A 72,089-nucleotide genomic window follows, 5' to 3' on the forward strand; every position below is an offset into this window, starting at 1 on the left:
AAGCATGTACACCTGTGTTGGATTCATGTCAATCTATGCCAAAACCAATACAGAATTGTAAAGTAAAAATTAAAAATAAATAAATTAATTAAAAAAAAATAATAATAATAAAAAAATAAATAAAATTAGAAAAAAGGAGCCACCAGTTACTCAAAACATGACTTGTAATAATCTCAAATCTTTTCTGAGATGTGCACATGCCAAGACCTATTGCTTACTATCTTTCTGCTTCCTAACTCAGCCTGGAACTCTGTCCTAAGAAAATAAGGTAATGGGATTTGAGTAAAAGTGAGTAAGCCCGCCAGGCTCCTCTGTCCATGGGGATTCTCCAGACAGGAATACTGGAGTGGGTTACCATGCCTTTCTCCAAGGGATCTTCCCAACCCAGGGATCACACCCAGGTCTCCTGCATTGCAGGAAGATTCTTTACTGTCTGAGCCACCAAGGAAACCCAAGAATACTAGAATGGGTAGCCTATCCCTTCTCCAGGGGAACATCCTGACTCAGGAATTGAACCAGGGTCTCCTGCATTGCTGGAGGATTCTTTACCAGCTGAGCTTCCTGGGAAACCCCAAGTATAAGTGAGGAGGGAAAAAACCAACAAAAGAGAATGTCATTTCCATCCACCACAAGTGTGTGATCACAGATGCTCTCCTTACGGAATTGTATCCCTTCACCCAGAGGACCTGTCACACTGCCTCAGATCACAGGTTCACTCTTGCAGTCACTTCCAGAACCAGTCAGGGATGGAGAGCCAGAGACATCCCAAACATGGCCACACAAGACCTTCCAGGGAGAGTCTTCCAAGGAACAGTCAGGTTATTCCGAGGTTTAATCCAGAATGTGAGACTGGGAGAGACTGAGCAGGTTCCTAGTGGAATGAGAGCATAACAAACAAGCTCCCCAGAGTTCCGTGCCTGTGTCTTCTCTGTATGCTATGGATGTGGCAGTGCACAAAAATGGTTCTTCTAACTGGAGGGCAGAGTCCCGCCATAGTCAGGTAGAATTTGAGCACACCAGTCAACTTGAATCACCACTGTTTCCAACCAGCTTCGTTGAGGAAATAAATGTCTGTTTTCTTACAGTTATTACCCCAAGTGCTTATTTTCATTTTACAGCAGGCTCTGAAGAGACAGACATAGAGAGGAAGGGAGGGAGTAGAAGGAAGGTGGGGGAAGGGGAGATAAACAGCATTCAATCATTAACAGCGCACCCATCTATGTGACAGATATTTATAGAACGTCTGTTTTTGATGGGCCACCCAAAGAGGATGAGGACACAGCCCCTATCTTTAAGGAGCTTCGTGAAGTGGGGGATTCAGACCCACAAGTATTTGTACAAATTATAACGAGATCATAGAGATGGTAGAGAAAGAAATAAGTCAACCTACCAGAAAGGGCTGGTAAATATTTCCCAGAAAAGAACCAGCTAGAACATGAATGGGGACTGGAACTATGCCAGCAGGGAGAAAGGACGCTCTCAAGGAATGGTGACAAGCATGTGCAGAGACCTGGATGTATGAAGGACCTTGATTGGCCCTGGAAGCGGGGAGCAGTTCTCTGTGACAGGATCACAGCGTGTGTGGCCTTTATGCTGGGAAGGACAGGCTGAGAACTGGATTCCATCCTAATTGTCTCTGTAACGTATCTCCATGCCATCTTCTCCATGCCTGCCACCATTCTCACATTCAGCTCCTGCCTGGTTACCACAGAAGCTTGCTAATGGCTCTCTCCCACCTGTTCTTGCTGCCTCCAACCTGTTTGAAGAGATCGCAGCCATTCTTAAATCGCTTGAGTTCCAGAACAGGTGAAACTAATCCAGAGTAAAAGAGAAAGCAGAGCAGTGGTGGCCAGGGGAAGGGGACTGAGTGCAAAGGAGTCCCAGGGAACTTTCTGACAGATGGAAGCCTGCTGTATCTTGATGGTGGTGGCAGTTGATCATTTAACTGTGCATCTGACATGAGGGCATTTTATTGCTTCAAATTGTATTCTAAAATAAACCTTTATTTGTCCTGGGAGGAAGACCAGTATCCTACCAGCCCACCAACAGGCAGCTTTCTCTTGTCTCCTCACCACACTAGCCCAGCCTCACCAGGCCTCTCCTGGTTGCAGGACTTGCTGTGCCCTTCCCCTCACTGAGAACGGTATCCACATGGTCCTTTCTGACCAGGATCCTCATTCTCTCCCTGCTGCCCAAATGTCCAGACCATCCACTCAGCACAGCTGACTCCTGCTTGTTTTTCAAGTTGCAGCTGAAGTCTCAGATCCTTCAAGGGGCAGTTCCTGGCCCCTCTGGCTCTGGTGCCCCTGCCTGCACACCTCCTGTGAAGCACTGAACAGCTCTGTGAGTAATTGCTCCATGTCTGTCATCCCCTCTAGACAGCGAGCTTCATGAGGATTCAGTTCAGTTCAGTCACTCAGTCATGTCCAACTCTTTGTAGCCCCAAGGACTGCAGCAAGCCAAGCTTCCCTGTCCATGAGGACTGGAACGGGGCTTATTTACTGCTACCTCCCTGTTACCTGGTGGCTCAACAGTAAAGAATTTGCCTGCAGTGTAGGAGATGTAGAAGACACCAGTTCAATCTCTGGGTCAGGAAGATCCCCTGGAGGAGGGCATTTTCTCTGAGGGAAATCCCATGGAGCCTGGCAGGCTACATACAGTCCATGGGGTTGCAAAAAGTCAAGCACGACTTAGAAACTAAAAGACAACAACCCCACCACCTAGGCCAGTACTTGACATGGGAAGGTGTAATAAATAGTTGTTGAATTAGCGAACTCATCTTAGGGTTTTAAGCAGCTTTAAGAGAGATGATCTTTTGTATGTGTGTGGGTTTTGTTTTTTGGCTGTGATTCACAGCATGTGGGATCTTAGTTCCCCCACCAGGGATCGAACCCATGACCGCTGCTGTGGAGGCATGGAGTCTTAACCACTGTACCACCAAGGAAGTCTCTGTATTTTTTTTCTAATGAAAGTTCTCAGCTATGATGTTTGAACGTGTGTAGGGTCTTCTGTTTCTCACAGTGACTGAGGGGAGCTGGAGATGCCTGGTGACACGAGGCCAAGCCTGCTGTATGCCCGTCAGTGCTCGGGATGTCTCTCTTGGGAAACCTTGTTTAGAAAGATCACTCTGCCTATGCCAGGAAAACATTTGTGAGGTGTAGAGGAAGTGGAGATTGAAATCAGAGTGACTCACAGGGAGATTATGACAACCATCCAAAATCAGGACTGGCTGCATGGCTGGGGAGTAAGCCAGAACTAAACTAAAAGGAGGCAGGTTGTGGCTCAGATGGTAAGGAGTCTGCGTGCAATGCAGGAGACCTGGGTACGATCCCTGGGTTGGGAAGATCCCCTGGAGAAGGAAAGGGCAACCCACTCCAGTATTCTTGCCTGGAAAATCCCATGGACAGAGGAACCTGGCAGGCTACACAGTCCATGGGGTCGCAAAGGACATGACTTCACTTTCACTTTCTTTAGGAAATTAACAAACTTGGTGATCAATAGGACAGGAAGTTACCTTTCAAGCAAGGAAAGGAATGTATACACGAAGGTAGGCAGACAGATATAAGTTATGTTAACTTTGAGAAGTTACTTAACTGCTCTAATTTCCTTACCTATAAAATGGGGAGAAAACATCCACATCACAGGGCCGTTATCAGAATCATATAACCTGAATTAATTTCTGTAACACACTAGGAGCACTGCCTGACACAGGGTAAGCATGAGATGAGTATTTGACCTTACAGCTATAGATACTTGAATAAATAGATATGTAGAAATATTGACAGATAAGTGGTGGAGGGGATGGATGGATGGACAGGTGGATAGATGGTAAAGAGATAAATGGATACAGGATGTAGAGGGTGAAAGAGAGCAGGTGATCCCTGGACTATTTTTCCAAGAGCAGTCACAGATTGGAGCAAATCTACCTGCGCTCTCTCTTCTTCCTTATTTACGTCCAGTGATCAGGGTACCAGGCGGTCTTTAGTCTATGGGACAGAGCCACAGACTACTGACCCTCATGGGGCCACCAGAGGCATGCAGTAGGCAAAGGGCTGATGTGACAGCAGTGTGCCACACAGGCATCCCCTGAGATGGGCTGTGAGACACACAGACAGCAAAGTCAGATAGGGCTCTTGGTGCTGTGCTCAGGGCACTCACAGAGGTACTCACCCTTCTCGACTCTCTTATCTTCCCTGATATCCAGACTTTTTTTCACTCACTCTTGAAATTCTGTTGCTTATAAGATTCACAGTCACAGGATAAAAATTTAGGAGTCTAGGTATGCTGCTGCTGCTGCTGCTAAGTCGCTTCAGTCGTGTCCGACTCTGCGTAACCCCATAGACGGCAGCCCACCAGGCTTCCCTGTCCCTGGGATTCTCCAGGCATACTACCTGGCAAGACACTGGCCTGAGAGTTAGAAGATCTGTGCTCTAGCATGGATTATGAAGTTAGTGTTTGGTCTCAAAATGGTCCTTTCATTTCTCTGGCTTCAGTGTTTGAAGTGTAAAATAAATGGCCTACATTAGATCATTCCTAAAGGTTCTCGCAGCTCTAACACCCCTGCACCTGAAGCCTGATCAGCCAGTGTTCTCACTGTTCTTGTTCCTAAACTCAACTCTCCACCCCTACTCTCTCGTCTTCGTACCTTTGCCACTTCTTTGGTGTGGAATGCCTTCCTCTCCTTACACTTCTGCTACCCTCTCATACATAGTTTTCAGGTTACAGTGCTGCCTTTCCTCTAAATCATTTCTTGGAGCCCTCAAGTTTAGGCACTCACCTCTTACAGACCTGTTGTACTCTCTGTGTACCTGAATCATAGTTTTATCAGTGACTTGTTTATACGCCCAAATCTGCAAAAGGTTATAATACTTTTAATTCAGGAATTACATTTGTATCAGTCAAGGACCAGTTTCAGAGAACAGACTCTGCTCTAACCAGTTAAAGCAGGAAAGGATTTATTACAGATATCGAATGGCATATGAAGTCATTGGGAGGGAAAGAAAAAAAAAGACTCAAAGATTAGGCTTTCAGGAACCACTCACAAAACTACACTGCAGAACTGGGCCACTGAGAGAGCTAGTACTTCTTTTGGTATGAGGAAATCTCCAGCTTCACAACAATAGGACCATCCAAACAATCAGGAACTAAATTCTCGCCATGCAGATATCAAATTCTTAAAAACAGCAACCATCACCATCCCTGTTTGGACAATGTTTCTTGCACCAGGACACCTCCTAAACTTCTGACCAGTCTGGACACTGATTGCACTGGGGTCAGGTGCTAACTGCTCTAAAGAGCTGCCACCAAAGGAAGTTAAGTTCTGACATAAACATGGTGAAGGAGCTGCTATAGATGAGGGTGTGGCCAAGGTTTCCTCTTTCCTTTTGCTGAGGAGAGCAATTTTTCCCCTACTAATAGGATTCTTTCAGTTCAGTTCAGTTCAGTCGCTCAGTCGTGTCTAACTCTTTGCAACCCCATGAATTGCAGCACGCCAGGCCTCCCTGTCCATCACCAACTCCAGGAGTTCACTCAAACTCATGTCCATTTAGTCGGTGATGCCATCCAGCCATCTCATCCTCTGTCATCCCTTTCTCCTCTTGCCCCCAATCCTTCCCAGCATCAGGGTCTTTTCCAATGAGAAAGTATTGGAGTTTCAGCTTTAGCATCAGTCCTTCCAATGAACACCCAGGACTGATCTCCTTTAGAATGGACTGGTTGGATCTCCTTGCAGTCCAAAGGACTCTCAAGAGTCTTCTCCAACACCACAGTTCAAAAGCATCAATTCTTCGGCACTCAGCTTTCTTCACAGTCCAACTCTCACATCCATACATGACCACTGGAAAAACCACAGCCTTGACTAGATGGACCTTTGTTGCCAAAGTAATATCTCTGCTTTTCAATATGCTATCTAGGTTGATCATAACTTTCCTTCCAAGGACTAAATGTCTTTTAATTTCAGGGCTGCGATCACCATCTGCAGTGATTTTGGAGCCCCCCCAAAATAAAATCTTTCACTGTTTCCACTGTTTCCCCATCTATTTCCCATAAAGTGATGGGACCAGATGCCATGATCTTTGTTTTCTGAATGTTGAGCTTTAAGCCAACTTTTTCACTCTCCTCATTCACTCTCATCTAAAGGCTTTCTGATTCCTCTTCACTTTCTGCCATAAGGGTGGTGTCATCTGCATATCTGAGGTTATTGATATTTCTCCTGGCAATCTTGATTCCAGCTTGTGCTTCTTCCAGCCCAGTGTTTCTCATGATGTACTCTGCATAGAAGTTAGATAAGCAGGATGATAATATACAGCCTTGACGTACTCCTTTTCCTATTTGGAACCAGTCTGCTGTTCCATGTCCAGTTCTAACTGCTGCTTCCTGACCTGCATACAGATTTCTCAAGAGGCAGGTCACGTGGTCTTGTATTCCCATCTCTTTCAGAATCTTCCACAGTTTATTGTGATCCACACAGTCAAAGGCTTTGGCATAGTCAATAAAGCAGAAATAGATGTTTTTTCTGGAACTCTTTGCTTTTTCATGATCCAGCAGATGTTCGCAATTTGATCTCTGGTTCCACTGCCTTTTCTAAAACCAGCTTGAACATCTGGAAGTTCACAGTTCATGTATTGCTGAAGCCTGGCTTGGAGAATTTTGAGCATGACTTTACTAGCATGTGAGATGAGTGCAATTGTGCGGTCGTTTGAGCATTCTTTGGCATTGCCTTTCTTTGGGATTGGAATGAAAACTGACCTTTTCCAGTCCTGTGGCCACTGCTGAGTTTTCCAAATTTGCTGGCATATTGAGCGCAGCACTTTCACAGCATTATCTTTCAGATTTGAAATAGCTCAACTGGAATTCCATCACTTCTACTAGCTTTGTTCATAGTGATGCTTTCTAAGGCCCACTTGACTTCACATTCCGGAATGTCTGGCTCTATGTGAGTGATCACACCATCATGATTATCTTGGTCTTGAAGCTCTTTTTTGTACAGTTCTTCTATGTATTCTTGCCACCTCTTCTTAATATCTTCTGCTTCTGTTAGGTCCATACCATTTCTGTCCTTTATCAAGCCCATCTTTGCATGAAATGTTCCCTTGGTATCTAATTTTCTTGAAGAGATCTCTAGTCTTTCCCATTCTGTTCCTTTCCTCTATTTCCTTGCATTGATCACTAAGGAAGGCTTTCTTATCTCTTCTTGCTATTCTTTGGAACTCTGCATTCAGATGCTTGTATCTTTCCTTTTCTTCTTTGCTTTTTGCTTCTCTTCTTTTCACAGCTATTTGTAAGGCCTCCTCAGACAACCATTTTGCTTTTTTGCATTTCCTTTTCTTGGGTATGGTCTTGATTCCTGTCTCCTGTACAATGTCACGAACCTCTGTCCATAGTTCATCAGGCACTCTGTCTATCAGATCTAGTGCCTTAAATCTATTTCTCACTTCCACTATATAATCATAAGGGATTTGATTTAGGTCATACATGAATGGTCTAGTGGTTTTCCCTACTTTCTTCAATTTAAGTCTGAATTTGGCAGTAAGGAGTTTATGATCTGAGCCACAGTCAGCTCCTGGTCTTGTTTTTGTTGAGTGTATAGAGCTTCTCCATCTTTGACTGCAAAGAATATAATCAATCTGATTTCAGTGTTGACAATCTGGTGATGTCCATGTGTAGAGTCTTCTCTTGTGTTGTTGGAAGAGGGTGTTTGCTATGACCAGTGCATTCTCTTGGCAAAACTCTATTAGGCTTTGCCCTGCTTCTTCCGTACTCCAAGGCCAAATTTGCCTGTTAATTCAGGTGTTTCTTGACTTCCTACTTTTGCATTCCAGTGCCCTATAATGGAAAGGACATCTTTTTGGGGTGTTAGTTCTAAAAGGTCTTGTAGGTCTTCATAGAACCGTTTTACTTCAGCTTCTTCAGCGTTACTGGTTGGGGCATAGGCTTGGATTCCCATGATACTGAATGGTTTGCCTTGGAAACGAACAGAGATCATTCTGTCTTTTTTGAGATTGCATCCAAGTACTGCATTTCTGACTTTTTTGTTGACCATGATGGCTACTCCATTTCTTCTGAGGGATTCCTGCCCACAGTAGTAGATATAATGGTCATCTGAGTTAAATTCACCCATTCCAGTCCATTTTAGTTCGCTGATTTCTAGAATGTCGACGTTCACTTTGCCATTTCCTGTTTGACCACTTCCAATTTGCCTTGATTCATGGACCTAACATTCCAGGTTCCTATGCAATATTGCTCTTTGCAGCATTGGATCTTGCTTCTATCACCAGTCACATCCACAACTGGGTAATGTTTTTGCTTTGGCTCCATCCCTTCATTCTTTCTGGAGTTATTTCTCCACTGATCTCCAGTAGCATATTGGGCACTTACCGACCTAGGGAGTTCCCCTTTCAGTATCCTATCATTTTGCCTTTTCATACTGTTCATGGGGTTCTCAAGGCAAGAATACTGAAGTGGTTTGCCATTCCCTTCTCCAGTGGACCACATTCTGTCCGACCTTTCCACCATGACCAGTCCGTCTTGGGTGGCCCCACATGGCATGGCTTAGTTTCATTGAGTTAGACAAGGCTGTGATCCGTGTGATCAGATTGGCTAGTTCTCTGTGATTATTGTTTCAGTGTGTCTGCCCTCTGATGCCCTCTTGCAACACCTACCGTCTTACTTGGACTTTTCTTACCTTGGACGTGGGGTATCTCTTCATGGCTGCTCCAGCAAAGCTCAGCCACTGCTCCTTACCTTGGACAAGGGGTACCTCCTCAAGGCCACCCCTCCTGACCTTGAACATGGAGTAGCTCCTCTCGGCCCTCCTGTGCCCATACAGCCGCCACTCCATGGTTTCTTTAATGGTGATCAGTAGTAAGTCAATCTCCTAGATGGATATTAACTAATTTTAAATCGGTTTTTAACCCTAACAATTTCTTCAGCTCGCGCCTCCCACAGAGCACAAACTGCTTTAACAAAACAGGTCAGGATTGGAAAAGTTTGGAAATAGGAAGACATTTGGGGGTTATAAAGTCCAGTGGTTACTAAATAGCACTTCGTAGTAAAAGGAGAAAAGTAGTACAATGTAATTACTTTAAATGTATTCAATTTAAAATCTTGGCCTAAATTTTTGTCCTCCTATTTCTTTAATGATAGATGGTATCTGTAGTTCATACCTTGTTTGTTTGTTTAGCTTTTTTTTGGCAAAATAACAATTAGGTTGCCCTTTGTGTCTTCCTTTTTGAGTTGCCTATTGATTCTTAGTCTATTCTGATCTGCAGAAGCCTGTGCCACAGATTCACTATGACACTTGTGTTATTGTCTCATCCTTCATTCCTCATCATCCATCAGGATCTCAAGACACTTAACAAGTGCCTAGGCATGTGTTAGGACTTCAAGATAAATGGGGTAATTTCTTCTGTGTTTGTATGTAGTGTTCATTTTATTTTAATTTTTTATTGAGGAATAGTTGATGTATAATATCATATTAGTTTCAGGTGTACAGCAGCGACTCAACAGGGATCCACCCAGTGTCTCCTGCATCTTCTGCCTTGCAGATGGATTCTTTACCACTGAGCCACTGGGGAAGCTGGAGCTCCAGGGAGCCCCTGCTTAAATACTTAGAGGGGTTTCTCTTTTCCAGGTTAGACCTCAGCTAATATAAGGATAAATTCTCAGAAGTAGAATTGCTGGGTCAAAGTCTGTAGGACATTTAAACTAAAATTTAAAGATATTTCTTCCGGCTGTTCTGATCTCTGGTAAGTCCTTTCTTCCTCTTGTAGATCTCTGTGAACAGTCAGGGCCCTCCTCCTTCCTCCACCCTGTCTGTTTACATGACTCAGCCTTTGGGCACTGGGCTAGCCCTCTGATCACATTCCACTCTTAAAAAATGATAAACAAAACAAAGAGGTAAGAGGGAAAGCCACTACTTCCTGGTGATAATTGATATGCGTGCTTTCAGAACATGCCCAGGCAAGTGGAAAGAAATAGCAATTATCTGGGTGGTTCAAGCAAACATTGACTCCCCTTTGTCTGTTATGAGTGAGTGGTGAAGGGAGGGAGAATTGGAATTAGTTATTAACATCTTCCAAATTGTCAGAATTAGGCAGAGTTATTGAATTCAAAACTTCATTTTCTATCAGGTGTCTGGGGGTTGGCCATTTCAATGGCGAGGTTTTTAATTTTGGTAGGAGTCAGTCAGGTAGCAAAGTGGCCTTTGTCATTTGTGGGACTGAACCCCTCGGCCCTTGACCATACTCAGATAGTAGGAAGGCTCCAGGCACCACCTCCCTGGGCAGCGGCCATGGCTTGCTGTAAATCAGTCCCTCCACCTTTCCATTGCATCAGGTTCAGCTCTCATTAGAAACAAGGTGATCATCCAATCTTGGATAAAAGTCTGGCTTCCTGTTGTCCTTTACCAAATTAAAGCTGTTTTTTACAGGCTACTGATTTATTTCTAGCTTTCCCTGAATGTGTGGCCCTTAAAGACTGCTTATAGTCATGAAAATAATTCTTATAGCAAGCCATTCTTGGAATATAAAGGTAGAGAGGCAGAAACCATGGGGAAAGTCATGATTTGAGAGTCCTGACTTTGAGTCTTGGCTTTGCCACTAACTAGCCAAATAACCCAAATCAGCCATTTAACCGTGGTAAGGCTATGGTTTTTCCAGTGGTTATTATAGATGTGAGAGTTGGACTGTGAAGAAAGCTGAGCACAGAAGAATTGATGCTTTTGAACTGTGGTGTTGGAGAAGACTCTTGAGAGGCCCTTGGACTGCAAGGAGACCCAACCAGTCCATTCTGAAGGTGATCAGTCCTGGGATTTCTTTGGAGGGAATGATGCTGAGGCTGAAACTCCAGTACTTTGGCCACCTCATGCAAAGAGTTGACTCATTGGAAAAGACTTTGACGTTGGGAGGGATTGGGGGCAGGAGGAGAAGGGGACGACAGAGGATGAAATGGGTGGATGGCATCACTGACTTGATGGACGTGAGTCTGAGTGAACTCCGGGGGTTGGTGATGGACAGGGAGGCCTGGCGTGCTGTGATTCATGGGGTCGCAAAGAGTTGGACACGACTGAGTGACTGAACTGAACTGAAGTTTCTTATTAAAATTAAGTGCTCAGAAGGTAAAAAAGTTAAGATAAGGGCTTCCCTGATGGTTGGTTCAGTGGTAGAGAATCCTTCTGCCAATGCCAGAGACCTGAGTTTGATCCCTGGTCTGGGAAGATCCCACATGCTGTGGAGCAACTAAGTCCATGCACCACCTCTATGGAGCCTGTGCTCTAGAGCCTGGCAGCTGCAACTACTGAGCCTTCCCACCTAGCCCATGCTTCACAAGAGAAGCCGCTGCAAGCCTGCGCACTGCAACTAGAGAGTAGCCCCTACTCGCCCCAACTAGAGAATGCCTGCACAGTAATGAAGACCCAACACAGTCAAAATCAATAAATAAAATTATAAAAAAGAAGTTAAGCTGAAAGAGTAATATACAGGTACATGACAATGTTAGCGTTAATATTTTCAATCTTATATATCCAATACTCTTATGGATTGGTACTCCCTGGCTACTTTCATCAGCCCATTGTTAAAAGCAACAGATTAAACACACACGTTAGGATAACTGGTTAGGAGCCATCATCCACATTTGTACATGTGTTGGGGTGGGCGGCAGGATCTGAAAGCCATAAGCAAAGTGACTCTCTGTTTGATAATGTGATTTCAAAAATGATACACTGACTGTCTAGAGGGCCTTGGATTAGAATATGCCCCATTTCCCCTGCCTCCTTCCTCAGCTGGTCCTTCCGGATGGTATTTGGACATCCCAGGCCAGTCTCCAGCAGCTTCCCTCCTGTACAGTGGTGGGGTCAAAGTACCCTCCGCCAGCCAGACCCTCTCTCAGGTCAGCTGGGGACAGGGACCATGACAAAAGTGAACAACCTTACAGGACAAGTCCAGAAAGTAGTATCAACCCAAGAACGACATGGATGTCATTTGTGCTGTATATGTGGTACCAGAGGAACAAAAGCATTTTTACTGTCACTGAAGCTTTGTTTTCCCAGGCCAGAAAAACTAATTAAGAGAGAACAAGTAGAAACGAATTTTCCAGCTTTCAGTTCTGTTCTTATAAACCCTGGGCTATAACACTCTGCTTCCACTTCAGTGCACTAGACAGCCAGCAGACATCCCTGTTCCCTGCATGATAATCAGCCAAGTGCCACAGATGTCCTTCAGACATTATTTTCATCCTTAATCCAGTAGGGTTTTTCTGAGTGTTGCTAGAATTGCATCATGCAGTTAGAGACCATGAAAATAGCCTGGAAATCAGAAACTGAACAGGGGTTAATGGATTGATTAATTATGTGAGTATTTGTTGAGTGCCTTCTATATGTCAAATATAGCTCTGGTCAGTGTGCAGAAAATACAGCAATGAACAAGAGAGTTGATCCCAATGCTCCAGGATCTTATATTCTGGTCAGGGCCGGGGGTGGGGAAATAGAGAAACACATATACAAACAGATATGTAACATGAATTCAGGTATTGATAAGTTATTGCCTGCCTGCTAAGTCACTTCTTTGTTCAACTCTTTGTGACCCTATGAACTGTAGTCCACCAGGCTCCTCTGTCCAATGGATTCTCCAGGCAAGAATACTGGAGTGGGTTGCCATGCCCTTCTCCAGGGCATGAGTCCTTTCGACTCAGGAATCAAACCTGCATGTCTTATGTCTCCTGCATTGGCAGGCAAGTCCTTTACCACTAGAGCCACCTGAGAAGCCCTGGATAAGTTATTAAAATAATAATAATAGCTTTTTCTGCCATGTGAGGAGAGAAGCTGAGGACAGGGTCAGGTTTCATCAATCTAAGAAAAAAGATATAAATGAAGCAGGGAGCATCGGAGAGAGGAAGAAAGAAAAAGTAAATCTGTGTAATTTATTTTAAATAAAATGATGTACTGTCAGTGTATAAAACCTACATCAAACTAAAAAACTTCTGCGCAGTGAAAGAAATGATCAACAAAACGAAAAGACAATATATGGAATGGAAAAAATGTTTGCAAATCATATATATACCTGATAAAAAGTTTACATCCAAAACATATGAAGAATTCACAGACCTGGATAGGAAAAATATACAGTAATAATAATGACAATCCAGTTAAACATGGACAAAGAAACTGAATAGGCAGTTTTCCAAAGAAGATACACAAATGGTCAACAGGTACAGGTAAAGGTGCTCAGTATCATTTATCATTTATCCTCAGGGAAATGCAAATTGAAACCACAATGAGATATCACCTCATGGCTGTTAGAATGGCTATTATCAAAAAGAAGAGATAACAAATGCTGGTGAGAAAGTGGAGAAAAGGCAATCCTTGTACACTGATGGTGAGGATGTAAATTGGTGCAGCCACTGTGGAAAACAGTATAAGGTTCCTCAAAAAGTTAAAAACAGAACTACCATATGGTCCAGCCATTTCAATTCTGGGTCTTTATCTGCAAGAAATGAAGTCACTAACTTGAAGAGATACGGGCATCCCACGTTCACTGTAGCATCATTTATAATAACGAAGCCACAGAAACAACCTAAATGTCCACTGACGGATGAACGGACAAAGAAAATGTGATATATGTGTATACACGTATATACAAGAACGTGGGTAGACACAGAAGGCATTGTGCTGAGTGAAACAAGTCAGACAGAGAAAGCTGAATAGTGTTTGACTTCACTTATATGTGGAATCTAAAAATCCACACTCATAGAGACGGGGAATACATTGGTGGTTGCCAGAGGCAAGGGTGGAGACATTAGGTGAAAGACAGTCAAAAGATACAAATTCCCAGTTATAAGATAAATAAGGACTAGGAATGTGATGTACATCACGGAGACTACAGTTAACACTGCTGTAGAGTGTACTTGAACGTTGCTAAGAGAGTAGATCCTAAAAGTTCTCATCACAAGGAAAAAATCTTTTTCCTATTGGTTTCTATATGTGATGAAGGCTATTAACTAAACTTGTTGTGGCAGTCATTTCACAGTGTATTTTCACATATGTAAGTCAGGGCTTCCCAGGTGGCCCTAGTAGTAAAGAACCTGCCTGCCAATGCAGGTAGACATAAGAGACGCAGGTTCGATCCCTGGGTTGGGAAGATTCCCTGGAGGGGGGCACAGCAACCTACTCCAGTATTCTTGCCTGGAGAATCCCATGGACAGAGGTGAGCTATAGTCCATAGGGTTACAAAGAGTTGGACACAACTGAAGTGACTTTGCATGCACGCATATGTTAATCAAGTCATTGTGCTGTACACCTTAACCTTATAGAGTGCTATATGTCAATTATGGGATTCCCTGGTGGCTCAGATGGTAAAGAATATGCCTGCAATGCAGGAGACCCCGGTTCTATACCTGGGTCGGAAGATCCCCTGGAGAAGAGAATGGTTACCCACTCTGGTATTTTTGCCTGGAGAATTCCGTGGACAGAGGAGCCTGGAAGTCTGTGGTGATCCATGGGGTCAACAAAGAGTTGAACATGACTGAGCAACGAACACTTTCACTTTCAAGTCAGTTCTATTTAAATTAAACTGAAAAAAAAATAAAGCAAAGAAAGAGGTTAAAGAATGCCTATTTTAGATGAAGTTATCAGGGCAGGTATCTCTGATTGACATTTGAGTTGAGAACTGGATGAGATGAAAGAGTGACTTTTGAGGTTGTTTTGAGCAGGGCACACAGAGCCCACTAGGATGGCGGTGAACTTAGTATGTTTGTGGAATAGCCATGTGGCCAGTGTGACTAAGCAGAAAGTGTGAGGAAAAGAGCACAAGGAGATAGGTGTGAACCCCAACTCCTACAACCAAGTAGTCACAGAAATGTTCTCAATGTATTTAATCTCTAGGAACCACAGATTCCTTGTACTTAATAAGGTTTTTGGTCACAAGTAATATTAATAGTAACCCAACTTTGAGCTGGACTAACTAAGAAAGAAAAATAATAAGTATACAAGAGTGTCTTCCAGAAAGCAAGATCAGGAAAGGATCTGGGCTTCTGGAAAGAATGAGAATCAGGAGCTGGGAATAATAAAACACCATCATCACCTACAAAACAAGACACCCTGTCATTCACCTTTATTTCTCTCTTCATGCCGGCCTTCACTCTCTGTTTAGCCCAGTTTATCCGCTGCTTCTCCACCTGGACTTCCCACAGCCCCTGCCTTCATTCATTCCACCACACAGCCAGCTGTCCCATGTCCAGCGCTGTTCCTGTTCCACACCAGCGCTGACACAGGGCTCAGCACCATCCAGAAATAGCAGCCTACTTCCGAAAACATGAGAGACTCACCTCATCTCACTGAGGAGGTCAGACAAAGGCCAGAGCAGGGAGTTACCCTGCACGTTGCCCACCAGGTTTTTCAAATCCCCTCTCTGCTCCCAGAGCTTCTCCACAGCCCACTAATCAAGGGTTCTTCCCTGTGTCTTACCACAAACCCAATGTCCAATTTCCTCCAGAGCCTCCCCTTTGTCACTCAACTCCAGCCCCAACAGACTACCCATCTCTCAGCCCTTTCTCAGCAGAGGCATTGGCTTTCTCCCAATTTCCACAATTGAATGTGAATTTTCATACCAGGCATCCCAAAGATTCTCTGAGAGCATTAATTGTTTGACTAGTTCCAGCCACTGCTCTCTGAATCCCGATTTCAAACTTCTGTAAGATCTGCCTGCCTCATGGCATATGGTCACATCTCTGGCCCAGTCAGTGGCTGCCAGAGAAGAAATTACCTCTGTGGATGGGGGAATTTGACAGGACCATTCCTAGAGAAGGCCGCACTCCTTAGGAGATGGACAGATATGCCAAAAGTGCCTGTTATGTTCCTCATGTGTAAAATAGAATCAATAATACATTCCTTTCGGGGTGGTTGGGCTAGTTAGACAAAATTACCTGTGAAAGGGGCACCCCATGGTGTCTTGTGCTCAGTAAACGTGACATTCCTCCTTTTCTTAAGAAACAAATCAACAAACTGCAAAAAAGTTCATTTTTGATTTTCCAAAATAATCCCAGCTTCACTATACTTCCCAGTTCTGGATTGTTAGATATAAATTGTTCACCTGAAAAATATAGTCCCTGCAGGTCTACTTAACATGTATAAAAACTTGTTAAACAGGAATATTTAGATCTTGTCTCATCCTTATGCCTTCCTCGCTCCTGGCAGGTCAGTTTTGGTATTGTCCGATGGGATAGTTCCCTTCTACCTCTGCCCCTACTCCAGAGTCCTGAACTATGGATTGGAGGCAAGCTGTTGGAAAGAACAAAGAAGCAAGGATGAGAACTAGCTTTGAAAAGGGAGAGATGACAGTAAGCTATAGAAAGAGAGGCTTTCTGGCAGATTTTTGAGATGGTAGGGGATGCAGAGAACTGGGGAAAGAGCATTGGAGACAGGTCAACATAGGCTCAGATCCTCTTTAATGATATCTGAGAATGCAAGCAAGATTCTGATTACTCAGATTCTAATTACTTTCGAGCGCTAGAATCAGTCTGCAATTCCCTGATGAGACAGAGCCAGGTGGGTGCCTGGGTTTTATTTTACCTACATAAAGATAGAATAAACCTTTTCTTCAGGAAATTACCATATTTGAGGGATGCAAGGCTTAAATACTTAAACTAAAAAGGCATGAAATGATTCAAACATAGACAGTATACAGAAATGTACAGAACCGAGGATAAACACGACTTAAGCTTTATGTATGGTAATAGAGGCAATTAAGATTCACAAAATCTCCAGCCTACTGCTGTTTCCTGGGCATGAAGGATATTTACAAAAATTAAGAAAACTCCTTTGACATTTAGGCATATAATCCATTCTGTGTAAAAAGCACATTTCCTCAAGGGAGTTTCTAAGTAATAATTTTGCTTTTCCACTGTGCAAACAGGAGTCTTTATTGATGGAGTGTTCAGTGTAAGAGAGCCTTCCACATCAGCGATGCACCCTTTCACGAACCATCTTTGATGAAAAATTAAACAGGGACTAAAGACTTCCTGTATCATAGCTAATCAGCAGACAGGAGCACATTCAGGAAACGTGAATCAAATTGAAAATGTGTACCTAAACTCCTATAAATAAGATAATATGCACTTTTCAAAATTTTGAATATAAAGGTAGTGTATACTATGGAACACTATGTAGAAAAGAATTAGGTAGGTCTAGATATATTGTCAAGCTCACATACTTGTTATTTAGCATTTGTTTTTTTTTAAAGAAAGCATTTTACAGAGTCACCCACATAAAAGCCTAGAGGGGCCAAGCAGGTGTCAAAAGTCTTAAGGGCCAGGCAGGTGTATGACAGTAGGTACTAAGCTGTTTATGTTGTAGAAAAACACAACTTGTGCAACTATGAAACATTTTAAATCATTATGTGAGTTAAAAAAGACACTCAGCTGGGAGTACCCAGCTTCCTTAACTGTGTTTGTAAGCAAACTTAAAAAAATCTCTGTGCGTGTATATTTCTTTACATAAGTATACATGTTTGTAAATAACAGAATAAAATACCTGTAAAGTGACATAGACAAATTTTTATTGGTGCTTATCTTTGAGAAATCAAACATGGAGAAGAAGAATTGGTGAGAGAATATGTTAAAGGATAATTTTTATGTTTTTCTCTGATTTCTCTATTGTTTGACTTTTGCAGTGGGGATGTGGTCATGTATTAATGAGTAATTATGCTTTATAAGCATAAGGCTTCCCTGGTGGCTCAGATGGTAAAGGGTCTGCCTACAATTCGGGAGACCTCGGTTCAATCCCTGGGTTGGGAAGATCTCCTGGAGAAGGAAATGGCAACCCACTCCAGTATTCTTGCCTGGAAAATCCCATGGATGGAGGAGCCTGGTAGGCTACAATCCATGGGGTCACAAAGAGTTGGACATGACTGAGCAACTTCACTTTCGCTTTCTTTTCATGCTTTATAAAAATTAAAAAGTAAATCTTAAAGATTAGAAAAAATTTGGAAAAGAATGAAATGATAACAGACTCACCCGTAATCTCATAAACTCAGATGTAACTATTGATCACTGTCTTAGTCTACTTGGACTGCTGTCGCAAATTAGCACAGAACTTGTTGCTGAACCCAGTTCATTTGCCCAACACACAGCCACACACTGAGATGCTGAGCTTTACAGCTCAGGAAGAGTTTGTTCACAAGGCAGCCAAATGAGGAGACAGGAGAACAAGTATCAGATCTGTCTCCCCAAAGGTGAGGGGATTCAGATATTTTAGGGATAAGCAGGTGGTCTTAGGCTGGGAAAGGTGATAGGAGGCAGGAAAAAGATGAGGGAATTGGTGTTCTGCACAGGTGCGTCTGGGTCACATGCTTCTGCATATTCAAATGGAGGCTTAATGTGATCTGAGAGTGGAGTTTTTTGGTCCTCTGACATCAAAAGGCCATTCACGGGACACCTGCACTGGCCCAGATTTGGAGTGGGTGGTCCCAACCAGTCCTTAGCTGGCCCACACTGGGCAGGAGCAGGCTCCAAGTTCCTGTAAAACCAATGGGCTGAGTGAAGCTGGGAAAGTATGTGATTAAAGAGAGGAAAAGAAAGAAAGAAAGAAAAATAAAATGACCTTAATTGAACATAGTTGATAAGCAAAGGGATTTTAACAAGCTGTTACCTTATTTGTTATTCTGTAAGACAAGCTCAATAATTTCTGTTATCAGCTTCTGTTAACTCCATGGGGCATGGTTTCAGACTTGGTGGCTTCAACAATAAACATTTATTTTACGTAGTCCTGGAGACCCAGAAATCCAAGCCAGAATGGTCCAGTTCTGGTGAGGCAGCTCTTCATGGCTTGTCATTGGCCACCTTCTACTGTATCCTGGCATGATAGAGAGAGCTCTCTCTCATATGTCTTCGTCCTCTCATAGGGGCACTAATCCCATCACAAGAGTTCCTATCCACCCCTGCTCCCCCTACCCACTGTGTGCTCTTCTGAATTTAATTTCCTCCGAAAGGTCATCTCCAAACATCATCACACTGGGGTTTAGGACTTTGACATGAGTTGGGATGGAGGGAGGGTGAGAGAAGTGTGGGTCTAAACATTCAGTCCATAATAGTCGTATTTTGGCATATTTCCTTTGTCTTTTTTTCTTAATGTATTTTAAATAGTCGGGGTTGTATTATATATACATAGTTTATTATACATAGCTTTGCATACTGTCACACATTTTTTCCTCATCATCTTTTGGAGTGAATTATTACCTTAAGATAGATTCATGTAGGTGGAATTAATGGATTGAACCACATGGACTTTTAAATATTTTTATGCATATTACTAATTTGCTTTCCAGGAAGGTTGGATCAGTTACAGTTCTGTTAACAGTATATGAAAGCATCTGTTTTATTGTACTCTTGCCAATACTGAGAATTATCAACTTGGAAATCATTTTTTAAAATGCCATCTTATTGTTACTTTTAAACCTCTTATTGAAGCATAAAGATACACATAGGAAAGTTTCTGATTATCTCTAAGCAAACATACCTGAGTCAGCATTCACAAGAAAGAAAACAAATTCTCCATCCTCAGGATCCCCTCATCCTCCTCCCAGTCATTGTTACCACAAAAGTAACCACCCTTCTGACTTCTAAGAGCAAGAGATTAGTCCAGTTTTATTTTCTCATTTTGGTGTAATGTTCCATTTTATAAATGCAGCATATCACAATGTACTTGTTCATTGTGCTATTAATGGACATTTGAATAGTTTTCAGCTGTGGATTTTAAGCAAAATCATACATTTCTTTTGGTGATAATGAGTATGCATTTTTATTGGCAAGCACCTTACAAGTGGAATTGCTGGACCATAGTGTATGCCTGTATTCAGCTTCAGTACTGCCAGACAGTAATTTCTAAAATGATATCAATTTAGATTCCTACAAGGAGTGTCTAAGAGTTTCTTTCCACAATTTGGGTTAACACTTGATAATGTCAGTCTTTTTCATTTTAACAAGTTGGCCAAGCTGTGTATTAATGTATCATTTTTACCTCTATTTGGATTTCTTGGTGACTGATGAGGTTGAACAGCTTTTTAAATGTTTACTGGCCATTTGGAGATACTGTCTCTTATAAGTAGACTGAGTATTTTGCTCATTTTTAGATTGTCTTTCTCTCATTGAATTGTATAAGAAATTTTTATATTCTAGATTTGAGTCCTTTGTCAGATATCAAATATCTTCTCTTACTCTTTGGGTGGTCATCTTACTGTTTAGTGGTGTTTTGATGAACAAAATATACATTTTAACAAAGGCCAGTTTATCCATTATTTCCCTTTATAGTTAATGCTTGTTTTGTCCGTTTAAAGAAAATTTGTCTACACCAAGGTCCTGAATATAATTTCCTCTTGTTAAATTTACATTTTTTGATGCTCAGTGAGATTGATTTTTTTTCTATTTAAGGCAAAGTTCTTTTGGTGCTTGGAATCTAATTGTCAGCCTTTATTTATTTATTTATTTTTTAAATTGTCAGCCTTTAAATTTTCAGTTCAGTTCAGTTCATTTCAGTCGCTCAGTAGTGTCCGACTCTTTGCGACCCCATGAACCCCAGCACGCCAGGCCTCCCTGTCTATCACCAACTCCCAGAGTTCACTCAGACTCATGTCCATCAAGTCAATGATGCCATCCAACCATCTCATCCTCTGTCATCCTTCTCCTGCCCTCAATCTTTTCCAGCATCAGGGTCTTTTCAAATGAGTCAACTTTTCACATGAGGTGGCCAAAGCATTGGAATTTCAGCTTCAACATCAGTCCTTCCAATGAACACCCAGGACTGATCTCCTTTAGGATGGACTGGTTGGTTCTCCTTTCAGTCCAAGGGACTCTCAAGAGTCTTCTCCAACACCACAGTTCAAAAGCATCAATTCTTTAGCACTCAGCTTTCTCTCTAGTCCAACTCTCACATCCTTACATGACTACTGGAAAAAACAGCCTTGACTAGACAGACCTTTGTTGGCAAAGTAATGTCTCTGCTTTCTAATATGCTGTCTAGGTTGGTCATAACTTTCCTTCCAAGGAGTAAGCGTCTTTTAATTTCATGGCTGCAGTCACCATCTACAGTGTTTTTGGAGCCCCCCAAAATAAAGACTGTCACCGTTTCCATTGTTTCCCCATCTATTTCCCATGAAATGATGGGACCGAATGCCATGATCTTAGTTTTCTGAATCTTGAGTTTTAAGCCAACTTTTTCACTCTCCTCTTTCACTTACATCAAGAGGATGTTTAGTTCTTCTTCACTTTCTGCCATAATGGTGGTGTCATTTGCATATCTGAGGTTATTGATATTTCTCTCACCAATCTTGATTTCAGCTTATGCTTCATCCATCCCAGCATTTCTCATGATGTACTCTGCATATAAGTTAAATAAGCAGGGGGACAATACACAGCCTTGACATACTCCTTTGGAACCAGTCTGTTGTTCCATGTCCAGTTCTAACTGTTGCTTCCTCACCTGCATACAGATTTCTCAAGAGGCAGGTCAGGTGGTCTGGTATTCCCATCTCTCTCAGAATTTTCCACAGTTTATTGTGATCCACACAGTCAAAGGCTTTGACATAGTCAATAAAGCAGAAATAGATGTTTTTTTTCTGGAACTCTCTTGCTTTCTTGATGATCCAGAGGATGTTGGCAATTTGATCTCTGGTTCCTCTGCCTTTTCTAAAACCAGCTTGAACATCAGGGAGTTCACAGTTCATGTATTGCTGAAGCCTGGCTTGGAGAATTTTGAGCATTACTTTACTAGCATGTGAGATGAGTGCAATTGTGCGGTAGTTTGAGCATTCTTTGGCATTGCCTTTCTTAGGGATTGGAATGGAAACTGACCTTTCCAGTTCTGTGGCCACTACTAAGTTTTCCAAATTTGCTGACATATTGAGTGCAGCACTTTCGCAGCATCATCTTTTAGGGTTTCAAATAGCCCCTTTAAATTTTACATGTTGCATTTTTGGTTCTAGATATTTAAAAAATAACTTTGTTAGCCTTGTGATTTATTTTTAATAGATTTTAAGATATCAGAATCATATTTTATTTTGTAATTTTTTCCCATGTAAGTTCAAAAAGTCTTTTCTTATTCTGTTGGGAAAAATATATCTTCTAATTTTTATAGTGCTTTGCTGTTATTTTGTTTTATTCACATTTAGCCCTTTGATTCACACAGGGTTTATTTGGATAATATTGTGAGGTACAAGTCTAAATTGATTTATTTCTCCCTAACACCAAGTCAATTTTCTTTTTATTAACTGAATGATTCTTCTCTAAGTGACTTGTAATGCTTCCTTTATAATGAGTTGAGTTAGTTTACATACTTAGATTTACTTTTGACTACACTAGTCTGTTTTGGAGAAGGTGATGGCACCCCACTCCAGTATTCTTGCCTGGAAAATCCCATGGACCGAGGAGCCTGGTGGGCTCAGTCCATGGGGTTATGAAGAGTCAGACAGAACTGAGCGACTTCACTTTCACTTTTCACTTTCATGCACTGGAGAAGTAAACAGCAACCCACTCCAGTGTTCTTGCCTGGAGAATCCCAGGGATGGGAGAGTCTGGTGGGCTGCCGTCCATAGGGTGGCAAAGAGTTGGACATGACTGAGCGACTTCACTTTCATTTTTCACTTTCATGCATTGGAGAAGGAAATGGTAACCCACTCCAGTGTTCTTGCCTGGAGAATCCCAGGAATGAGGGAGCCTGGTGGGCTGCCGTCTATGGAGTCACACAGAGTCGGACACAACTGAAGCGACTTAGCAGCAGCAGCAGCACACTAGTCTGTTTACTCTTCTGGATAAATTTTAGGATGTTTATTTATTTTTTGAGTTCCGAAAAAGTCCTTTGAGAGTTTAGAATACTTTAAGTTAACTTGAGAAGAACTCTTTTTTTTTCCCAGTAGTCTTTGCTACCAGAATTTATTTTTATACTTTATTACTTATTCAAAACTTACTGTATCTGAAGATACATATACAAATATATAGTTATATATTATATTTATCTCTATATCTTATCTTATACCTATATCTATGTAAATAGACTTCACAATAATGAAAACTTGGATATTATTTGATTGAAGATTGGCTCCTGACCCATCCTGTTGTCAGATGGCAGCATACTGATAGTTTATGTTAAGGAGGGGACTCAGGAAAGGGAGTTGGCCACATCAGAAAGACCAACCATACAATTAGAAGGCTGGGGCTTTGTGCCCGGAAGCCCTGATTTCAAGCCCATCTTTGCTCCTTACTGGGCAAGCTTGGGCTTGTTCACTGATGATAAATCTCCTTATCATGAAAATGGGAGTAATGGCAGAAATGGCAGTGTTTTAGCAGCAAACCAATGACATTTAAAACAGATACTTTTTAGGTTAGTAGAAGAATTTAAATTTTAAGAATTTAAATTTAAATTAGTAGAATTTAGTAAAATTTAATAAAGGGACCATTTACAAAGCTGTGGACCAGGTGTAAGGAAGCCACAGGGATAGTGCAGTATCACAAGACTAGAAAGAGTGGGGTCGTTTCCACCTCTAGACTTGACAAGAGGGACAGCCAGTTGCCATAACTCAGAAGTCAGTCACGTCAAAAGACAAACCTAACAGGAACAGTGTTATGCCCAGAGTCCGAGCAAAACTGAGAGAATAAGACATCCACAGCAATGCAAAAGCATAAAGGGGTTTATTACTAGCTCGAGCCAGGGCCTAGGTTTCATCCAGCACAGTGGAATCTGACAAAGGCCCTGAGCTCTGAATCACATGTACTTTTATACAGACAGTTCTTTGTTTCTGTAACAGCATAGCTGATTGGTTAAACCATACGCGCGCGCGGGACTTTTAAACCTCGCATCCCTATCTGGATTGGCTCGGGTCTGGCACAGGCGGGGGCTATGGGGATTTTTCTGATTGGTCGAGCTACACTGCCTGCGGGAGTTCCCAGAGCCTCAGCTTTTCTCAGGCCTAGCTTGCCCCTGAGTGTCTGTCCTGGCTTCCGTTTGGTCCTAACAACAGCACCTTGGGGGCCCCTGATGTGACTGTGTAGGAGGGAAGCTAGGGAACAAGTAACTGGGCTCACGCACCTCCTCCCTCTCACCTTCTGCAGGGTCTTCCCAGCTGATGAACCCACCCTGAATCCTGAAGGCAAGAGAGCCCTTTTAATGAGGTCCAGTGGTTCTGGGGCTTTGGATTATATCAGAATCACCTGCAGGTATTGTTGAAATGCAGATTTCTGATTCAGTGGTGGGAAAAGGGGTTGAATTTTCCATTTCTAACTCCTTCCCGGGTGATGCTGATCCAACTGGTCTTGGGACCACACGTGGAGAACTGCTTATGTATTCCTGGGCCCAGAGGAAGGTGGAGAACAGGGGTAGGGGCTCTGAAAAGACGAGCAGAGGGTATCTGGCCCCATCTCCTTAACTGTTAGAGGATTCAATGGGTGTACATTTTAGTGCATGCCACGCTGCAGTTTATCAGCAAATGTCCCCTTTCCTTGAGTGCTCTTTGACTCACTTGACTTTTTGGCTTCCACCAACTGCTCTGTTCAGATCTCCAAGACCTGAAAGAGGGCTTCTCAGAATCCTGACTCTGACCTTGGTCTCAACATCTGTTTTCTGCAGCTTCTCTCAAGCTCAGAGTTTTCTTATGCCAGCCTCAAACTGTGCAGATTCTGACCTTGGGACTTGTTCTTTCCTGAAAGAGCATTGCTTTGAGCCTGAGGTGTGGACACTGTCTTTGATTCTTAACCATTAAAAAAAAAATTTTTATTGGAGTATATAGTACTTGATTTACAATGTTGTGTTAGTTTCAGGTATATTTGGTCTTTCATTTTTTATTTATATTTTGTCCAAATTTATGACCCAAATACTTCAGAAATTTTTCTTTTGAAAAAAGTAATTCTCAGTATGGATATTTTCTTTTTTAAATCTCTAAATGGTTAAACAAATGCTACTATATGACTTTTTTGGAGATATATAAAAAATGTTTTTGCATCTCAATGGAAAATATTCATTGACTACTGCATACCCTTTTGAGTTATCAGATTATAGCTCTGTTCATTTTCTTTGAGCTGTTTTGCAACTCCTTCTAAATTATAGGTAACTGATGTGTAAATTTCATCTTGTCAGATGGTGATTTTAATTGACTTCCTCCCCTCTGTGGAAAAACAAGCTTTGTCTCTGCAGTTAAGTGACATAATAAATGTTTTTTTTATTGTGTAAATTGGGTTTTCTGTTACTTAGAGCTAAGACCCTCCTGACTGACAGATCCCTTATGAATGCCGGTCAGTAATCCTTCCTGCCTGCCCCACAGAGTTGCCCTATCAAAGCACTTTAAAAGGTGTTTGAAAGACTTCAATGGTGGTCCAGAGGCTGACTCTGTGCTCCCAATGCAGGGGGCCTGGGTTTGATCCCTGGAGAAAGCAATGGCACCCCACTCCAGTACTCTTGCCTGGAAAATCCCATGGACAGAGGAGCCTGGTAGCCTGCAGTCCATGGGGTCGCGAAGAGTCGGACACGAATGAGTGACTTCACTTTGACTTTTTACTTTCATGCATCGGAGAAGGAAATGGCAACCCATTCCAGTATTCTTGCCTAGAGAATCCCAGGGACGGGGGAGCCTGGTGGGCTGCCGTCTATGGGGTCACACAGAGTCAGACACGACTGAAGCGACTTAGCAGCAGCAGCAGCAGCAGCAAGGAACTAGATCCCACATGTAGAACTAAGACCTGACACTGCCAAATAGATATATTTTTTTTAAAGATGTTTAAGGATACATGTGGGAGGTATGATGCATAGATCCCCAGGTGGCTGAAGGCTTCATAGCCTCTTCTTTGAGTCCAAAAATTGGAAAGGAAATTATTTCACATACACTCCCTCTAGGCTTTAACATAGCTGCAGTTTTTGCTTTTGATACTGTTACTGACACACAGTGAGCCAAACACTGAGACATGGAGTTTTCCAGCCCAGATAAAGTTTATTCACAAGGCAGCCAAGTGAGGAGACAGGAGAACAAACCTCAGATCTGCCTCCTCAAAGGTGAGGAGTTTGGGAAATTTGGGGAATAAGCAGGTGATCTTTGCAATAAATGAGAAAGTGGCTATTGGAATTTAGGGAAAATGGTCAAGTAGAAAGACCATTAGTGAATGCAATGTTAAAAACACAGTGAGCAATACTACAAGGTTTAATGATCGGCTGTTGTGTTAGTGAGGGTCAAGCCATCAGCTGCTGGAGTTGTCCACTGACAATGTACTCTGAGGGGAATTCAGGATGGAGAAAAACAGCAAGCATTCTATGCTTCAGATATATGGCCCTTAGGTAGTTGAGATGAATATCTAAGGAAAATTTCAAGTGACTATAGATTGTTGCATCTTCTCATACATAGAAAAGCACCAAAGTCATTCATCTGAGATATGTGTTTTTTGTGATTAGCAATGCTCTTTCAATTTTTGACTACATATTTTTTCCCAACAGAAAAGTTCATATATATATTCTGGCTCTTCTCTTACCTCTCAGAGGTCCTCAAAGGTATCTGAGAGACTGTCTCTCAGACTATTGTCCTCTGTAAGGTCCCAAATAAAACTTAACTCACAACTTTTATGTTGTATGATTTTCAGTCAACACATTTCATTATCTGTATGTCATTTGATATTACTGGTGTATTATTTGTTTTAGTCCTGTAGGTTATTGAGTTTTAGCTCATTTTAGAACTGTGCTGATTTCTAGCAAAGTGTCTAAGAATCTTCTGTCATCTCTAAACGATGTTAGTTAACAAGTGACTTTTTAAAAAATAAATGCTCTTTGATGATTATAGCTGCTGTAGAGCCTCTCTTTACTGACGCTTTCTTCCAAAAAAATATTACAGGTACTTGAATATTAAAGTCTAAGTTTTTCTTGTTTATCTAAGCATGTTCTGAAAATTGAGTTTGATTAAGCCTTTATTAACACTTAGTCTTCAAGCTATAAAAACCTTTCACCTCACTCTTCTAGACACTTTTATTAAGTAGACAGAAAGGAGGAGACATCTTCATTAAAAAGCAATCTTCAAGGTTTGAAATTGTGTGACCAAAGTCAGTTATAAAAGTCAGAAGTGGCCCGGTTTCAGTAAGCTCATCTTTGCTATGGTTTGTTTGTTTGTTTACTTTTGTTTTTATTGTTCTTGCCATGCCAAGGGGGGGTTTAATTTCATTAATCATACAAGTAATTTTCTATAATATCCCAGGGAAACCAGAGAATTTGGCAGTCTTAATGTTGGGTTCCTTTCAAAGACTCATGGGCTGGTGGCATCAGCACAGAGTGCCCGGGTTCACAATGCAGTGTGTGGCTCATGTCTACCTTGCAGGTGGCTCTTCCTCCACATTGCAACTAGGATCTCCAAGATGGTGGGGTCAAGGACCCTCCAGGTTCTTAGGAAATCTCCTTTCCTTTGCTTCTCCTGCTCAGAGCTCTCCTTAGTTGGCAGGGTGTCTTCCTGCACCTCCATCTTCTTCAGCTCGGCCTTATCGAAGTGGCGATTTCCTCCAAGTCTAGCTTATCTGCCATTTTCTTAAAACATTCTGAGAAGTTCCACTCCAAGCTCATAGTCCTAGGGCTCCTATTCACATTGCTACAGCTAGAGACTCAAATTTGGTGTTAAATCATTTAAAAAAGCTGTTTCAGACTTCTTATATCTTCTATTTGGAGAAGGCAATGGCACCCCACTCCAGTACTCTTGCCTGGAAAATCCCATGGATGGAGGAGCCTGGAAGGCGCAGTCCATGGGGTTGCTGAGGGTTGGGCACAACTGAACGACTTCACTTTCACTTTTCACTTTCCTGCATTGGAGAAGGAAATGGCAACCCACTCCAGTGTTCTTGCTTGGAGAATCCCAGGGACAGAGGAGCCTGGTGGGCTCCCGTCTATGGGGTTGCACAGAGTTGGACACGACTGAAGCGACTTAGCAGCATATCTTCTATTCCTGAGCACAAACAAGCTCTAGCCAACCAACAGTCTATGGATTTATTGGGCTTTAGGTTTTTTTTTAAGATCTATTTTTAAAAGGTAAAATATGTGTTCATTCTTGTTCTGATTTTCAGATAATATAGGTATATTTGCTATTGATCAGTTCAGTCGCTCAGTCATGTCCGACTCTTTGCGACCCCATGAACCCCAGCACACCAGGCCTCCCTGTCTATCACCAACTCCCAGAGTTCACCCAAACTCAAGTCCATCCAGTTGGTGATGCCATCCAGCCATCTCATCCTCTGTCGTCTCCTTCTCCTCCTGCCCCCAATCCCTCCCAGCATCAGAGTCTTTTCCAATGAGTCAACTCTTCGCATGAGGTATTGATAAGAGGGTCTAATATCCTCTTCCTCTTCTACTGTGTATTTAAAAACCAGCTGTTTAAAACCAGTTGTTCTCAATGTTGACTCCAGATCAGAATCTGTAATGTAATCAAAATATAGTGACTATAAAGTTATTAACAATGTATTTCTTTTTATTCATACTAGGTTTTTTAAATCCAGCATATATTTTATTCTTAAAGCATCTAGACTCAGACCAGCTGCATTTTAAGCATTCAGTAGCCCTATATGTCTAGTGTGATCACATCAGACACCGAGATCTAGACCTAAGACTTCACACAGTCTTAAGAAAATGAAGATGTAGGTGAGCAGTAAAAGCATGCAGACGCTCATCTCGTTCTCAGGGTTGGGTAGTCAGCAAAATACAGATCGTGACAAAAAGGTCACTTAGGCAGGGCGAATATGATGCATAAGTTCTAAGCACTGGAGCCTTAGTTTTCTCAACTGTCAAATGAGAATAACAGTATATGTGCTTGACATAATATGATGAAATAATTGTCGATAAATATGGACCCAGGGAAAACTGGGTAGTTTGCCCAGAGTTAGAGCTGTATATGATGTCTAAATGAGAATTTTATACCTTACATTCATAAAACCTTGCTCAAGATAAGAAATTAGCATCGTATGTTTGAAGACAGAAAAGCAATGGATATGTCCATATATGTCCACAAACAAAAAAAAAGACAGGACCTTCAGTGTTTATGTTAAGGAGGCTGTCATTTTGTGTTAAAGAGACCCATTTGAGAAGACGCTTCTAGCTAGAGCACTTTAGTTGCATGCTTTGGCAACAATAAGGGAGTGGTGTTGTGACTCTAAAACATTCTGTGATTCTGAAAAGCAGAATCAGGGCTTTTGTTCCTGGAAAAGATGTTAGATTGTTTGTCCATTTACATCCAGTAAGACTATTATCTACTGATTGCAATGCATTACAACCCCCTGGAGATATTTGGGCATCATTTCTGTTACCTTCTCAGCTCCTGGCTACCACTTTTTTTTTTTTTTTGACACCTCATCTTTATCCAGAAGAGCAAATTGTTGCCAATGGATGTACATTATTCTGATCAATTCTTAGGAAGGAGGCCTCTCTGAATTTCAGGGTCTATCTCTTCAGCACATAGTAAGAGCTTCTCAAGTGTTTTAGATACTTATCCTGTGCCATGGGTTTTATTCTCCCCATTTTTTATGTGGAAGATTGAGTGAGGTTCAGCGTGGTTAAGCTCAAGGCCATATATTTAGCTGATGATGCAATTAGTGTTTAAATCAGGGTTTCTCAACTTCAGCAATATTGTTGTTTTGGACCAAATAACTGTTTGTTGTGGGGGCTGTTCTGTGCTCCCACAGCTCCTTAACTGCCAAGAGCAGCTCCCTGTGCCTACAGCATCTGTGCAAACTGTGTGGTTTATGCTAAGCGCCTGCTTTCCTCTTGGGACTCTGGAGTTTTAGTACATGCCACGCAGAGGGTACCTAGGGAACCCAATCCTAATAAAATCCCTCTGGACGCTTAGCCCCCTTGGTTGGCAGCATTTCACACGTGCTGTTGTCATAACACTTTTTGCTGGAGAAATTAAGCATGTCCTGTCCTGTGTGACTTCAGGGGGATAGGACTCAGAAGCTCAGGCCTAGCTTCCTCCAGATGTCACCCCACGTGTCTTTTCTTTTTGCTGGTTTTGCTTTGTATCCTTTGGGTGGAGCACATCATCGCCCTGAGTAAGAGTGTGTGCCGAGTCCCGTGCTCGCGAATCCTCCAGTATAGAAGTGATCTTAGGGGCACCCTGACACAGAAGAACATCTATTAGCAGAAATATAAGACTCTTTAAGTGAAATGTGTACAAAAACTTGATGCTAGATGTCATTGCAACTTTTAAATTATTCAGTTAATTACTATTGAATATAATGTATTATATAAAAATTAGTGTACTAAATTAGAAGCAGGAAAAAGCCATCAAACAAATCGGAGACCCTTTCCTTTTTGTAGGAGACTCTCTTAAGAAAATCACAAGAGAGCTGGAAGCAGGGACCAACTAGTTAATACTAGTTAGAAAAGCAGTTTTCCTCTAAACCACGAAGAGGCATCCAGTCTCAGATCATCACTTGAAAAATTCAATTTCTTTCAAAGACTCAGACCAAGCCCTTCTTTAACTGGAGCAACAGGCACTACAGAAATACCATATACAAATGTTATCCAAAGCTTGGAGGCAGTCCCAGGAGAAAACTCTTGGATGTCATTTTAGAGAACAAAAACGCACTTTAAGAAAGGGAAACAAAAATGAATAATGAGTATTCAGGAAGCTAAGGATGACTGTCCTCAGGGACAGTTCTGCTGAATCAAAGATTTGCTGAATCTTTGATTTCTAATAAGTGGTTCTCCGAGATTGCTTAGAAGTGAGTCTCTTCTTGTCCACTCTAAGTGTTTCAGAAGTTGAAACTCTGTGCCAACTCTGGAATATCTCAGTGCATTTCTTAACCAATTAGATCATTCTCAGAGCCCCCAGGACGTATCCAGGAGCCGAGTGATCTGGGGTCAGCTGTGCTAATGAAAGATCCATGCTCCTCCCGTGTCCCCTCGCCTGTGGCAGAGCCCACCCTGTACAGAACTTGGCAGCTTCAGGCGTTGAGAGCAGTGCTCTGCTGTCCATCTCTGGGAATGACAACTCCAGAATGTTTCCAGCTTTCATATGACTCACTACCTTTCACTAAAATGTGGGCAGACAACAGACTGCAGTTGCAATACCTGAGAGGGCAGATCCAGTTGCAAATGAACGGAAATGCATTATTGATAGCATCTGGTGTTCACAGCCTGGCCTGAGGAAGCAGGGGCCAGTGGAGATAGAGGAACCTTCTTGGCCTTCAAGCTGTGTACAACTTGAAGTATGCATACAAGGAACTTATCCAGAAGTGTGAACTGTGTATTGAAGGATCAGTTATCTAATAATCCCAACTTTCTGGAAGCTAGAAATAAACACAAAAGGTTTCTGTTCAGTTAAAAAAAAAAGGATGTCACAAAGCCTATATGCTTTCTTTCCTCATAGCACTGCTGCTTTCATCCTTGTCTAGAGTACATTTATTCTTACTTTAACAAAAAAGACTCATCTTCAGCCTCCACTAAAACTGCTCTCAGTGGACATCAATGGCTTCCTTGGGAAAATAAGGTTCTTTCTTTTAAGAATGGGTTCTCTAGGCAGCAGTTTTAAAATGCTGACTTCCCTTTCCCTTGACTTTTTAAAAGTTGCATAATTTATTGAGGTGAAATTTACATAACATAAAATCAATCATCTGAAAGTGAGCAGTTTCCTGGCATTTAGCATATTCCCAGTGTTGTGCAACCACGGCCTCTATCTAGTTCTGAAACTGTATACAAGCCCCTGTGTCCCCATCTTTTGAAGTCAAAGGCTTTGTATTTAGTTTCCCAGGCCTCCTCTGAGACTCAAAAAGCTAGCTCAAGAGTTAATGATTAGAAAATGTGAACATGTTGAAACAAAGAGCTGTTGGGCCAGGAAACTGGTAACAATTTAGACTATAAGTTGGCCACATAGCAGTCACCTAACTCCCAGTTCCCTGAAAGATATAGATAACAAAAGCTGACACACATTCCTAAGTTGTTTTTCAGAAATCAGATCTCTATCATATGAAAACTGCCGACTACAAGCACACAGACCCCAGACCAGTTAAAACCAAAAGATTGATGATGCCTGAAACTTCAACTGAATGCCAACCAATTCATGTATCTCATGGGCCTCTCCCTCATACTGCCTTCAAAAATCCTTCCTTGAGAGTCATCAGGAATCTCAGGTCTTTTGAGAATGGGCTGCCTGTTCTTGCCTGATGCTGCAATAAGCACTTGTATTGTCCTGGTGGCTCAGATGTAAAGAATCTTCCTGCAATGCAGGAGACCTGAGTTTGATCCCTGGGTCAGGTTGCCATGGACAGAGGCGTCTGGGGGGGGTGGGGGCTACAGTCCATGGGGTTGCAGAGTCAGACACACCTGAGTGACTAACACACTTTTTTTCCCTTCACCAAACCTACTGTCAATAGATTGGCTTAGCTGTGTGTCGTGTGAGTGGACCCACGTCCAGGTTCAGTAACAGTTTTAAAACATTTCCATTACTCCAAAGTAAATCTTCATATTCATTAGTAAATTCCTGTTCTTCCCTTCCCCTAGCCCCTGATAACCACAAATATGCATCCTGTCTCTATGAATTCATCTAGCCTGGACATTTCATACAAACTGAATCATATAATATATAGTCTTTTATGAATGGCTTTTTTCATTTACCATAAGATTTCTTCGAGATTCATCCATGTTGTAGCATATTATCAGTACAGCATTCCATTTTATGGTTAAGTAATATTCCATCTTATAGATATTCCAAAATTTTTTTATCCATTCATCAGTTGAAGGACATTTGGGTTGTTTTTTTTTTTTTTTTCTGCTTTGGGGCTCTGATGAATAGTGCTGCTTTGAAAATTGGTGTGTTCTCAGTTTTGCCACCCGAGTTTCTCATTGCTACAGTGGAGATAATAATGGCTCCTACCCCATAGGGATGTTAGGATTAAATGAGGACAAAGCCTTTAGAATGATGCCTAGAACATGATCAAAACCCAATAAATCCTCGACATTATTATTATTATTTTTATATACAAAATTACTCAAAACCCATCAACAGTCAGTTTTCATCAGGGCAGATAATTTATACATCTCAACAGTGCATGAGGTCAACATTGTATTCCTTTAATAATTAATGTAAGAAATAATGACCCTGAATCATAAGTGAAAATTTAATGGTGAAATTATAGTCATTATTTTTTGGGTAAAATGGCAGTGATGACTATGATATTATGTCGATGGATTTCCATCAAAATTTAGCATTAGATATGGTAAATAGTATGGCCTTACAAGGACCTGCAACAGAATATCTTTTTAAAAGTAATGAGTTATGAGTTTGCAGAGGGTAAGTCAGATACTAAGGGCCTTGGAGTGCTAGTGCTTAAGCAGTAGGATTGTGTGATGAAAGCTAAGGATGAAGAAGAGCATGCCAGCATTTCTGAGCTCAGGAGATCTGAGTGGAAGGAGGAAGACCAGAGTGGACATTTGTGCAGGGGTTGAGGCATTATCCTCGAGAGGTGGCTGGGCTTTTAAAGAAGAAGCAACTGTTCCTGGGAGGCACAATGTATGAAAAATTGATGGTAAATGGGAAGAGACTGGCAAGAGAAGGGAAGATTCAGAACAAATGCTGTGAGCTCTGGTGAAGGGAAGGGCAGAGATACCACGAATGCTAGCTGGAGAGCTGAGTCGGTAGCAGCTCTGAGTTGGGACAAGAGGGATCGCCTTGACACTGGTGTTAGTGTGTCATATCACTCACCTCTGTGTTCATACAGGTTTTGCTTTTTATTTAGGAATGAATGGAAACCGACTAGCACTGTTGGTTGAATTTACAGCACTCATTTCGCTTTTTTTCTTGCTGTTTCAGCAAGAATAGATTAAGATATGCTATAGTAACAAACAATCCCCAAATCTCTGCATTGTAACAAAAAAATTTTTTTTTTTTTTTTCCTAATTCGTGCTCAACATGCATTTCAGCTCAGCAGTATCTGTACTCCTGGATCTTCTTCATTCTCTTACCCTGGGACCTAGGCAGATGGAGCAGCCTCTGGCTGGAATACTGCTGAGTAACTGTGGTACAGGGGATGTTAGCATAGCAAGCAAGGACTGGCCCTTAAAGCCTCTGTGACAAGTTTTTGGACAAAGTAGGTCATAGAGCCGAGGCTGAGAAATCCCCTCCTGAGTGGAAAAGTGGATGTTGGTGAAATGTAGTCTACCACATTTGCTAATTGAACTCCAGTTTTTGTCCTGTTTTTCAAGTATGAACTTGTAGTATAGATCAGTCATGGCAGAAGCTTGTCTTGACCAGTAACTGCTTCAAATGTGAATGATCACGTGGCCCCAACTCTGGTCAAAGAAACATGAAGGTCACCTGGCTGTGGGGCTCACAGGAAAGGCTCTCTTACTTAAAGACTGTGACTCCAGGGAGGGATAATCCTTTCTGTTTCTGCTGCCTCTGTGTCACACTCAGCCTGAGGAGAAGACCCTTACGGTGAACTTGGCAGAGCAGAGAGACAGAAAGACCCTGGGTCTGTGGCTGATGTGTTTGAACCACTGAATGAACCCGCACTGAGTTCACTGTATCTGCAGACTTCTTGTTATGTGAAAGAATATGTCCTCTTGTTTAAGTGAGATTGACTTGGGGTTGGCTAAGATCAAGTGGTGGCTCAGACAGAAAGCATCTGTCTACCACTGGGAGACCTGGATTCGATCCCTGGGTCGGGAAGTTCCCTGGAGAAGGAAATGGCAACCCACTCCAGTACTCTTGTCTAGAAAATCCTATGGACGGCGGAGCCTGATGTCCATGGGGTTGCAAAGAGTTGGACACGACTGAGCGACTTCACTTTTTTTTTCTTTTTTTCTTTTATTAATACTTGCAACCAAAGTATCCTAGCAGACAAGAGGAATATAATTCTACTACCCAGATGAGTGAATTGAGATCGTAATTTTGAAGAAAATATATTTATGCATTTGTTCAATAAACACCTTAAATGTCTTTTATATGCAAAGAACTGTGCTATGTGAGGGGAAGACGTTCAAGAGGAATAAGAAAAAAATGTTTTGAATCCAGAAGGGAACATAAAATGGGCACCTAACTAAATATAAGTCTTTGTAAATCACTTGAAATACCACAACACAGGGCAGGCATTATGTGAGTCATTTTGTACCAAAGTTACTGTGAGTTCATGTTATTTGGGGTATAAGTTATTCCAAAGCCCCCAGCATGGTTACTTTCATGACCCATTTGCCAGAATTGGGACACACACCCATTCATACTTAAAGTGGTCACTGGTGAAGGCAAATGTTCACCATGATAAGCTGAGCCTCTGGGAGCAATCAGGACAGATTAAAGTTGAGGTCTTAGGGTCTGCTTTCCACCCTGAAGGGTGTGTAGGATCAGAATGTCCTGGTCCCAGGCTCCTTAAAACAATAGCTATCTGTGATTCAAACACACTCCAGCCTTAGCTGTTAGACACAAATGGACAACAGTGAAGACTGTTTAGCCCCCAGAGCTCAGGCTTCTGCAGCATGCAGATAAACTCATGGACATATTACGATTTTCAATTTACCCTCAGTCAGGAAGAGGTTACCCAGGTACCATCCTAATCAGTAAATATGTGGTTCCACTTACAGGATGAAAAAGCAGGTTTTCTGGTTCTTATTTGTTCAGTATATAATTATTACACGTTTTGCCTTAGAAATGTGACTCTAATGTGGGCAGAGATAGGGTGAAGGAAACATAAGCCAACATTGCCACAGCAACGTCAACTGGCATCAGGCTTGAGAAGGCAATTTTCAGAGCCATAGATAAGTCACATCCTTTAATCCAGTGACTCCATGGGATTAAAGGAATTTCCCTAAAAGGGAACTTGGAGGGAGAAAAATGCTTCATTGCAACATGAATAAAATAGAGATTGAATTAGATTTCTTTGGGGGAAGGAGACTTATTAAAAGGGAAATTGCTCAAAAGTAAATTTTTAAAAGTATCTTCCTTTCCTTGGGGACCTATCTCAGCTGACACATTATTACTTTTAATCTCTGTAATAGCCATGAGTCAGGTATTATGAACTTCACTTTAAAAATGAAGCAAAAATTTAGAAAGATTAAATTACTTCCCCAAGATGAAAGAACTACTTAATAAACTACTTTTTATTCCCTCAAAATTCTAATATTCTGTTATAAGCCAAGTTTAATTTGTATCACACAGATTCATAGTCTTTACAATAATCATTTTAATGAATTCATGATATTCTATCAATAATTATGAAGTAACAATTAGGAAAACATATAATATCAATTCAGAAATATAATTTAAGTTTGTATTTACCCCAAAATTACAACTGCATGAAAAATATCAGAAGAAATCATTCAATACTAATAGCTGGGGTTGTTATTGTTTGTAGGTAGGATGACAGGCAATTTAATTCCCTTTCTGTGTTTTGTCTTTACAAAAGATAATAATGATGTAGAGTAAATTCTTTCAAATCTGACTTTCTTCCTCTCTTGTCCTCCATTTCACAGTCCCAGCAAAACACACTCACTTGGAGGAAAAACATGGACTCTAGGTATTGATATGTTTTATTCCAAATATGTATTCTTCAGAAGAGTTTGCTTTCACTTCCAGGAATTCAGTTCATTAAGTTAATAGTCTGTAAGAGACAGAACAAAATAGTTTCTTCCCTGAAGTGCTAATTTCCTTGGGGTGTGATATTCCTAGTTGCTATGGATGGATAGGGAATTGTGTATAAGTAACAAGGAACAGTGAACAGGATCCTTTCTTTGGTGAAAGTCCTGACAATACTGTGGAGAAATCAAGAGGGAAAAACAAAGGTGAAAAACCCACTTTAAGAAAAGGTAAAAATATACCCCATTGAGGATTCCTAGCTTTTATTTCTATAAATAGGGAAAGATCTATGGGAATTGAGGGATGCCAGGGTATAAGCAGCCACGCTAAGCCTTGCTCTGAAGTTTCTTTTGATACTGTTTGGTGGAAGTGATGTGGGCATTCTCAGGAATAGGGAAATATAAGGGAGAAAAAGGTAACACAAAAATTAGTTACCTTATGATTTTGGCAAAATGGTAACTTAAGGGGACAGAATCTTTCTGACATCAAGTTGCTATAAGATCATCTGAATGATCTGGGCAGTTGAGTAGTCTCTGACTCCTGGGCCTGTAATGGGTGCCCACATCCCTTAACCCTACTCTGCTGCCATCATTAAAGTTCACTTCTTTGGGGTTCTCTTTATTTATTCAACAAATATTTGAAGGCCCAAGGTTGCTAGGTGTTGAGACATGCATTGGAAGATTAAAAACATACATGGTCCTCACTTTGTGCAACCTATAATGCAGTTAAGAGACAGAAATTAATCAGAAAATCACAAAAGTAAATATAATTACAACTGTGATAAGTGCTACGAACACACACACACACACACACACACACACACACACACACACACACACACACACTCCCAATTCAGTTCTAACAAGACCATAAGATAGAACGATTTGAACTAATCCTGAAAGTCAAAGAGGACTTCCCTGAGGAAGTGATGACAGAATGAGATGTCATTTTTTAACTTAATGAAGAGAAGGGAACAGCACTTTCCAGGCAGAGTATCCTGTGTCAGGGAAGCACAAAGGCCTGGACACAGGTCAGTGGGCAGGAAAGAGGTGAGTGGGAGGGGCCCGGGCCCTGATGAAGTTGGTGGACACCAGACCACCAATCTTGGACCTTGAAAACCATGTAAGTAGTTTTGTCTTTATCTTAAGGGCAATGATCAGATATGTGTTTTTAAAAACTGCTCTGGCTATGGAGTGAACAGTAGCTTGCAGGACAGCAAGAGTGATTTCCTGGGAACTGGTCTTAAGGCTGCTGCAGTTTTCCAGGCAAAGAAATGGTGGCAACTTGGACTATAGCAGTGTTGCTGGTAGAGATTGAGATGGAAATTTAAGAGAAGTGATGAAGGACTAGACCTTCTGGGTTAATCTATAAAACCGGAAACACACCAAAGAGGACATAACGTATAAAACCTTTTTCTGCCGAGAGACTTGTTGGAAAGTTGAAGGAAAAGATAAAAGTGAATGCTGTGGCTTGGCTCACTCCGTTTCTAATCCATCCTTTCTCTAATGTGCCTTACTGCAGAGGCTGGAAAATGGAAAACCACATTTCCCAGCTTTCCTTGCAGCTAGATTTGCACGTGTGATTTGGACTGTGCCAATCAGACGCATCCATGCGAGGTACGAATTCAGAAGTGTGGGGATGAAGGAGAAGCAGGATTTGAGGCTTTGCTTGTGTGGTTTGTAGCAGGAAGGGTGTGGTTCTGGCAGTCCGTCAAGTCTTTCTAGTTTAACAAGCAGCCTTTTGATGGTGGCAGAAGTGGTGGTAATTTTGGCAGCCCACCTCAGCTGTGCCTGGCACATAAATAGGTGTGGGCTGTTGTTTTAATACCTAGTATTTACCACAAACAATACTACGTTCGATGGAGAGTATACCTCACAGATAATGGAGTGTTCAGCCTGACTTCTGAGGTAGTTCAGTCCTGAAGGAAATATTGTCTCATAGTTTAATGTATATGATGTTGGTGTCCCTTCATCCCTGTTATGTTCTTTTTTTATAAAAATATATACCTTATGTATAAGGTATATATACATCTTATGCTCCCACAGTATAATAGGCTAAAAAACTGATTCTGTCACTGCTTGGAAGAAAGTCAATCTATTGTTACTAAAGGTGAACAATCTTCCTCTAGAACTTTCCAGAAAATTTTAAACATCTAATAAAAAAATGACTATTAGAGTTAGTAAACTGACCTTTAGTTGCACTGATAGTATCCACTTAAACTGTGCAGGAGCTATGTCTGACCAGGAAGCTTAATGATGTTGCAGTTTCCTCTACAAGGCTAATTTGATTGTAATAAATAATAACTTTTGAACAAAGAGTTAAAATGTCAACAGAGACATGCAGGAAGTGACTCTCTGCTCCTAATTCAAAAAATAGCTTCTTCTTTCTCTGAATACATTTTTGGTACCGCTCTCAGGACATTTCCCATTTTTTAGCTTGTATTTATTTATATCCATGTCTGGTCTGCCTAATATATAAAGCCGTAAAATCACTGAGGGCAGGGACACCCACTGATTCATCTTTGGATCTCTTAAAATGTCTGCTAAGAATAGTCCTTCATACAATGGAGGAGTCTCTATTTAATGAAGGAATTGGTGAATTCTTGTGCATTTTGCCGTCATGAGGACTAACACTTTTGAAAGAATGCTTACAGTATGTTCCTATGCTTTGATCTATTTTCCAGATAAAACTGAAAGAGAACAAAAAATGAACTAAGGGTATATAGGATGCGAAGGGTTACATTCACGTTGCTTCAGACATGTGTTTTCTCCACAAACGGTGAGAGTGGCAAAAGAGTACACTTCCAGAGGGTAGGAGACCCAACCTCTAATTACTCATCGGCTGTATGATTACAGCCAAGATACTGGAAATCTCTCCCCCTCCTTCATAAAAGGGATTGAAGAGGTGATGAGTCCTTCTCATCACATGTGTTTTGTAGTCACCATTCAAGATGACTGATGCTCTAACCTTATGATGATTTAAGATTTTAATCTTAAAATGATTTGAAGTTCATGCAGCCTCAGCATGGTAATTCAGCATCATCTTATCTGCTGACCCTATTCTATCAGTAGTTGCTTCCTAAGGCCAGTGTTGTGCTGGGAAGGATTCTGAGGCCTCATTAGGCTAAGTGGAAATGAGAGTCTTGACTCCATTGTGATGTCTGGCATGAGGCAGGGAGGAGAGTGGCAGCAAATAAACCATGTTATCTCTGATCTAGCCCAGTGCCTTCACTCCACAGGAAGAAAATGAGAATAGAAGTTCATGTCTTAAGCTTACCATGTTCCATGCATTATCCAAATTGATTGTATATGCATATATTTATCTAATCCTTAGCCAGTCTTAAGAAGCTATCATTATTATGATTCCTATTTTGAAGGTGAAGTTTAGGGGAGCAAAATTTGCCTAAGACTAACACTCTGGAAATCCATATCTTTAAGCACTCCCTTATACTGCCTACTAATCTGTGGGTACTTGCTATATGCTAGGCTAATGACACTTACTCAGGGTGATTTTGCCTTCCAGGGAACATCTGGCAAAGTCTGGAAACTTTTGGTTGTGGGGAGGAAAGGGTATTCCTTGAATTTAGTGGGTAGAAGACTGAGATGCTGCTAATTGCACAGGACAAACCACCCTACCCAAACAAACAAGTACTGGGTTGGCCAAAAAGTTCTTCGGGTTTTTCCATAGGATGTTACAAAAATCCAAACGAATTTTTGGCCAAGGCAATATTTGGTCCTAAATGTCAGTAATGCTGAGACTGAGAATGCTGAGTCAAGCTATGTGAAAGTCATTTTCAGACTGAGTTTGAAACTTTTTATGTAGCCCAGTTAGTACAATCTCTGCTGCTGCTCTTTAGGGCTTCCCAGGTGGTGCTAGTGGTAATGAACCTGCCTGTCAATGCAGGAGACACAAGAGACACAGGTTTCCGGAAGATCCTCTGGAGGAGGGATCTTTCAGTATTCTTGCCTGGAGAATCCCATGGACAGAGGAGCCTGGAGGATCTTGGAGTGAAAAGCCAAAAGCATTTTTACTAAGGTCGGGAAGAAGACAAGAATATCTGCTCTCACTATTGAATATCCACTATTATTCAACATAGTTTTGGAAGTCCTAGCAATAAAAGTCCCAGGAAATTAGAGAAGAAAAAGAAATAAAAGGAATCCAGATCAGAAAAGAAGAAGTAAAACTCTCACTGTTTGCAGATGACATGATATTATACATAGAAAACCCAAAAGAAACAATCAGAAAATTACTACAGCTGATCAGTGAATTTATCATGGGATACAAGGTCAATACGAGATCACTTGCATTCCTATATACTAACAATGAAAAATCAGAAAGAGAAGCTAAGGAATCAAATCCATTCACCTTTGCAACAAAGAACAAAATATCTGGGAATAAACCTACCTAAGGAGGCAAAGAACTGTGTATGGAAAATTATAAAACAATGATGAAAGAAATCAAAGACATAAATAGATGGAGAGATATTCCATGTTCCTGGGTAGGAAGGATCAACACTGTGAAAATGACTTTACTACCAAATGCAATCTACAGATTCAATGCAATCCCTATCAAATTACCAATGGCATTTTTCACAGAACTAGAACAAAAAATTTCATAATTCATATGGAAATACAAAAGACCCCAAATAACCAAAGTGGTCTTCAGACAGAAGAATGGAGCTGGAGGAATCAATCTTTCTGACTTCAGACTATATTACAAAGCTACAGTCATCAAGACAGTATGGTACTGGCACAAAAACAGAAATATAGACCAATGGAACAAGATAAAAAGCCCAGAAATAAACCCACGAACCTATGGGTACCTTATGCTTTACAAAGGAGGCAAGAATATACAATGGGGCAAAGATAGCTTCTTCAATAAGTGCTGGGAAAACTGGACAGCTACTTGTAAAAGAATGAAATTAGAACACTTCCTAACTCCACACACAAAGATAAACTCAAAATGGATTAGTGCTAAATATAAGACCATAAACTATAAAACTCTTAGAGGAAAGGATAGACAGAATATGCAATGACATAAATCTAAGCAAGATCCTTTATGACCCACCTCCTAGAATAATGGAAATAAAAACAAAAATAAACAAGTGGGACCTAATTAAACTTAAAAGTTTTTGCACAGCAAAGGAAACTACAAACAAGGTGAAAAGACAACCCTCAGAATGGGAGAAAATAATAGCAAAGGAAACAACTGATAAAGAATTTCCAAAATATATAAGCAGCTCCTACAACTCAACACCAGAAAAACAACAACCCAGTCAAAAAGTAGGAAAAAGACCTAAACAGACATTTCTCCAAAGAAGACATACAAATGGCTAACAAACACGTGAAAAGATTCTCAACTTTGCTCATTATTAGAGAAATGCAAATCAAAACTACAATGAGATACCACCTCACACCAGTCAGAATGGCCATCAACAAAAAGTCTACAAACAATAAATGCTGGAGAGGGTGTGGAGAAAAGGGAACCCTCTTGCACTGTTGGTGGGAATGTCAATTGATACAGCCACTATGGAAGATGGTATGGAGATTCTTTAACAAACTAGGAATAAAAACACCATATGATCCAGCAATCCTGTTACTAGGCATATACTTTGAGGAAACCAGGAATCTGCCTGCAATGTGGGAGACCCAGTTTTGATTCCTGGGTTGGGAAGAACCACTAGAGAAAGGAAAGGCTACCCATTCCAGTATTCTTGCCTAGAGAATTCCAAGGACTGTATAGTCCATGGGGTTGCAAAGAATCTGACATGACTGAGAGACTTTCACTTTCACTGAGGAAACCAAAATTGAAAAAGACCCATGTACTCCAATGTTCATTGCAGCACTATCTACAATAGCTAGAATATGGAAGCAATCTAGATGTCCATCGACAGATGAATGGATAAAGAAGCTGTGGTGAAGGAAAGTGAAGGTGAAGTAGCTCAGTCATGTCCGAATCTTTGGGACCCTGTGGACTGTAGACCACCAGGCTCCTCCGTCCATGGAATTTCCCAGGCAAGAATACTGGAGTGGGTTGCCATTTCCTTCTCCAGGGGATCTTCCTGACCCAGGGATTGAACCCAGGTCTCCTGCATTGCAGGTAGATGCCTTAACCTCTGAGCCACCTGGGAAGCTCAGCCATAAAAAGGAATGCATTTGAGTCAGTTCTAATGAGGTGGATGAACCTAAAGCCTATTATACAGAGTGAAATAAGTCAGAAAGAGAAAGATAAATATCATATACTAATGCATATATATGGAATCTAGAAAGATGGTACTGATGTATTGATTTGCAGGGCAGCAATGGAGAAACACAGAGAACAGACTTATGGACACAGGGGGAGGAGAGGATGGAGAGGGTGAGTGCTTGGAGAGAGTAACATGGAAACTTACAATACCATATGTAAAATAGATAGCCAATGGGAATTTGCTGTATGACTCAGGGAACTCAAACAGGGGCTCTGTAACAATCTAGAGTGGGATGGGGAGAGATGGTAGAGAGGTTCAAGAGGAAGGGGACATATATATACCTATGGCTGATTCCTGTTGATGTTTGACAGAAAACAACAAAATTCTGTAAAGCAATTATCCTTCAATTAAAAAACTAAATCGGAGGATGCACACTGTTGTTCAGTCATTAAGTAGTGTCCAACATTTTGAAACTCCATGGACTGTAGCCCATCAGGCTCCTCTGTCCATGGGATTTCCCAGGCAAGAATACTGGAGTGGGTTGCCATTTCCTTTTCCAGGGGATCTTCCCAACCCAGGGATGCTTGGCAGGCAGATTATCACTGAGCCACCTGGGAAGCCCTCTGTCTTCATTTTGCAGAAAAAGAACAGCGTTCTCAGAGTCAGGAAGTTGCCACCTTAAGACAGGAACCCAGGTAGTTGATTCTAGAGGCCTCTGGAGTTCCCCCTCCACTAAACTCCTGTACCATCTTCTTTTACTATCAAAGCATGTGAACTCTTTTAAGACCTGCTTACCTAATACAGATTTCTGAAGCTAATAACATTCGGGAAGTATGAACAATCCCCACCATGGTGTGTATTTGTCTCCAAAGATAAAAAGTATTTGTTCAACAGTTCAAAGAGGGTCTTTAGAAGCTCATATTATAGAACCATTGATTTCTCTGGAATAGACATTCAGATCCTTGCTTTAAAATAAAACTCTGAAGAGAAAGCTAATTTTAGAATTTAACCAGCTTGTTCAAGAACAATTAGCTCTGTCTGGTATTCAACTTTAATTTATTTTCTTTTGTTTTTAGGAGCTGGTGAATCTGGAAGCTTATTTAGGAGTAGTAGAGGAAATGAAACTATGAAAAGACACAGTAAGATTCCTTTTTTCTTGGAAGCAAGGCATAATATGAATAAGTCTCATTCTGTCCAATTAATTGCCTCAAGTACAAATAGAAAAAAAATACACACACTTTGTTGTTTGAAAGAGATTAAAGGAAAAGCAAAAAACAAAACAAAACAAAAAAAAATGGGATGGCAGTTTCAACAATAAAGCCATATTCAAATAACTTCTTTTCGGATTTTAAGGCTTGCATCCTGCAGTAAAAGCAATTCTAATGAAACGGTGAGAATGGGAGGTGGAGAAAGGAAAAGAAATAAAGAGAAATAAAAGAGCTTGAAGCAGGAGGACAGGGGAAAGATCGAGCTTCTCTTTCCCAGAGGAATTACTGAAAAATGGAAGAAGGGTTAGGAAAACGACGGGCGTGGGCAGGGTAACTCCTTGAATTCAAAATGAATGGTCCGGGCTCCTGGCTTTCATCCACCCGGCGTTGATCTGGTGCAGGCGGATGATTTAAGAACCTCCAAGTCATCGTGTTTTAAATCTCTATTAGGATTCTCCGAGCGCCAGCGTGGGTAGCACAACGGTGGTTTAGTTCTGCAATTTGCTGGGATCCTCCCGCCCTCGCTCGCCGCCTGCCAGATCCAAGACAGACAGTCTCAGACATCTCGAGACCCAGAAAGCGGAGAATCCAGCGCAGTGAATGAAATGTGGAAAGCGTGGCTGCGACAAGAGCCTCAGAAACCTTAACTGGGTCATTTAGGAGGCTGGAAATGTATCGAGTGCCGCAGGTGGTGGGTGGCACTGGAATTTAATATTCTGGAGCCCCTACTCTGTGCCAGGAAGCGCGCCTAGCGAGCCACACTTACTGTCCAGCTCGGTGAGCTAGGTTAGAAGGATTTTCAAGGAGGTTAAACATCTTGCATTTGCCGCTCCTCTGCCTGGAACGCTCTGCGACGACGGTGGCAGCAACTTTCCCCGGTTCAGGAATCTGCGTAAAAGTCGTCTTCGCTGTGAGGCCCTCAGAGGATTTCACAGCCCTCCTATTACACCTGTCACTTTTTAAAGCTCTGCTTAGCAGTCACCCCTCAGTGCTCATATTTTTTCCGGCACTTTTTCATGTGTTTATATTTGCATGTGCCCTTCTTTGTTCATGGTCTGTCTCCCAACAGAAGCGTAAGCTCCATGAGAGCAGGAACCTGGTGTGCCATTATCACAGCTGCATGCCCACAGCTGCTCCGGAAGCACACAGTAGGCGCTCGTAAATGTTAATTTCCTTCTCATCCCTCCACCTGCGGCACTCGATTGGCTTGCAGTCTCCAAACTGAGACCTGGTGATCATGCTAGGATCAAAGGAGGCAGAGGAGCAAGTGGAAAATCAAGTCGAGCGGAAGCGCCGGTTTTTTCGTTGTAACTGTGATGCTTTCTCTCCCCTCCCCCTCGCACCTGAACTACGTAGAATAAAGAACCACACTCCCCCTCTATGTCCCCTCCTGGGATCCAGCACCAATCTGCATCACTACCTCTGGATGTTGGCGGGGTCATAGCCTCCTGCCGGATCCTACGGGGATTCTGTCCTTCGATATCCGGTGCCTGCAAACCTCCCTTCACCACATGTTTTCTCGATTCTCCATCCCTTGGCCTCGGTCTGAGTTCCGAAAGAAGTCGAGTCCTCTTTGCCTGTTCGACCAGAGTCTCCCCTGAAATCTTGTCCTTTAACCAACCCCTCCCATGACCCCTCACTTTCTCCCTCTCTGGCCCGGAAACGCTGCTCCACGAACATCTGAGTGCTTAAACGGCGCTCACAGAGCGCCCTGGGCCGCCGGGAACCACTTTCCTCTTCCAGAGGCAGCTCCCACCTCGCTCTCTCCTTCGCACCTGTCGGGAACCGGGTTCCCTCGACTGCGTCATGGAATCGGTGCTCCTTCCAGGTGCACCGCCCCGCCCCTTTTGCCGTGGGCTACTCCTGATTGCTGGGAGTGTGGGTCACTCTGCCGTCTCTCCCGCCCTCCCCGCGTGGCCCCGCCCCAGGGCCGGCGTAGGCTCCTCCTCCTCGCTCCCGCCCCTCCCTCCCCCCTTGCTAATTGCCTGGCTGCGCGCGCGAAGTTCTGGGCAAAGTACTGGGAACTGGCCGAGCGTTCGCTGTACGCTGGAGCCGGGCGGAACGAGGCGAGCTGGGAGCCAGGAGGCCAGTGCGCAGCGCGGGCTCTGACCCCGGCGGCGGTCGGCAAGTAGCCATCCCCGCCGCTGTCTGCTGCAGCCGGGGTGGGAACTATCAGCTGTGCGTTGCTGGAGGACCGAAGAAGCCAGGTTTGCCTCCTTTCGCGTCTGCTGACGAACCTCGGAGCCCGGCACCGGGGAAACTAGGCGGCGTCCCCGGCGGCTGAGCGCGCAGGTAAGCACTAGGACGCCAACTAGAATAGTGCTGGGGTGCGTGGGGACCTGGGCGATGGCGTGGACTCTGGAGGGCTGAAATTTGGGGGGACGCAGCCAGTCTCAGCGAGAATCTGGAGACTACCTCCTGTCTCCCGAGGAAGAACTGTTAGTGGGGCAGCCCCGAGTCACCCTCGTGCCTGCGTCCCGGGAGTTAGGGGGCCAGGTGCTGCCCACACTGGGGTGCTGTCCTTAGAGGCGCAGTTTGGTCGGCATTAACGGCGAGAAAGCGCCTAGTTTGGGTCGGGGCGCCGGAGGATGTCCTGGGCAGCCGGGAGACGCGGCGCCGGGGCGGGAGGCACAGGAAACCAGTTTAATTGGGCCGAGCGCGAGGCTGCACCACATCCGCGGGCTGGGGCGCGCCGGGGGGATACGAGAGACGTAGGTCTTGTAGGCTCCGGGCTCGCCCGCCTCCCCGCGCCAGTCTTGCTCCGCTTTCCGGCACCGCGGCCGGGGACCGAGGGTCCTTGTCCCTTCGGGCTTCCTGAGAAGCGTTTGCAGCTTCTGGAGTCCCTAATGGGCATTGTCGTAGATCGTCCAGCTACTTCTTAAGCCGGCGCGCGCCGCCCTCTTTCGGTAATGCAATTTGTACTCTCTTTCCTCCGTCTCACAAACTACCAGTCTCCTGAGCTGAGGGAGCTGTGAAATTGTCACTTTATGTGTGCCTGAGGATTGCGCTGAGGTGCATCTGAACCCCCGCCACCACCCTCTACCCCACCCCCACACCCGTCCTGACCCATAGAGTTTGAGTACTGGGCTGAAGGCATTTAGAAATATTTTAAGCTGCCGCTGCTAAAGAGATTCATCCACAGATAAAGGTGTAGGTCTAACTTCTGATCATCCATACTGTACTCCCAAGCATCATACAAGGTGAAGTCCCGTTCTGGCCCAAGGAGACAAACTAGGTAGGCCTGGGCTAAAATGCACCCAAGCGAAATGACCATCGCCTCCATCAACGTGTGGGCACACCACCCTTTTTGGTATTTCTCATAGCACTCATCTCTTTCTGAAATTGTCTCCTTAGACTGTTTACTGTTCTCCCCACTCTAGAATGTCCATCACTCCAATCCCAATGTCAGCAACAATGCCTGACACACAGTAGGTACAAAAGAAATATTTATGGAATGAATGATGAAAACTTCTCTGTAAAATATGAGGAATGGTGACCTCATACTTGTTTTGATTTTCATGTTTATCCTTTTGTTTTTCTGTTGGGAAATTGAACAAATACCAATAACTACTATTAATCCAGCACCTACTGAGAGCTGGAAATGTACTAGGAACTTTGTATAGATCACCTCATTAAACATTGCTGTTGTTGTTTAGTTGCTAAGTCATGTCTGTCTCTTTTGCGACCCTATGGACTGCAGCCCACCAGGTTCCTCTGTCCATGGGACTTTCCAGGCAAGAGTACTAGAGTGGGTTTCCATTTCCTTCTCCAGAGAATCGTCCCAACTCAAGGATCAAACCTGTCTCTCCTGCATTGGCAGGCAGATTCTTTACCGCTGATCCACCAGAGAAGCTCTGTTAAACATTACAGTAGCCTTGTTAGCTCGGTATTTCTAACCTGATGGGAAACTGAGGCTCCACCAGGTTAACCAATTTTTCAAGATTATCCTGGCAAAACTAGAATTCCAGCTCATCTTCTCTATTATGCTGTATTGCTTTCAAGAAACTGAAATGTAATTTCCACCATTATAGCCAATAGGCATTTAACTTTATTTATAACAAAAACTATTGCTTAGCGAAAAGGAGATTTATTGCATTATCATTACTGAGAGTTTCGGTAACAGCTAATAGTTATGCTGTAAGTCCAGGATGCCATAGACTGTTATTTAATCTTCACCATCTTGATGGCAGTACTGTGAGGTTATCTCCATTTTACAGATGAAGAAACTGCAGCCTAAATTTGGGAACCTGCCCAGGGTCAGTAGAAGATTGCTGAGCTGGATTTTTACTAATAGTCTTTCTGACTGCAAATCTTTAGCTCTTTCCACTATACTGAAATGTCTCCTGCACCCACTATTTAATTAGATGTTAACTCATTATGATAGAGTTCAGCAATGCAACATATTCACACCACCTGAGGTTGAGCTGTAAGCTTTCCACTGTCAATAACAAGTGTCTAGTTGTACTATTTCCCAAATTGTTGAGATTCTTACTGCCATTGATTTTTGTGGTTGAATTTATAGTTTGTGGGCCTGATAGATAGATGGGGCACTTTTCACATAGGAGGAGAGGAAATTCTCCTTTCATTTAGATTTAAGTTTGCTGCTGCTGCTAAGTCACTTCAGTTGTGTCTGACTCTGTGCGACCCCATAGACGGCAGCCCACCAGGCTCCTCCGTCCCTGGGATTCTCCAGGCAAGAACGCTGGAGTGGGTTGCCATTTCCTTCTCCAATGCATAAAAGTGAAAGTGAAGTCCCTCAGTCGTGTCTGACCCTTCGAGACCCCATGGACTGCAGCCTAGGCTCCTCCGTCCATGGGAGTTTCCAGGCAAGAGTACTGGAGTGGGGTGCCATTGCCTTCTCCAAAATTTAAGTTTACTTTCACCTAAATCTAAAGAGAAATCTGATGGGTTTTACCCACTGTAGTAAGTGAACTCTGAACACAATGGTTTCTGCCTCTTAAGGAAGGTACCGGAAGACCAGCTAGAACCTCTCTTGCCATGTGTAGAATGGAGAGTTGAAACCACTACTAGTTCCAGAAACTTCTGCTGCAACCTTTTAGCAAAATAACTATATTTTGACTCTTTGCTCTCTTGTAAAACTGAGGGCAAGGTGAAGTTAGCTAAGTATGTCATGGTTACCACCTGAAGGGCTAATGGCAAAATAGAGCATGGGGCAGAATTAGAGGTCCCTTTTTTCCTTCTGTTTTATTCCAGTTTTAGGGGTAGTATGCTTTTCCTTTCCTGAAGACCTGGATAATCTGTGGTCTTATTTATACTGTGTGTCTCGGCAGGACTGTATTTTCTTAATTGTTAATTCCATTTCAAGGATACTCCAGGGAGGGCTGGAGAATCCTTCAACCCAGAATGCCCACAGAAATGATAGGCCTGTGGGACACTGAGGATCATGGAGGCTGTCAAGTTGAAGGAGCCTTCAGAATTGACAGTTTCACTTCCCTGGTGGCTTAGACGGTAAAGTGTCTGCCTATGATGCGGGAGACCTGGATTTGATCCCCAGGTTGGGAAGATCTTCTGGAGAAGGAAATGGCAACCCACTCCAGTATTCTCGCCTGGAAAATCGCATGGACAGAGGAGCCTCTTAGGCTGCAATCCATGGGGTTGCAAAGAATCGGACACGACTGAGCAACTTCACTTTATGGTTCACTGTAAATTCCTTTCTTGTCTACATCTTATTCATCAGCTTTAAGCCTCCTTCTCTGGAAACATCTTTCTTGACTTCCCAATCAATACTGTTTAGACCATCTTTATGTTCATCTCAGCCTAGTTCGTGTCTCTCTTTCCTTTTGTCTTTCACCTCCATCCCTTCGCCTTGCCCCTGCACCATCTTAGCTCAGGTTGTTAGGGACGTCTCTACTCTGTCCTAATATAGCTTTCAGGAAGATTTACCTCCCTCAATTCTACCTTCGAATCATAGTCAGGTAAATTCTTTAGATCCAGTCATTACATTGCTAAAAATTATTGAGTGACTTATGTAGTTAATAAGTATAACATTAATAACAGCAGTGGTAGCTGCTGATCTTTTTGTGCCAGGTATTGGCTTGAGTACTGTGCATGAATTAAACTGTTTAATCCTCAGAGCAACACCAAAGCAGGCCCTGTTGTTATACCCCCGATCTCCAAATGAGACTAGGAAAAGTTACGTTTCCAACTACTTTACAACTAATACAAGGTGCAACTGTATTAGTTGTGAAGTAATCCCAGGTCCTTTCTCTCTCTCCATCTAAGGTAGACAGACCCCTTAGCCTAAAGTCAGGATCCAGCAGCCTGGGCTCAGTGTCTGTCTCCACCCCAAAACCCCAAGTATTTCAAGGTTTATCTCATAAACCAGTTCTGCCAGAGTCACACACACACCACTCTCTCTCTCTCTCTCTCTCACACACACACACACACACACACACGCATGCACACACACACACGCACACAGACACACAGACACAGACACACACACAGACACACACACACAGACACAGACACACACACACACAGACAGACACACACACACACCGGCTTCAGTACTTTGTTTCTTTCATACCCACGCTCCACATTCTTTCACCCCAGTGCCTTGTGGCCTCCCTTACTGAATTGTAAATGCCTTGAAGGCAGGACTAGTATCTATTCCTTCTTTTCCTGTTCCTCACATCACTAAGCCTGATATCCTATCCAAAGGACGTGTGCAATTGAAAAGAAAAGATTGTATTTGGTTATATTATGTAGATCAGATGGTAGAGAATCTGCCTGCAATGCAGGAGACCTGGGTTTGATCCTTGGGTCAGGAAGAGCCCCTGGAGAAAAGAATGGCTACCCACTTTAGTGGGCTTCCCTTGTGGCTCAGCTGGTAAAGAATCGCCAGCAATGCGGGAGACCTGGGTTCGACCCCTGGGTTAGGAAGATCCTCCAGAGAAGGGAAAGGCTACCCACTGCAGGATTCTGGCCTGGAGAATTCCATGGAAAGTATAGTCCATGGGGTCACAAAGAGTCAGACACAACTGAGAGACTCACTTTTTACCCACTCCAGTATTTTTACCTGGAGAATTCCATGGGCAGAGGAGCCTGGTAGGCTACAGTCCATGGAGTCACAAAGAGGTGGACAGGACTGAGCAACTAACACTTTCACATATTCTGTGAAAAAAGTCATTGGAATGTGGCATTTTGTTTCCTACTTTTTGATCCATAATACTATAATATTTTATCAATTTATGATGAAGCAATGGAAATCTTAATTATTGAAATCTATGGTAAGCACCTATTCTGGTTTTCACCTTGCAAATATTACAAGGAAATGTCAAACCCGTAAACAAAACATTGTCTGTAGGATAAATATGCACTAAATATGCACTTGTATCTTATCTGTACCATCTTTTCGTATATATGTAAAGTTGTATTAAAAATGTATTGAAACTGTTAGGGAATTAAAACTTAATTTTTGTCAATATCTTATTGATCAATGAATATTTCTCACTTTTAAACCTGATTTATCAGATCTTATCTGATAACCTCCAGCTCATAGCTTGGCTCTGTGTGTTCCAGTCAAACTGAAGTAAGTTCAGCTCCCTTTCTGAGTCCCAGGGGCCATGCATCCTGTGCTCTGGCCTCCCAGTTCCCACATAAACATCTGTCCTCATTATGATGCATTCCTCCTCACCCATGTTCACCTGGCTAATTCCTACACATCCATTACATTTCAGCCTGGATGATGTCACTTGTAGGAAGCCTTCCTCTGCTCCCTTCAGGTTGAAATTGGAAAACACACTTGGCACTGTGTGCCTGCCTGTTGATGAGGGAGCAGTTATCATACCATTTTGTAACTGTTAGTCACTTTGACTGAATCTTCTATGAAACCACTGACTCTCATTTGACTTAAATTAGAATTATGTGGGGATCTTTTGTTGAGTATGAGGGCTACTCCATTTCTTCTAAGGGATTCTTGCCCACAGTAGTAGATATAATGGTCATCTGAGTTAAATTTGCCCATTCCAGTCCACTTTAGTTCACTGATTCCTAAAATGTCGACGTTCACTCTTGCCATCTCCTGTTTGACCACTTCCAATTTGCCTTGATTCATGGACCTAACATTCCAGGTTCCTATGCATTATTTTCTTTACAGCATGAGACTTGAGTTCCATCACCAGTCACATCCACAACTGGGTGTTGTTTTTGCTTTGGCTTCGTCTCTTCATTCTTTCTGGAGTTATTTCTCCATTCTTCTCCAGTAGCATACTGGGCACCTACTGACCTTGGGAGTCCATCTTTCAGTGTCATAACCTTTTGCTTTTTCATACTGTTCATGGGGATCTCAAGGCCGGAAGACTGAAGTGGTTTGCCATTCCCTTCTCCAGGGTAGGGATCTTAAAACATTTGTCCCTCCCTAGGCCCCACTCCCAAAGTTTCTGAATCAAATGGCTTGAGATAAGGAGGGTTGATCACTTTTTTTTTCTAAGTTTTCTCATTCTGTGTTATAGCTGGATAGTATTCCCTTGTGTGAATATAATATACAACTTATTTGATTCAATTAAGTTTTTTAATGACAACTTTATTGAGATATAATTAGTATTTCATATAATTCATCTGTTTAAAGTGTACATTCAGTGGCTTAATTTTTTTAAAAAATGTGTACTTTTTGGCTGTGCCACATGGCATGTAGGATCTAGTTCCCTGACCGGGGATCAAACCTGCGCCCTCTGCATTGGAAGCACGGAATCTTAACCACTGGACCACCAGGAAAATGCCCAGTGGTTTCTAGTATATTCACAGTTAGTTGTGCAACCATGACTTCATAATTCATTTTAGAATGTTTCACCATCCCCCAAAGAAACTGTACCAATTAGCAGTCTCCCCCCTCACTTCCCAACCACTAATCTATTTGATGCCTATATGGATTTGCCTCTTATGGACATTCACAAAAATGGCATCATTCAACATGTGGCCTTTTGTGTCTGGCTTCTTTCACTTAGCATGTTATTGTCAAGGTTTATCCCTGTTGTAGAATGAATCAGTGCTTCATTTCTTTTTATTGCCTAATAACACCCCATTGTTTGTATAGACCACACTTCATCCGTTTGCCAGCTGGAACTGGAATTTTTTAAAATCTTCCCCAAACAAAACAAATGGGCAGGCAAGCGTTAAACCGGAAGTTCCTTTGAGTATTGTTCACTGTTGTGTCTTGAGGCTAGAACAGCACCTGGCACAAGATAGATGTGTAATAAATCATCTGAATGAATAAAGCATTTTACTAAAAGTATAACTTCTGTTATGCTGGTGTCGTAAAAAACATTGCCATTAAAAAAAGGTCCTTATAGTTGATTATTTAGACCCTGATTTGAACAAATTCATTGTTAGAAAATATTAGGTAATCAAGGAAATTTGAACATGGATGAAATGGTCCTGTTTTTAGAATTTGCTTTAAAATATCTCAAGGGTGGGGAGGGAGTATAGAGGAAACAAGGCTGTACCTGAGTTAACTGAAGTGAGGTGATGAGTTCTTGATGCTGTTCCCTATATCTGCTGTCTCTGGGGCAGCCATTGTCCACATTTGGCTGTTCAGTTCAGTTCAGTCGCTCAGTCGTGTCCGACTCTTTGCGACCCCATGAATCGCAGCACGCCAGGCCTCCCTGTCCATCACCAACTCCCAGAGTTCATTCAGACTTGCGTCCATCGAGTCAGTGATGCTATCCAGCCATCTCATCCTCTGTCATCCCCTTCTTCTCCTGCCCTTAATCCCTCCCAGCATCAAAGTCTTTTCCAATGAGTCAACTCTTCACATGAGGTGGCCAGAGTACTGGAGTTTCAGCTTTAGCATCATTCCTTCCAAAGAAATCCCAGGGTTGATCTCCTTCAGAATGGACGGGTTGGATCTCCTTGCAGTCCAAGGGACTCTCAAGAATCTTCTCCAGCACCAATTCAAATGCATCAATTCTTCGGCGCTCAGCCTTCTTCATAGTCCAACTCTCACATCCATATATGACTACTGGGAAAACCATAGCCTTGAGTAGATGGACCTTAGTCGGCAAAGTAATGTCTCTGCTTTTAAATATACTATCTAGGTTGCTCATAACTTTTCTTCCAAGGAGTAAACGTCTTTTAATTTCATGGCTGTGGGGCACTTGAAATGTAGCCTTAGTGAGATGTACTGTAGGTATGAAATATACATTGTTTTGAAGACTTAGTATGAAAAAAATGTAAAAGTATCACAATAATTTTGTACTATTAACATGTTGAAATGGTAATATTTTGGATATATTATGATAATATATAACTTAAACTAATTTTACCTATTTCTTTTTACTCTTTTTAATTTGCTACTTGAATTAAAATTGCATATATGGCTCATATTACATTTTTCTCTTACAATGTTGCGTGAAGTAAATCTAGCTCCTTGCTTGAATCCCAAGGCCCAATAAAACTGTCATTAAAAAGTAACTGAATAAAGTATGTTGTATATTATATTCACACAATGGAATACTATCCAGCTATAACACAGAATGAGAAAACTTAAAAAAAAAAGTGACCAACTCTCCTTATCTCAAGCCACTTGATTCAGAAACTTTGGGAGTGGGGCCTAGGGAGGGACAAATTTTTTAAGATCTCTAGGTGATTCTAATTTAAGCCAAATGAGAATTTGACATTTTTCATATCACATTGAATAGAGGACTCCCAAATTTTTAAAAAGTCTGGAGCAAAATATTTTTCATAAAAGACTCCTCTTATGTGAAGACTGGGAAATATCGATTTGTTCAAAGACAATTCTTTGTAGAAGGTTATAGCAGGCAGGCTGTAGCCTTCCTATATCATTCTGGGTTTGCTTCATCTATGTCAAAATCTAAAAATTCTTTTGTAATAAATAGGATAGCAACATGAAGCCATAGAATAATTGCTCCTTTAGTTACTTGCCTGATTGTTTTGTTTTGAAGTTGATGAATTATTTCCTTCATCTTAGAAAAATACAGAAAATAGAGTAGCAATTTCATTGTTCTTAGTCATACTGTTTATATCCTGAAATTGAATTTTCCCTGTACTTTCTTTATAATCACTCTGCCTAAATTTGTTTGTTTGGGAGCCAGAATATGATTGTTTCTAGACTTCTTAAAGCCCCTGGAAGAGTGGAAAATGATTCTTAAATAATAATAATAACATGTGGTTTTAAAGATGATTAAAACAAATTGCTTTCATATGAAATTTCTTCGGATGAGCATTCTGTCGCTGTCTAGGTGTCTGTGTTTACTCACAGAAGCATGGCTGAGGTAGTAAACCCGGCTCTCTGAGTGGGTATAGGCCAGACTGATGACCCCAGAGGATGTTTGTCCTCACCTGTGATTTCTGAGATCGGGAGACAGTGGGCTTGAACTGAAAAATAGCTTGAATTTAAAGCAGAACAGGATTAAATTGCAATGAACAACCCAACAAGAGATCATCAGGGGACCTGTGCCTGCCAATATAAAATCAAGTTTATTCTTTTGTTTATTCTCTATAGTTAAAATATCATAGTCCATTTTCTTAGTGTTGTGTGGGTCAGACACTTTTCAGTATAGCATTTCTCCACTTGTGTATTAGGAGATAGTACTATGAAAGAGTCCCATGCTTCTTTTCTATCTTGATATCAAATGACATCATACAAGAGTTTTAAAGTTATACTTTGTCTTATAAAACAAAAAGACCTTTGTGACAAACATTATTAAACTTGAAGTAAATGGCTCCCTAGAATGAAAGCATGCAGTATGATTTTTATCAATGAATGAGTATTTGTTGTGCACCCACTCTATGCCAGGCACCAGGCTGGGTACCTGGCATCCAGGTGTCTTCAAGGAGGTATCTCCCTTCAAGGAGATAATAAACAGTCACAGAGAATTTGTTCATTACACTGAGGATCTTTGGCTCCAAGGGAATGAGTCTGGAATTTTAATTGGGAACCTGGAGAAAGAAGTTCCTTTTTTTTTTTTTTTTTTGTATGTCATGACTTGGGCTGCTGATGGTCACAGGAGGAGAAGAGGGAATCCTGGGGGTGGGGATGACCATAGTGAAGTCCTGCCCTTTCTGTGTCTTTCTGCCAATTGCAGGAGGCCAGGTGGAACTGAATAGGAGGAGGGGCTTAACTCCTCTCGAAAGGTTTTGAATTACTCTCTGTGATGGTACACACAAGTGTGCTTATTTGTTATTGGGAACTGAATCCAAAGTTGAGTTTTTACCACTTTTGTAACTGAAACTGTACGAAAGCTAACAACCTGTTCTCCAGTATTACTGAGGAAGTAGCTTAAAATGACTTGCTGGCTCCAGTTCAAATGTAGTTTTGTGGTCTAGCATCTGAGATGAAGTGGACAAGGGGTACTTGAAGGCCTCAAAGAACGTAGGGAAGACCCAGTTGGGTTTTTCTTATGCGTTCAGAGCTACTTCAAGCAGATTTCTTTATAGAATTAGCTGAAGTGTCCTTTGGAGCTTGTTGGGAGTCTTTAGGGCATGGGGAACCATCTTGACTTTGAAGGGTTGATGATAATGGCAAAGAACAGTAATAACAGCAATGGTAGCCAGTAGCTGTGGCATACTTACTATATGCCAGGTTAAGTGCTATACTTAAACTACCTCATTAGATCGTCTGATAATTTATGAAGGGGCTCTCAGTGTAACAGTTTACCAACAGCCAAACAGAGGCTGGGGAGTAATCATTTGCTCTTTGGTTGTCCAACATCCCTTTACCCTTTCTGATTTCCATTTGAGGACTCACTTTTTGCCTGAGGGTCTGGAATGAGGGGCCCCATTCTCCTCAGCTGTGGGTAGCCCTAGGAGTCAGATGTCTCTTAACTGGAATCTGGGTTCAGTGCCAAGGGTCACAGAGATTCTGCTGCCAAGGGCATCTCCCGATCCAACCATTCTTATCTGCCTGGCATTGTGGTCTGGCTTCAGGTCCCATGAAGCTGTGCCAGTGCCTGTCCCTCCACCCACCCCCTCTTACTTCCTGAAACTAATTTCCCATTACAGTTTTTGTTTGTTTCAGTTGCCAGAATAGTTTCTCTTCTACTCAAAGAACCTGTGACTTTCACAAGCCTAGAGGGGCTTAAGTCATTTACCCACGATCACAGAGGGACCAAGTGGCAGCACTGGGGTGTATTTGTGTCATTGACCAGAGGGCCCCTCACTGTGGTGGAGATCACAGGGGTGGGAGATGGAGAATCAGAAGGTGAATCCATCCTTGGTAGTGCCTCTGAGGCCTGGGGCGGGTCACTGCCTTCTATGCGGAACTGGATGGACAAGGTGAAATCTGCACCTGTCTGAAGGACACCCAGCTCCAGAGGATTTCCTCCTTCATGAGATTTTTGGGTGTGTGACTGTGTTCACCTTTTCAAAGGCTTGCAGTTTGAGATTTGAGGTGTCTTAGGCAGCAGTTTTCAAAATGTGGTTCCACAAGTTGCCATATCAGCACCACCTGGGTACACGTTAGAAACAGAAATTCTCGGTCCCACCCTAGACCTTTTGAATCAGAAACTGAGAGGAGGGCCCAGCAATCTGCTTTTTACAGACCCTTCGGTTGATTCTGTTGTTCACTAAAGTTTGAGAACCACTAGGCTAAGACCTTTTCCTTTCATTGAAAACTACCATGTATCATAACTGATTAGCCTCAGCCCCTCCTCTCAAGGAATGTTTGTGGGGGAGAGTTATAAACACACAATGTGAGAGACAAGGAGAGGTGTAACGCTTGCTGTAAACAAGATGTTGAGATGTGGTTTGAGCCTAGAGAGGCCATAGGAGATGTTTCTGCAGGGAAGGGGGCATCTGAACCAAGCCTTGAAGGACGTGTAGGATTGAGACAAAGGAATGCTAGATGGGAAACACACTCCAGGCAGAAAATGCAGGATGAGCCAAGGCGTAGCCATTTTTTTAAAAAAACCTGAAGTATAGTTAATTTATATTATTATGTTAGTTTCAAGTGTACAACATGATGATCCAGTCTTTTTATAGATTATACTCCTTTTAAAGTTATTACAAAATAATGGCTATAATTCCCTGTGCTGTACAATATACACTTGTTGCTTATCTATTTTATACATAGTAGCTTGTCCCTGTTAATCCCATACCCATATCTTGCCCCTCCCTGCTTCTATCTCCCCACTGATATCCACTAGTTTGTTTTCTGTATCTGTGAGTGTTTCTGTTTTGCTATATACATTCACTTGTTTCAGTCGAGGTGTAGCATTTTAAGGAATGATGAACCCTCCAGTTTGATCAGAAGGACTGTTTTAAATGGGGAAAGTGAATGAGTATGAGAATGGAGAGGTGGGTTGGGGCCCAAATGAAGTGAACGCTGAATCCTGTAGTAAGGGTTTGAACTTCATTCTGTGGATAGGGAACAAGGAGGTGATATGGTGGGAGCTATTTTAGAGAAAAATCCTAGTGGTGATAGAGATGATCAGAGGCTGGGAGTATAAGCACGATGAGACCCAAAATAGGTTGGTCACAATGGGAGAAGAAAGGACAGACAACACAGAAGTATTGGCAAGTTAGAATGACAGCTCCTGGAAATAGAGGATTAAGGACCAGGGCTGAGGGAGAAGGCAAAGATGATTCTATGTGAGATAATAAATGGTGTTGGTACAATCAGGTGAAAAATAAAGTTGGAGCCTTACATCACTCCTTCCATCAAAATAAATTCCAGGTAGATCAAAACTTTAACATTAAAACAACTAGGAAAAAAATAGAATACGATTTTAATAATGAGATAGAAAAGCTTTTCAAGATAGGACACAAAGTCCAGAAGCTATAAAACAAAAGATTGATTCACTTGACTACATGTGATTTTTGGAGAGCAATTTTTTTTAACTGTCAAAAGGCAGTTAATTTGGAAAATAATTGCAATTGATGTCACAAAGGTCTAATTCCATCAATATATAAAGAATTACAATAAAAGAAAGGACGGTTGCTCTAGAGGCAAAAAATTTGAACAAATAGTTTACAAACCTGCCTACAAATGACTCTTAAGTATGTGAAAACTTCAACCTTACTCATAACAAGAGAAACAAGATGCTATTTTTTAACCTGTCAGATTGGCAAATATAACATAAAGTGGTAAAACTGTTGCCAGAGGTTTGAGGAAGCGAGTATTCTTGATGGTTGGAAATGTAAATTGTTCCAAGCTCTGTGTGGAGTCCTTGGAAGTATCTTATCAAAACTGCAAACACATGCACCCTTTCAATCAGCCATAACAGTTCTGTGAATTTAATCCTACTGATAAGTAAATGTGCACAGTGATATACATGCAAAGTTATTTATTGCAACACTGTTTGAATAAAAAGATTGCAAATAACCTAATTGTTCATTAGTAAGAACTGGTTAATGAATAATGGAGCAGTTGAAAATGAGGCAGCTCAACATCTAATGATTTGTAACAGTCTCAAGGGTATTGTTAAGTTAAAAAAAAAAGTGTAGAATACATAGGTTTGTGGCTTACATATAATATATACCAAAGTATGTATGGGATAATTCCATGTGAGTAAAAATATATTCACACCTAATATATATGTTATATGCTTATATACATAAACATGTACATATTTATGCATATGTACACATATTCATAAAGGGGGATGGAGGAAGGGTGGGCTGAAGCCAGCTAGCACCAGCATGTAAGAACCAATTGTGTATATCTCTCCCCAACTCCTTGGTCAGTGACTTTGCAGTGGTCAGTGGTCATTTGAAATTGGCCAAGGTGGGAGTATTTACAGCATGGAAGTTGGCAAAGGAACCAGATCAGGGTTTTCATTGTTTTTGTTTTTCCAGATAGCTGGTTGATAAACATTTACTAGTACCCCCTGTGTATCATGAATATAAAATATCTCTTGAAGGCTAAACAAGAAGCGGGTAACATCAGATTCCCCAAGGAAAGGAGCTGGAAGATAAAAGGACAGGTGTGAGATTTAAATTGTATCTTTGAAATTTTGTTCCAGGTAAAGGAGTTACTTATTCTGCAGTAAACATATGAAGCAAGCCAAAAAGTAACTCTAGGGTTTCAGGCCTATGTGACTATTATTTAAGGAACCATTGACTACTATGGAAGAATATAAATGAATCGGCCTTAGGGCAAAAGGATGCTTTTGGTTTTAAACATGCTGAGGTTAACGTATGTGGGTGATATCAGTGATGCCCCCCAGGTAACTCAGAAGAGAGGGCAAAACTGAGGATCACTCCTGGGAGTCAGCAGTTTAGTTGAAATTAGGACAGTTGAGAAGGTTTCTAAGGGAGGCCCAACCTGTCCAATGTTTTGGGCAGATCCCAGGAGAGGAAGGGAGATGGATGTGGTACCTTGAGGAATGTCAAACAAGAGGTAGGTAGTCACAAAGGTCGGAGGACCTTATAATGATATTCATAGCAGATTTCTTTAATGGATTGTCTATAAAAAGTGAACCACTATGCTCAATCCTTTTTGAGAAAACATAACTTGATATAAAGGCTTCCCTGGTGGCTCAGAGGATAAAGCGTCTGCCTGCAATGCAGGAGACCCAGGTTTGATCCCTGGGTTGGGAAGATCCCCTGGGGAAGGAAATGGCAACCCACTCCAGTATTCTTGCCTGGAGAATCCCATGGACAGAGGAGCCTAAGCGGGCTACAGTCCATGGGGTCACAAAGAGTCGGATACGACTGAGTGACTTTACTTCACTTCAACTTGATATAATTCTCCTAGCCACTCTATGGGGGTGGGTATTATTTCCAAGATTGCTTGTGAGTAGGGGAGAGGGATAATTCCAAAGAATAAACCAGGAGAGAGCTCCTGGGAGGGATGTTAATAGAGCATACCTTGGAGACCTTTTAATGTAGAAAGATTTTTAAGGTTGGATGGAGGGAGTGGTGGGCAGTTGCAGACCCACTGAAAGTGTGTGAGCTACGAAATGTACTTCATCAGTGTGACTGGTAGTCACACACAGCAACCAAATGTATTCCACTGTGTGTTCAGTGGTGGGGAGGATAGGAGCCAGGGAGAATTCCCATCAAACTTGGAGACAGATCAGGGAGAGGGCCTGTGAGTACAGGTTTTCAGTGTCGGCCCAGGAACTATGATATCTGGTGCCACTTCCCTCTCAGTTGGTTTTCTGACTCAAGCTGCATATGCCTCTGTGGTGGTGTATTGCTTATCTTTTTAAAAATCTTTCAATAAATTATGGGATGGAGGCTATATTTTCTAGATGACTGACTGCGGAATAAGGAAAATGGAAGTTAATGAAGGAATGATTATTTGTTGACATATATTTTGGGGTTTCCCTTGTTGCTCAGATGGTAAAGAATCTGCCTGCAATGCAGGAAACCCGTGTTCGATTCCTGGGTTGGGAAGATCCCCTGGAGAAGGGATTGGCAGCCCACTCCAGTATTCTTTCCTGAAGAATTCTATGGGCAGAGGAGTATTGCAGGTTATAGTCCCTGGCGTTGCAAAGAGTCGGACACTACTGAGCGACTAACACATATTTTTATGTCTATGGTTTATTTATGACATGCTAAGAATTAATATTCCTGTCTCACAAGACACATACGAATCCCGCCTCTGTTATTTAGAGAAACACTGTGTTTACTTCAGCGGTTCTTTTACCTCGTATGTGTACAAATGGTATAGTTTTCACCCACATTTGGTTTTCAACTCAGTCTTTCGTTAGCTCAGTATTCTGTTGTTTGTTATATGTTTGTCAGGTTAGGGACAATACCAGTAATGAGGTGTCAGATAGGAAAAGGAAAATAGTTGTGGCCTAAACATGGTTCAGAAAAAGGCCTACATGGACTTCATGGCACCTTGCTAATGCACCATACTCCTGACTTGTAATTCCTGTTTCTCTAGGCTTTGATCTCATGGCCAACATAGCATTCCAGTTTGCTTGTTACTCTCCATTCTGCATCATTTGTTCCCTGATGAAGGGCTGAGAAGTCTCTTTTGTTCTCTGGCATCAAAAGGTCTAATTTTCATGGATGTATGCCGATGGGTGTTTACATAAGATAACTGCCTTTTTTGACCCACAGATTGACACCTTTGTCTGACCAATGCCCGGAACCAGAGGGCAGGATGTTGGTATCTGGGTCTCTGTAAAATGCGTGGTGTGTGGTCCAGACATGTGCCCCGATTATCCTTCATTGCTAAGAACTTCATGGATGAGTTAAGCAAAATAACCATGTTCTTGGTTCTTGCTCTGGCTAGTTGACTCATGCTGAGGTCCAGCGTGTCATGGACTTCTCTGCATTCCTGTGGATAGTACTCCTCCCTCCCCACACCCCTGAAGGAGTTGTATGAGAATTAGCCAAGCGTCAATAGACGTGAAGGGGATTCTGGAGGAGATGAGAGCTACATGACTGCTAGTTGATCAGGAAGCCAGCAGGAGGGGATGCACAGTTATACGTCTGTTTCTCTGGAATCTAGACTTCAGCAGCACCACGGTGACCTACAGGCCGTGTTAATTGCTGGGCCTCGCTGCAGTTTCTGATTTAGTGCATCTGTGGTGGGATCTGAGAGTCTGTATTTCAAACAAGTTCTTGGGTGATGCTGGTGCCACGGGTCCAGGGAGCCCTTTGAAAACCCAGCCGTTGGTGCAGCAGGCAGAAGGCTCACTCTCAACCCACCCTGAGTGCACTCTTATTTGAGGAGGAACTGGAGAATTCTAGTTCTCATTAGCCCCATAGTTTAAATCATAAGCCCCATATTTTAAATAGCATTTTCACATTTGCCAATTACTTTAATATACTTTGCTTCTCACAATAAAACAACCCTGTGAGGGAGCAGGACAATTATTACCTTGCTGTAAATCAGACTGAGGACCTCGGGTAAGATGAATGACTTACCCAGAGGACAAGTGGCAGAGCCTTGCATCTAGGTTTTCTTAGCCTAGATTTAATGTTCCTTCTGTGTTGTTAGTGAAAGCTTAGCAATCATCTGCTCTATCTGATAGCAAAGTTTGTTCTAATCACCTCCCAACACGACAAACAGCTTTTCATTTCAGAGCAATTTTATATTCACAGAAAGCTGTTCCCATGTGTCCTATACCGTTTCCCCTGTTATTACTATGTTACATTAGTAAGGTACATTGGCCACAACTAATGAACCAATACTAATACATTGTTATTAACTAAACTCTAAACTTTGTCCAAGTTCTCTTAGTTTTTACCTAATATCCCTCTTCTATTCCAGGATCTCATCCAGGGTTCCTCATTGTGTTTCGTCTTATGTCTCATTCAGCTCCTCTTGGCTGTCCCACTTTCTTAGACTTTCCTTGTTTTTGATGCCCTTGACAGTTTCAAAGCCTACCTGTCAAGTATTTTATAGAACATCCCTTGATTGGGATTTGGCTAATGTTTTTCTCATGATTGCTTGTTGTTGTTCAGTTACTAAGTTGTGTCTAGCTTTCTGTGACCCCCATGGACTGCGGCACACCAAGCTTCCCTGTCCTTCACTATCCCAGAGTTTGCTCAAATTCACGTCCATTGAGTCAGTGATGCTGTCTAACTACCTCATCCTCTGTCAGCCCCTTCTCCTCCTGCCTTCAATCTTTCCAAGCATCAGGGTCTTTGCTGATGAGTTGGCTCTTCGCATCAGGTGACTGAAATATAGGAGCTTCAGCTTCAGTCTTTCCAATGAGTATACAAGGTTGATTTCCTTTAGGATTGACTGATTTGCTCTCCTTGTAGTCCAAAGGACTCTCAAGAGTCTTCTCCAGCACCACAATTCAAAAGCATCAATTCTTTGGAGCTTGGCCTTCTTTATGGTCCAACTCTCATATCTGTACATGACTACTGGAAAAACCATAGCTTTGACTATATGGACTTTTGTCGGTAAAGTTATATCTCTGCTTTTTAATATGCTGTCTAGGTTGGTCATAGTTTTCCTTCCAAGGAGCAAGCATCTTTTAATTTCAGGGCTGTGGTCACTGTCTGCTGTGATTTTGGAACCCAAGAAAATAAAACCTGCCACTGTTTCCACTTTTCCCCCAACTATTTGCCATGAAGTGATGGGGCCAGATGCCATGATCTTCATTTTTTGAATGTTGAGTTTTAAGCCACCTTTTTTATTCTCTTCTTTCACCCTCATCAAGAGGGCTTTTAGTTCGTCTTCACTCTACTCCGTTAGAATGGTGTCATCTGCATATCTGAGGTTGCCAATATTTCTCCTAGCAATCTTGATTCCAGCTTGTGCTTCATCCAACCCAGCATTTCACATGATGTACTCTGCATATAAGTTAAATAAGCCGGGTGACAATATACAGCCTTGTCATAGTCCTTTCCCAGTCCATTGAACCAGTCCATTGTTCCATGTCCAGTTCTAACTGTTGCTTCTTGACCGGCATACAGGTTTCTCAGGAAATAGGTCAGGTGGTCTGATATTTCCGTCTCTTTAAGAATTTCCACAGTTTATTGTGATCCACACAGTCAAAGGTTTTAGCATAGTCAATGAAGCAAAGTAGATGTTTCTCTGTAACTCCCTTGCTTTCTCCATGATCCAACGAATGTTGGCAATTTGATCTCTGGTTCCTCTGCCTCTTTGTTTAGTCTAGGGTTCTCATGGTTAGACTAGCGTTACGGGTTTTTGGGGAGAAAGACAGAGGTAAAGTGCCATTCATAACATCATGTTGAGGGTGCATACTATTAACGTGTTTTATCACTGTTCCTATTGACCTTGATACCCTGGCTAAGGTAGTATTTGTTTGGTTTCTCCCTTGCAAAGTTACTCTTTCCACAGCCCATGCTGTTCAGCCCACACCTAAGGGGTGGGGAGGGATGTGCTACTTTCTACATAAATCGTTTGGCACTCTTATGTACGGCAGGTTTGTCCGTCCTCCTCCATTTACCATGTGGTCAGTTAATCAGTATTCGTGTCAGTATGAATTCATGGATACTTACAGTATTTTACTCTCGTGCTCACATTGTTCAGACTTGGACCGGTAGGAGGCCTGTACGTTGGCTTCCATGGCCCTTTGGCATAAGCCCATCGTTGTTGATTTTTTTTGAGCATGTTCTTTCTGGGACTATAGGATGCCCTAGATTCATCTTGTGTAATTCCCGTCAGCTCTGGAATCAGTTTTTTAATATTAGTCTTGATCCACTAAATTGCCTTTACTATCCACCCTAGACACCACCCACAGTGAAAGAACACAGATCCATTTCCACCCGTCAGTTTCAAAATAAGGCAACCAGCACCTTGAACGATGAAATGGCTATTTGGAGTCATAATGGTTGTTGACAGCACCAGGACTAGGACCAGATCCGAGCCCTCCGAACTTCGAGTTCTGGGCCTTTTTTATCATTCTCTGCTGGCACATTCTATATTCGGAACCTGAGTCAGCATATTTCTCCCCACTCCGCCCCGACTCCTGCATCCTTGGGTGTAGGCAATCAGATTGAACCCACTTGAATGTGCTACTGTCTACTCAGGACAAAGATCAGCAAAGAGGGGCAAAGGGTACTGGCCAGATTCCTTGTGGAGAGGGCCTCAGGCAGTCTGTTTTCCCATCAGAATGGGTTTTGTCATGGTGAACAAGTAACAGGCCCACAGAATGTGTCTGCTACCATCAGCAGTTTACAACTAAGCTCTGTCCACGACTGGCCTCTGTTTTGTGGGGAAGTGGGGGCAAAGGGAGGGGTGTCAAGTCCACACTCTTCCTTTGGATTCTTCTTTCCCTGGTGGAGTCAGAAAGAAGTGAATTCAAGCAGCAAAACCATCAAATTTCACTTCATTCTGTGAGCTCCTTGCATCCACAAAGATGGAGCTGAACAGACAGGTTTTTGGTGTTCTAAAGGCTCAGACAACCTGATATTAGGATCTAGCTGTGAATAATCAGTTACATCAAAAAGCTTATTTTTCATTGTGGGAGGAAATAGTTCTGTCATCAAAAGTTTCCTAAGATGTAGGGAGTAATGTTGACAGAATTATTTCATATTAATTTCTCAGAATGTTCCTCTTCAAAAAAGATATTTTTAATTTTTTAAAAATAATTGTAAAGTAAAAATTAAAAATAAATAAATTAATTAAAAAAAATAAATAAAATTTAAAAAAAAAATAAAAATAAAAATAATTCACAGTAGGTGATCTGGCTGAAGAATTATTCCTGTAAGGGGATTTAAAGGAATAATAAGTAATGATGTACTAGGGCATTTTGTTTTCAAGCAACAGAAACCGATCCAATTGAAGAGAAAATTTATTAGCTTATGTTGCTAAAAAGTCCAAGAGTAATGCTAACTTCAGGCATGGCTGCATTTAGGGGTTCAAATCATGTCATCAGGGCCTTATTTGTTGCCGTTTCCTAGCTTGTTTTCATCTGGCTTCATTCTCAGCCAGCTTTCTCCATGTGAATACCTCAAGAGATGAGGGCTTATTTCCTACATGGTAAACAGCTCTATTCTGCAGACAGAGTTGCCCCTAACCTGAATTGGTTCCTGGGACCAGAGTTAGCAGGACGATCATGGCCCGGTGCGGGTCAGGTATTCCCTGTGGAATCAGGGGAAGGGATGTTTCCTCTTTCTCACTGAAGAATGAGGTGTTGGTATCAGAAGTATGAGTTAGATGGACAAGCAAAAATAATGGATGTCTGTCTTTGCAGTGTTATGAACACTCAAGGTGATGAATAAATAAATAAATGCTCAGCTCTGATGCTCTCCACAGGTTTGTTTACTTAGCCCCTTCTCAAGCTACTCGTTTATTTCTTGGATTGTGAATTCCTTCTAGAGAGACCTTCTAGTCCTTCCTAGTCACCTGAATCACCACTTAAGCCCTCAGCAAATGCTCTTCTTGCTGTTCCTATTGCTAATTTCAAGTCTAATTCAGGGGATGGCTAAGCTGATGGTGATTCTCTCTTTGAATCTGTTTAACCAGGTCAGTGTTAAGTTTGGTTCTGGCTGAATGATCAGCATAGGTATCTTTAATAAATCTGCTTTGCAATACTAAGGAAAAGGAAGTAACTTCTAATCTTCTCTTTTTCCCTTGATATCATTGCTAACTCAGATCATTAGTGGTTAATTCTAATCCTACCTTCTATAAGGGGAGAGATTTTTTTTTAATCACTGCATGAACCAAGAATTATTAGTTCCAGATTTAAACAAACTTACTTGAAAGTTTGATTATTCAAATCTCTTGCTTGTTTTCCTTCTTGCTACTTACCTTCTGCAAATTTCACTGCTTATTAGCACCTTTACCTGAAGGTGGACAAGATAAAATCAAGAGATGTATTTAAAACCTTGACAGCATCCCACCTTCTTTTCTTGTTTCTTTTCAGAGGGGCTGCCTAGTTGGCTATGTTTTTGTGCAAAACCAGGTTTTACCTTGACTAACATGAACTGTAATGAGTTCTCACTGAATTTCAGTTAATAGTCTTTTCTGGTACGCCCTTTAACAGCAAGTTGAAAGTTGGCTGCAAAGTCATCTCTTTCTCTGGTGTTTGTCTTGACATCTGATCTTTCCGTTTGCCTTTTTCTTGAGTCCAATCGAGATCAAGTTAAAAATGAATTAATGTCAGGTTCAGAAAAGAATAAGTGTTCAGGTCCGCTCATCAGCCCTGGAGTGTCAGCTATTTCTATATTGCACAGTCAAATGGAAAAGCTTTTTAAAAATCTGTCTTCATTGACACTGATAATTGAATTTACTCTGTATTGGTTTTATTTTGTCCATGTCTGTATTTATTTGAATCACTGCTCGACTAGGTCAGTGTCATCAATTTTTCTTTTCCTTTTTTAAATTTTCAAAGTATTTGTATCCGGGCCATGGTCAAGACTCATAGAAACCATTTTGACTAGGTTTCTCATTCATTTATACCTCAAAAGCAGGGCATGCCTTTGTTATGGGAGTATTTTTAGAAGACTAATGAGGGGAAGGATCTGTGTTTCATTTCCCTTGGTTTCCCTCTGTTCAGACACCTGCCTTTGCCATTAATTGCTACTCCCGTGGTGCTCTCTTTTGTCTCTTGAGCAGTGTTTTGAAATAATATTGGGAGGGAAGCTGGGTGCTGAGACACATATCTGCGTTGAATAAATAGTTGGGTTTTTTTTTTTTTTCCCTAAGTCGCTCAACAGAAGGCTTATTTAAGAGTAATTGTTATTTTGGTACCATTTAAGGAGGTTTTGTTTCTTTTCATCTTTTTCTGTAATCATTGCTTATTCCCAGTGGCTGATCTTAGGTCACCTCAGTTTTCCCCCTTAATCAAACCATTCTGAATACCATTTGTGGCTCCCGCAATGTTTTAGAAATAGAAAACTCCTTTCTTGGGATCTCTTTTTGATAGTAGGCTCTGGGGTCAAACCAGTACAAGTCAGTTGGGTTTGTAGAAATGGCTAACAGTCACCATGATATTTAAAAATACATTTATTCATGAAAGGTGCTTTGAAAGGAATATATCCCCTTTTGGAAGTTTAGCCTATAGCTTTTATTTTAGGTAAACTTTTTATTGGAATGTTACATCTGTGCAGAAAAGTATACAAAGTACAACTGTATCATTTAATGAGTTTTCACAAAATGAACACATCTGTGTAATCAAACTGAGATTATTATTGTCTCCTTTGAAGCCTCCTCATGTGGTCCCCAGTCTCCATTCCTACTTCACAAGGGTCTCCTGATTTTTAACACCATCTGATTACCTTTGCTGCTTTTTATGTTTATGTAGACTCTTTGGGTCTGTGAGATGAAGTTGTATAGTTTGTTCATTTCCATTTCTATTAGAATTCCATTGTACGAATACCATAATTTATTTATTCAGCTATTGATAAATATTTAAGTTTTTCTCATTTTATGCTGTTATAATTAATGCCATTGCCATCATTTTTGTACACAGCTTTTTGTGAACAATGTATATTAATACATTATATATTGTGAATAATGTATATTAATAGAACACATACTGAGGAGCAGAATTTCTGGGTCACAGGGTTGACATATGTGTGGCTTTAGTTGTTCCCCCCCAGTTTTCCAAAATGATTATACCATTTTCCTCCAGTGGTTTATGAGAATTCTTGTTGATCTCCAGCCACACCTGATATTTTCTGTCTTTTTCACTTTAGTCATTCTGTTGGATGTTTAATGGTGTCTTGTAATTTTTAAATTGCGTTTCCTTGATTAGTAAAAAGTCAACCACCTTTTCATGGGTTTACTGGATATTAGTACAGTAAAAAATATTTAAAAAATATTCTTATCTTAGTTATATGTTTTAGTCATTTAAGTAACAACCAGGATTTCAGTGTTAAACAACATTGAACAAAAAATGTGAAGGAAGGAAATTTATCAGCATTAAGTTGTAATATGAACTTCTGGGTCAAAGAACAAATGTCCAGAGCTTCACTATATTTTATTATCCCCATTACTAGATTTACAGAATTTTGAAAGTTTAAGAACACATATGCATTTAGAAGGTCATGGTTGTTTTATTTCTAATTCAGGCTTTCATTTTACATTAACTGAGTGAATGTGTTGGACATGATGGGGGATGCTAAGATGGAGAATTTGGTCTTCTACTTTAAGAAGCTCATATAGGTACGTGGCAGAGTGAAATGATGCTATTCTGAAGCTCTAACAGTGTGCCCTGAGGAAGGAGGGATTAAGTTTTATGAGGAAAATAGGAACATTTCATAAATTTTGAAGTGCCTTTGAACTTGGCTGTCAGAAATTTTTGTGACTAGAGGTGGAAGGAATAGGCATTTTCCAAAATGTGGTCCATTTGGAGAATAGCAGCTATTTCTGGGTGACTGGATCATAGATAGGATGTGCAGAGGGATATAGAGGAAGAAAGTAAAAGGGAGTGAAATACATTTGTTCAATCAAAAAAAGGACCAAGAAGCTCACCAGGAAAAGCAAATTAAAAACATAGTTATGTCATTTTTTTGTTATCCTTTTGGCTGAGATTTAACATAATATTTGACAAGATTATGCTGACAGTTGTGTGGAGAAATAGTTACCATTTATGGCTGGAAAGAGAATAAATTGCTATAAACTTCTGTTAAGGACAACATGGCAATCTTTTTCAGAATTGAAAATGTGCATCCTTTTTGACCCAGCAATTCTCTTTTAGAAATGTAACTTACAAGTATGCCTATACATGAGCAAAGACTGTAAGATATTGGAAATAATCTAAATGTAGTACAGTTAAATATATCATGGTCATTCCACTCAATGGCTTTTCATGCAACCAATGAAAAGAATGGAGGCGCTCCCTCTCTGCTGTTATATGGGTATGAAACAATCTCCAAGATACATTGTTAAACCAGAAAAAAGATGTAAAACAGTGAATAATGATAGCACTTGTATAAAAATTGGGAGAAAATCCACATGCATCTGAAAAGTAAATATGGTGTTGATTACATTCCTGAGAAGAGAGTCAGGTGGTTGGTGGAAAGGAATGAAAGACTTTTAACTGTATATAGCCTTTTGCAACTTGGGAATTTTGAACCACGTAAATGTATTACCTAATCAAAGTAAATAAAATTACTCCCCTCCAAAAAAACACACAAAAAACTAGGAAATGAGATCATAGAGGACTTCAAATTGCAGTCTAACAGTTGTATTTTTGCATAGTCTGTTAGAGTTTATAAATTCTTTCAAGTGCATTCCCTCATTTAACCTTTATGATAAACAACTGAGAAAACAGTTTTTATTTGTGTTTGACAAATGAGAAAGCTGAGATTCAGATATTTAAGCAATCTGCACAAAATCCTTCAGTGGCTGATGTTAGATTTGAGAATATCAAGTGGATTGTTTAAGAAGTAATATCATTTACTACAATTTTATTAAAAGGACAAAAGGCAAAATATAGAGTATTTTTTAGGCTGAATGAATATGCACTGATTAAAAGTAGCTAAAGACTGGTGATTTGGGAAGTGTTTATTATATTAGCAGTTTTTATCTAGATGTCTTTACCTGCATACTGTATTAGCACTATGATCAAGTCTCATCTGTTCAATCTAGACTAGAGCTCATGTTCAAACTCTGTCACTGAGTGAAAAAGGTGAAATTCATTAAGGAAGAGAAGGTTGAAGGATGAAAGGTTTTTGCATGATGCAGCCCATGGATTTGTTTTGAAACTGTAGAAATGTAGTCTTTTTTGATGGGAAGGCTTTGTGTCTCACAGTCCTTAGTGGAAGGTGAATTTTTTTCATGTCTATTCTGCCGGGATCTCAAAGACTGCATGAGTGTGTTAAGTTGCTTCGATAGCCTTTCCTTTCAGAATATTAAATTCCTCTTTTATCAGAAGCAAAGGGCCTATTCAAGTATACAGACTGGAATTTTCTAGAAGGTTTGATTAGCACTTGATCTTATTTGACCTTCACAGCACCAGGCAAGGCAGGTAGAATATGGCAGTTATAGTGATGAGCAGTTAGAACATTCTATTGAGTATTTAATATTGGCAGAGATGGGGGGTGGGGGCAAGGCAAACCGAGGAAAGACAAAAAGTGTGGAAGGATATAAACAGATGCGCTCAAGACTTCACTGCTTCAGTTACTGGAGCTGATCATGAAATCAGGAGCTAGAAATTCAGTAAAAATAAAGAAAGCCTAGTTTAAAAAGAAATTTCACCACACCAAAAGAGCTCCATGAGAAGAAAGTAATGGCTGAAAGGTGGAAAAGTTAACAGAAGAAAAAACAATATAGGAATAAAAATCTTCATTGAAAACTAAAATTTGATTATTAACATATTATTACATGGGGAGCTAAAAGCTAAAAGACAGACTGGGAAATCACAAATGTAGCAAAAAGCCAGAACTACAAGGAAGAATGCAAAAAAAAAAAAAATCCAACAGTTTTAATTCTAACAATGAGACCAACTTTATAAACTGAAAAACCTTCTGTGAGAAATGTATGCATTATGTGCACAAGACAGAGATAAAGGAAGATGCTCTTTTGATGGTTTAGAGAAGTGAAAATGACAGTAGATATTCTAGAGCTTTATCCGTCTGTTCTTCATCATGACAGATACATGGAATGGGCAGGTGGGAAAGCCAGAGTGGGGAAAACTGATGAAGGTTTTTAAAAAAATTAGCTGTATTCTAATCTGAGTGGCTAGATGCTTGTGACTCTGAGTCAGTCCTGTTAAAGTGAGAAATATATGAGTGTGAAATGGGGGAAATACTTCTGAGAAAACCAGGATGTAAAATCATTTTTATACAATTTGAACCCAATGACAAGAATAAATAAAATAGGAACTAAAAAACATT

This window comes from Oryx dammah, unplaced genomic scaffold (assembly GCF_014754425.2).
Source record: "Oryx dammah isolate SB20612 unplaced genomic scaffold, SCBI_Odam_1.1 HiC_scaffold_18, whole genome shotgun sequence".
In the NCBI taxonomy this organism is placed as follows: Eukaryota; Metazoa; Chordata; class Mammalia; order Artiodactyla; family Bovidae; genus Oryx; species Oryx dammah.